This window comes from Sander lucioperca, chromosome 18 (assembly GCF_008315115.2).
Source record: "Sander lucioperca isolate FBNREF2018 chromosome 18, SLUC_FBN_1.2, whole genome shotgun sequence".
In the NCBI taxonomy this organism is placed as follows: Eukaryota; Metazoa; Chordata; class Actinopteri; order Perciformes; family Percidae; genus Sander; species Sander lucioperca.
In genome coordinates, this window is record NC_050190.1 from 18,019,757 (window position 1) to 18,090,164 (window position 70,408).

The window sequence follows — 70,408 nt, forward strand, 5'->3', positions numbered from 1 at the left end:
TTTTTATTTTGTGGAAGTCATTTCCCAACATTTTCTGTGTCCTATCAAAGATTTGCACCATTGCCTGCCTATCCATCTATGACTGAATTTTTATGAGCCACATGAAGAACAAGACACTTAGTCCTCTTATTTCTACAGAGCTTAGCAACAGCAAACTTGGACAATGTGTGGACGGTTAGACAACAAGTCTGCTGGAAAAAAGTTCGCTCCAGCAAAAACTTTCAAGGTCACTGACCATCAACAGCCACTCCAAACCATTTACTGTACCTCCTGGCCATCGTGCTGATGTGATGGCACTCTGTGAACATTCGTAAAAAGTACCCTACCTACCTATTAACTATGGCATATTTGTAGAACCATTTCAAAAGGGTAGGTTTGGGGCGCCCGGATAGCTCAGTTGGTAGAGCGGGCGGCCATATATAGGGGTTTGCTCCTCGATGCAGCGAGCCCGGGTTTGACTCTGACCTGCGGCCCTTTGCTGCATGTCATACCCCCCTCTCTCTCCCGTTTCATGTCTTCTGCTGTCCTGTCAAAATAAAGGCTGAAAGTGCCCAACAAAACAGTATAGGGTCTTTGTTTTTAACTACAGTCACGCCAGATTAAAAAGACTTTAATGTACCTCATCAACTTGCTTTACATTAAAGTGCCTCAAGATCTTTTCCCTTCCTGTTATAATTCTTTTCATCTTCAAAAGCACCGTCAGGTTTCTGGATCTCAATTCATGAGAAATTGATTGAGTGCTTGACTCTTTCCAATTCTCACACATGCCATTTTGAGAACAATTACCTCCGTTGTTTGGGTCAAGGACAAGATACAAATACATTTCTTCTTTCTTTATATTTTGGGTAAATCCTACCTTATTGCCACTTGCCAGCCACCTGCTGTGTGCTGGTATGACGGTGTAACATGATGATAGGGTGGCAGAAATACATTACATATTAGATTTACCTATTTAGGCACTTTGTGGCTGCAGACCACAGAAAAGATGCAATCAGACTCTCTAACCACCTACAGTCTGAACAGACCCGAACCATAACCAACTTACTGACAGCGTTAGCCGGTGTAATGGTGTTACTTTGTTCCTTGCAGGTTTTCTTACACCAGGACCAATGCCTGGATAATCATGTATGTCGCCCACAATATCTGTGTCTCTAAGTATCTCTTTTGGAGGTCTGTTACTTCCCACCTGCTTCAGTAAGCTGGGAATTTGGATTTTCATCATTACACTAAATATTAGATGTAAAAAAATAACTCTGCCTACATGATATTGTGCTTGAAAGGTGGGATATAGCCATTTCTTCTTACATTCTTACATTGCTGTAGTTAAAGGAATAGAACATTTTTGGAAATACGCATATTTGCTTTCTTGCCCAGAGTTAAATGAGAATATGGATACCACTTTCATATTTGTTCAAAAAATATGAAGCTGGAAATGGGGAAACAGCAAGTCTGTTCAAGGGTTAAAAAAAGAAAATCCACCTACCAGCACCTTGGGATATCGTGAGCTGTGGCGATCTTTCAACCAGACTTGGCTGGATCCTGGAGTGCCAACGCCATTCAAACGAGTGACTCTTTTTCTTTGTTGTAGTTAAAGGAATAGAACATGCATTTTGATTTATGATGAATCATGCACAAGTTATAGGAGCTCAACAGAAACTGCCCTCCTTGCTGTCACTGAGCAGCTTCACATCGCTAGAGCAGCCCCTCTCTCCTCCGTTGTCATCCTTCTGGACCTTTCTGCTGTCTTTGACACAGTGAACCATCAGATCCTCATTTCGACACTCCAGGATCTGGGTGTCTCAGGCTCTGCGCTCTCTTTGCTCACATCATACCTGACAAACCGAACCTACCGGGTAACTTGGAGAGGATCTACCTCAGAACGTTGCCCACTCAAAACTTGGGTTCCTCAGGGATCAGTCCTGGGTCCCCTCCTCTTCTCTCTGTACACCAACTCTCTCGGGTCTGTCATTCAGTCGCACGGCTTTTCTTATCACAGCTATGCAGATGACACCCAACTAATTCTCTCCTTTCCTGAGTCTGAAACTCAGGTAGCAGCACGTATCTCGGCCTGTCTGACTGACATCTCTTCTTGGATGTCCACACACCATCTGAAACTCAACCTTGACAAGACTGAGCTCCTTTTCCTTCCAGGGAAAGGCTCTCCTACCCAGGACCTGAATATAACAATTGACAACTCTGTGGTAGTCCCTGCAAATGTACTTGCACTTACTACTTACTTACTACTTGTTGTCTGGAGTTTGCACCTTTAAGGTTGAACGCACTTAATTGTAAGTCGCTTTGGATAAAAGCGTACGTTATAGTAATAATGTAATAGGAGCTGATGGGATAACACTTCACATGAAATTGTACTTTGTGTGACAAATAAAAAATCAACTGATTGATTAATTGATTTATTGATAGATAGATAGAAAGAGTTACTCCTCGTCTGTTAAGATTGTATTAACTTACTCAACTTTTCAGCCTCTCTGATTTAGTTAGAAATGCTTCCTTTTTCAATGCAGACTCTGTTCTCTTTGACAGTAGAAAGGCTGTATTTAAATTTGTATTACTTTTATCCTAGCTCATAATCCCACTTGGCGAGCAGACTTTATATGTGGTAGTACCGTTTTCTTCATGTGCTGCCAATTTCCCATTCACAGTCCATTTTTCCCCATTCACAATGAGTGTGAACTTACTGGTCATTTATCTAAACTTCAGTAGCCCTGGCTCCAAATGATGCCTTTTTTTGTCATGATGATCACCCACTTAACAAAACCTTCTGTTTCACACTTTCACACGTAACAAGCTGTATAGTTGTGAATCCACCAACTGCCAATGCTCTGTCCTGAGCTAATTATTCTATAAGAAGTACACAGATGACACAGCACTCTACATTTCTGCAGTTGACCTAATACATGAATGGAAAGTGTGTGGGCTATTCATTTATTTAAAGATAAATAAACCACTGCATTACTCATCATAAAGATGTAGCAAATGGATCGCCAGCTGATTATTATTTTAGGCATGTCAGTGGCGTGGCTCTATGGATGGCAATGTTGGTCGGTCAGGACTGAAATATCTCAACAAATATTGGCTGGATTGCCAGGAAATTTTGTACAGTCATTCATGGTCCCCAGAGGATGAAACCTAATCATTTTGGTGATGCCCTGGCGTTTCCTTTAGCGCTACAGGTTCCCATTTGTGGTTCTAAGTGAAATGTCTCGACCACTATTGGATGGATTGCCATGCAATTTGATACACACATTCATATACCCCACCGGATGAATTGTAATCACTTTGGTGATCCCTTAACTTTTCCTCTAACGTTATCATCAGATCAAAATTGTAATTTGTCTAAAACTTTGGATTATGACCAAATCAAAAACTAATGGCATTCCCATCAGCATCAACTGTACTTTGGGTTGAGTGCTAATTAGCAAATGTTAAAACGCTAACATGCAAAACTAACATGGTTAACAAGGTAAATGTTATATGTGCTAAACAGCAGCATGTTAGCTTGGTCTTTGTGCGCACGTTAGCATGCTGACATTGGAAGACAAATGCTTCGCACACTCTGGCACCATATGAATTTCTCTATTTTATTTTGATGACATTTCGGCCTGCTTCAAAATCAACCATCAAAGTCAGACACATGCACTTATGGTAGGCTATATAGGCCACACCAGAGTAACACATCTGATGCTGATTAGATAATCATGTTCCACCATCAGGGTAAGAAAAAAAATCATCAAGAGGCATTTAGCAAATCAAAACTTCAAGTAAACAGTGGCAAATGCTGCAGCCAATCACATTACTACAAACTAAATGACAAGAGCCACTATGTTTCATACCATATAGAGAGATTTCACTTTTCGATACAATGTTTAAATGTTAAAAATACATAGATATTGAAAATAATTCCTAATAGATATATAGCAAAAGTTCAAACTTCATCTCTAGATGAACATCATAAACAACTTTGTCTAAACATCCAATGGGTAAAGGTACCTTACAGAAAACACTTCAAGTCATAATCTATATTTGATCCATTAGGTGACAGGGTACTCAAACAGTGGATCCAGTAGTGTTCCCTCCTGGAAAGTAACACGTCCAAATTAACTCTCCACCACATGCTGATGTTAGCATATAGCTGAAATGACCGCTTTGCCTAAGATTACAACCTCACAGAGCTATTAGAGTAGTTGTAGCCTCTTAGTCTTGTTCAACTGTGAACCTGACATTTCTGAGAAAAATCAGAAAAAAAGTGATAATGATGTGACAAAACTAATTGGTAGCCTGCTCTTTTCTTTTGGCTTAGAGACAAAGGCCCTGTGATAACACTAAATAGCATTTCAAATTCATTATCATTAATCATTTTAAATTCAAATAAATTCTCATTATCTCATTATTCTAAACTTAGCTTTAAGGTAAGAATGTAAAATTTTCTAGTCTTGATGAAGAGAGTCAAGACACTTAATAGCATCTCGCTAAGTCATTTCAAATGGATCTTTAATGTGCTTGGCACAGTAAATATCTCATGAATTGCTAATTCAATTTGGATTAAACACAATTCAATTTGGATCTTAAGTACAAAAAGCTACATTGGATGACTGAGCCGTGATCTGCGCTAAAAGCTCTGAGGTTATGGAGTCTGGCTGTGTCTATGTGTCTGTGGTTCACTTCATTAGTGTCAGTGTTTTTGCTCAGGGAGACGTGATTGAGAGAAGTGACAGCACAGCATCTCTTTTCATCTGACATTAGACAGACAGACAGGCGGGCTCCTGTTTCCGCCCAGGCCGGCAGCCTGATGCACACTGCCAACATCCATTAGGATCGGTTTAACATCAGTCCTTTCCCCACTAACCTACATGGCCACCAGAAATGGGGCAAAATTGCCCCTCAGTGCAGCCTCTGGGGCCTCCATGAATCCTAGCCTTCCTAATTCTGCCACCCCACTCTACTCTCTTTTTGAAATAACCTATCTTCCTTCACATACCCTGTGTTAGATCTGAAAATATCACACATGTTGTAGTATATGTTGAGTATATGTTGTGTTGGGCACATTGACATATAAGATTAGACAACATAAAACCCTGACATAAATACACATTGCAAATAGAGTGGGAAGAGGAACAAAAATGAAGATGATAAGTATAAGTATGATCACAAAGATCCAAAGTATGTCACACTCATAATCATGCTCAGCAAAGGCTGATCCTGCCAATTGCAATTACTCCACAATTCTTTTTAAAGGGCAAAGTATGCACAGGCTACCGGGACATAATAAGCCCGATCTCTTTGTACAATTTCAAAGCAGGATCCAGGTTTGAAACAAGGCACAACAACAACAACAACAATGATCTGTGTTTGCCATTCAAAAGAGGGAACTTTAAAGAACCTAATTTTCTCTTGCCTAGCTGCACTGTGGCTCGCTGCCACTGGCCAATCATTATAATGAGTTAAATAAAAGTACTTTGAATAGACAGCTGAACAGTCTAACACTGCAAGCTACTGTATGGAATCTGTTTCAAATACTGTCTCAAAGACTGATCATGAGCTGTTTGGATTATCAAGAACAGGAGATTTAATGGGAGTTTATGTACTTGCTGTCTAAGCAGCAATACTATTAGATCTTAATGGGTGTGTATTTGTCAGTAATAAATAAAAATAATAATAAATAACAGATAGGATATGATGCAGTATTAGGAACCTGTGTAAGTGATATAAAGAATCTTAGTTCCCCTGGGTTGATACGTTTTAAGCATCATCAGGAATAAATGTAACTATGAAATGTCCCTTTTCACTACTGTTTAACTTATTTTACTATTTATTTAAATTTATTTTATTGTTATTAATACGTACTGTGTGTATATGTTTATACTTATATTGTTTATATCTTTTTATCCTTCTTATATTTGTATGTGTGACATGCTCCAACAACACCATGACAAATTCCTCGTATGTGCAACGTACTTGGCAATAAAGCCCTTTCTGATTCTGATTCTGATTCTGATTACAACTTGGTGTTATCAACAATGCCTAATTACTAAAATTACTAGAAAAACTAGAAAAGGCTACATTTTCTGCAATACAAACACAGGACAAATACTGAGAGAAGTTGAAATGACAGTTCAAATTGAAATTGAAATTGTGTGTCATTTTAATTGTTAAAGTCCAGTTGACGTATCAGTTTAAATGAAAGTGTTTCGTGTTTAAAAGTGTAGACCTGAAATGACTTTAACATTTCAGTTTAGGGTAAAGAGGGTAAGGGAGTTAAAGATTTAGTTGAAGTTTAAACTCTGAAAGTAGTTGCAATGTCAGTAAGCTATGTCTCCTAAAAATGACGAGCACTCTCATGTTATGTTATGAGGAAAACATATCTTTTCCCGGATCACTTTTTTTGACGTATCACAAATACCAATTCTAATCAAAGTCCACGTTCAAAGGCTGAGTAGTGAGGAGGTCGGGGTAGATGGATGGGTCGGGGTAGATGGATGGGTCAAACAGATGCAAACTTTCACCCAGGAGGCTGCTGTTCATGTCCTGTGTGAAACCAAAAGTCAATGTTGACTTCTTTTAACTTACGTAACGTACTAAACCTACACAACTTCGTAACAAATGTAGGCTACATATTTTAATCCAAACCACAATCTTTTCCTAAACCTAATTAAGTAGTTTTGTTTCAATTCACAACGTTAACCACCTGTTCAAACCTGTGACTGTTGCTTGCACGAGGACGTGTAATCCTGGGGAATATATGTTTACCTCAAAACTTAATTTTTGTGAAACAATCCGATCATGATTGTTTTTTGGTTAGTATCCTATCATCCTCTTCTTCCTCACGTCTTTACCTCTGTGAGTTGATTCTTAAAGCAGTGGCGAGCTCGGAGAACAAAGCGACACGAAGCAGGGTTCTGTTCACAATGTTCCAAAGGTTTAATGAGACACATAACGATATTCACATTTTCTAACAATCGTTCCATTCACTTAGATGATGTGAGAGTAATAAGATAAGATCGAGTCCCTAGGAGAGGAAAATGTGATTCAAGGTTAGTTCACACAGAAATATTAAATATTAAAGAAGGAAAACAGATTGCTGAATAGTTAAAACTTAGTGACACATTTCACCTTAAACAAGTCTGACAACAGTGTACCTCTGATCACTTCAGGTTTGTCAAGTTCCACTTCAAATGCATTCAAAATTGTGAGTTTTATGGGTTTCCTTAATGTCGCACATTAAGGAAACCTTTTTGATCTTAGCTGCTAATATGTTTTTTAATATGTGCTGTTGTTGCAGAGGTTATACACTTTGCATTTATGGCTCAAAGGCACCAGTTATTGTCCAGTCCAGACTTATTTGCTGTGTTTGTGTTGGGATTTCATGCCCCACATGTGCTCATCATGCTTTATTTGCTCTGCCTGAAGCTGTGAACCCTTTGAACACCTGCCTCTGCTCTACCATTTTGCTGTGATTATATCATTTGTTTATACTGGTGTTTTCTGGTCAGCCTCACATGCAAATATGCATTTGTATGCTCAGTTGACTATCTGCGGCTAAAATTTGTTTATTCTATATCACTGGATGTGATGATGCATGATGAAAAGGCTATGCACATGCTCTTTTCAGCCAATTTCGAAGCTGCCTTCTCTGGCTTTGAATCCCACACCCTGCACCAACTCAATGGTAGACTGGAGCTAACTGAGCCTGCAAATTAATATTAGCAAAAAATCCATGGGACGTATCCTGTCTTTGCAACCTTCCATTAACAGCTGCTACAGTAGCTCAGCATATGGTACCAAAGCGTCTTCCTTAAGCTCAGTTCAGACCAAAAATTCGCGACGAGACAAAACCGTTTTAGAGCGTCGCAGGGAAAAGTTGCAGCGGTCTGAACCGGCCCGTCTCAGCTCGACTCCAACCGGCTGATGGTGTCGCTGCGACTGAGCTGTTCAAGTCGCAGAAGCTGGTTTTAGAATGTAAGGGACGTCGCGTGTTTCAACAGCCAATAGAGAAGTCAGCTGGTAAAGTCAGCTATAAATTATATATTATATAGAAATAAAATGATCCATAATCCATTTTATTTGTATGTTACAAACAACTGGTAAAAATGGCAGTTTTAGACAGAGCCTCAACGACTGCCTGAAAGCACGGTAACGTTAGCAGTGAATCAGAGAAATAAAACGTGTTTTCGCCAATTCATCACTAGAAATACAACTGTAGCAAGCATCTCAATATCACTAACGTTATCCACATTCATATTTAGACGAAACAAATGATATATCCAGCTACAAAAAAGCCTAAAAGTCCGAAGTTAGAACGGAAGAACAAAGAGGCGTTGTTATGGAGATGATACACCGTCTCGTCTCGTCGCATTGGTGTGAACTGGCAGGTTTTAGAAAGCTGCAGACCGACATGCTGCAAGAAGTTGCAAGTTTCAACTCGTCGCAAATCTTTGTTCTGAACTGGGATTTATATGTTAGTCTCTACAACAAAATTCCTCTAAGTTTTCACAGTCCGTCCTGTCTTGGCTTGACAATCTATTGTAACTGAACTTGTCACATCCTTCTTGCAATACACCACCTCTACTAGCAGCCTGCTGTTTCTAGAGTAAGGTTGTTGCTTTGTCCCTCGCAGGTTTTCTTGGGGCAAGACCAAAGCTTCCACAATCCCTTTGAACTTGTTTTCCAATTCCCTATGTCATGTCATATGTGCCAGTGGCACTCAGTGGGGTTGCTTTACTCAGAACTCAGATCTGAGCAGTCAGGTACAGAATTCACTCAATATTCTGTAGAGCTTCCTGTTGCTGTACACAACAACGCTGTGTAGCCCTACCATCAGCCCTTATCAGAGGAATTGCATCCATATTGGACGATTCCGCACCATACGATTTACATCTAATGCTAATGTAATGCTAATGTGCAGTGCCAATGCACAGCGTAGGAAGCGTTTTATGTAGCATTGTAGGGTTAGGGGTTAGGGTTAACCTTAAATAAAGTACAGTATGTTTGAAATACTTGGTTAGGTTTAGGAAACAATACTACTTGATTATGTTTAGGAAAAGATTATAGTTTGCGTTCAAATAAGTATGTTTGTTACGTAACTTACATACATGACATTAGTTAAGTACATTACGTGTGTAACTTAACTTACGTAATTAACGTACGGAATGTAAGTTAAAATAAGTCAATGTTGACTTTTGGTTTCACACGGATTGAGAATAGTATTCTACTGGGTGAAAGTCCTATGTTTGTTTGACCCATCTGTCCACTCCGACATCCTCCCTATGCAGACTGTTGCTTTTTATTTTTTATCCTACCTTTACGGACTTTGTCACTCTTTACACTGTCATCGCACAGCCCTGCAGCTGAGCAGTTGAAAGCCCTTTGCGTCTCATAGACTCAAAGGGTACCTTTAGTCGGTATTAAAGAGTTTGCGTTGACCTTTTTATTAATCCAAACCATGATCTTTCCCCAACATTAACCAAGTGTTTTAGGTGCCTTACTTTAACTTTTACATTTATCATTGCATCATAGTTGCTATACACGTATTGTAGAAAGCAAGAATTTTGATTGCGTTTCTGGGGTTTTGCAGAATCTTCCAGTATCTATGTACATCTTGTCTGGGATATGCTTGGTTTTCATTCAAGTCATTTTTTATTCTATTATTAATAGTGATATTTACATGTACACACAAATGTTCTTAGGGGTTCATTTATGCCCTGTCGCTTTTATTACCATTGTACCTTCAGACACTGTTAAGTGTCAACACTGGTCTTACTTCTACAGATTGAAATTGCTCTTGACATCCTTTCTATACCGCTAAGACATTAAGGGACTCCCAGTCATTTCCAAATGGTGACAGTCTTTGAAAGGCAGCCAAGCAGACAGCCGTCTGGGTTTCCTGTGCGCCTTTTATCCTGGATCAAACAAACGAAGTAAAACATGCAGCACCAGTACTTCTTCTGCTTATTGTTTCCTTTTTGGGAAAGAGCTGAACAGGCTATAATGATTATTCAGGCTGCTTCTCTCCATATGTGCTTGAAGTGACATTCTGTCATCTGCAGGCTCAGTCCAACTCATCTTGCAGCACCTTCCAAGACAGGGATGTATATATTTAGGAGCAGGTGATCCTTGTTACCTCGATACACCGCAGCTTTTTCAGCTCACCATTTAATTTGGCAAGTGTAACCAAAAACGTGGAGGGGTGTTGGCTAAATTGTATAACATATATATATATATATATAAAATATGCCACCTTGGGACTTTCACCTAAAGAATACCCAAAGCTTGGGATTCAAACCCAATTGTATTACTCTTAAAGTTTTAGTGCGTAACTTTTTGATATTAATAAACATCCCTTACATTCAAGCCATTGCCAGATGAGTTGCTACAAAGCTAATTGAGACTATCAGCACCACACAACTCTCTCTGTATTTCTCAGTATGACAATGTTCAGAAGATTGTGGCGTCCGGTGACTTTCCCGCGCAGAAACTCGAGTGAAGATAATTACCTCTTCTGAAGAGTTCATCATGTTTTTTAATCCTCTGTGCCCTCCTTGGCTACAGGCAACTGCGTGAAGGAGGGGACAGTTTTGTTGTCATTACTTAGAATTCCTCATGGTGAGCGACAGAAACTACGCACAATAGCTTTAGCTACTTCTTTAAACCAGGGGTTCCCTCGAACACAGGCAAGTCCACAGATTAGGACTCAGAGACGTAGATTCAGGGTGCGAACTACGGGGGAGCTAGGGGGTGTGTCACTTTGATGTGCAATTTCAGTTTAGTTGATCATCGTGGATTATTATGTGTAAAATTGCAAAAATATCATTCATTCATGCATGACGGTGATTTAAACCTAATTTACTTCAATAAAGATAACTATACATGCTATTCCTGTCATGAGCATCAAGGCGCTGCGGTGCAAATTCAACTCATGTTCAGTACATGTTAACTCAAAGATTCGTAGAAAAAATATAATCCCGCGTGCAAAATCCTTGAAATCCATTCAGCTGTTAGCATCATATAGCCATGGCAAAAAGAAAACAAGGCAGTTTAATTAATTTTGGTTTTCCTAAGAAATTGTGTAGTGGTGACGTTAATAGCACGACCGATTCACCTGCTGCAAGCCCTGTTAGCACACCTCCCGCCGGGGTGACGCGAGAAGAACGCAAGAAGAAGCTGAAGATGGTGGTGGTAACAGTTCGTCAGAGGCCGGTCACGATCCCAACCCCTCTTGCTCCTCTCTCCCGTTAAATTGGAACAGCCAGCATTGGAGAGACTGGAATATATATGCCAATATACATGGCTGTTTGTTAAGGATAGAAGTTTGGGGTGCATCGCTTAGGCCTAATTGAACGGAGGAATTATGGTATTCTTCGGTAGCCTGAGTAAGTTAACCATTGTTCATGTGAAATCTCAAAGACAGCCTGATGCTTATAGACTATTTGTGGGTGGCTGTTTGCTGTTTGACCTATCAATTCCTGTCGATAAAGTATAAATAAATCCTGTGTAGTGCATACACTTGTAGCTGTTATGAATCTTTGTAAGTCATTGTAAGTCGCAAGCGCATCCATCATTACATCACACCTGTGCTTTTCCTACTATGACATGTCAACATGTCTGCCGTGAAAAAGGTCTATTGTCCATAAATTCCCTGACAGAAGGGAGGTATATTCATCCCTGCAACTAACCATGATTAGTGTGTGCTGCTGTGTGGTAATAAGCCAAAAGCTGTTTGTGCGGCAAGCTTCCTGCAATCGCAAAGCTTGACCCACCTAACAGCACTGCATATTTGATTTTCACTTCAGGTATTTCAGGGCTTAAAGTTAAAAGATTTATACTTTCATCAACGGATATCTCATGGGTTTATCTCCTCTACTTATGCATTTCATTCTGTTGGTAATTGCATTTACCACCTCAGGTCTCAGTCATTCATTCTGTCTAATTAGCTCTCCTGACCCTCTAAGCATGGCTGTGACCTCTTCATCCAGTAAAGGCACTGACATATGCCTCATCACTTTGACTGCTGGCTGACACGCGGCCAGCGCTAAACGGAGGATGGATCCTTCTTGGGCCAATACGTGCAATTAGAACACAGTATTTGTAGCACTTTTAAAGGAGTTTTAATTGTGTTTATGTTAATTAATAAAAACAAGTTAACACTTTTGTCGCGGGTGTCCCATGGAAAGTCCAAGCAGGCCGCATGTAGGTCACATCTGTGTGTTTAAACCGACTTGTAATACATGCGATTGGTGTAAAACTGCCATTGGCCAGCCCTCCAGAATGCACCAAATTAATTGGTGACTCACTGACATGAAAAGATGTCTGTGTCTCGTGAAAGCGAATTTCAGTTGAACAATAGGCCTATTTAAAGCTGACTGGGAGGCTTGTTGTAAGCAGAATAATGTTTGAATTAATCAGCACCTAGCTTTGCTTTTCTTCCTCTGTGATTTAGTATCTGCGGGAGGAAACGGGGCAGGGAGTCATAACTCACAAATGAATCATTTATAATCATTCATCTCACTTGTTGGCTAACTGCAGTGCAATAGTAAAAAAAATAAGATAAACCAATTTGTTCATTTGTAAATGACATGTTTCTCTTTATCCTTCAAAATAAAGTTATCACTCTGGGGTTTTATAGGAGCAATACCGCAGTGCTGCTGAGTATGGGGCAGCTTGAACACTTAGCCGCGTACAGGGTTAGTGTTCACATGCGAAGCCTCTGAAGCCCAGAGGACATCTCTGATATGACTGTAATTCTCCATGGCCTCAGCACAAATCACACTGCATACCTTCAGGCACCCAGCTGTAATTCTTAATACACATGTAACTCTCTACAGGGAGGTTACATAAGCTCCTGGCCCAGTCTCACATAGTCTCGCATTGTCAGAACTTCGTCCACAGCGCTGCGGAGGAGGGTCTGGCTAGTCCACACAACATTCCGGGATGGGAGAAAAACGTGCTCTGGTTTTTTGGCATTTCTTTAAACCAATCACAGTCGTCTTGGGTTACGGTGCCTCTGCAAAATAGCCTCAGGAAGGAACTTGTTTTGGTGGAACTTGTACATTAAAAAGTTTTCTGTTGTTGTTGCAACAGAAAACTCAGATTGGACAGATAGTCTAGCTAGCTGTCTGGATTTTCCCTGCAGAGATCTGAGGAGCAGTTAACCATAGTCCTCATAAATTGACCGGAGTTTAAAATTCCAACACAAAGAAAGTGGAAGGTAACGGACATCCGGCCGAAAAGAAGGACGTCCGGCGGAACTTCCGGCGGCGCCGGAGCAATCTTGGAAGTAGAACGTCGTGGATATAGACTAAGTCTTACACAACTCAGGGGAGAAGTCTGTAAAATGACGTCACCTTCAACATTTTCTACCCTCAGAGGTTAAGACGATGTATCAATTCAATCCACACCCAAGGAGTCGTCTACTGATGCAATGGGATTCTTTTCTGTTATTGCTCTCATCTTTCACACTGCACCGCTCGCTGACACTTGCCACAAGCTGTGTTTTAATGGGGCAGTTCCACAGAGATGAGAGGAGTGGTGCTCGACTTTGACCAGAGCAGGGTTAAATGGGGAGCTGCTGGTAAGTGCGATTTCACCATCACTGACAAATGATAGTAAAATTCACTCCTCTCCAGCATGGAACATCATTACCGTACATTTCCACAGAGAAGAAAATAGCTGCACTAACATCACAAAGTGTGTTTACATGTATTTATGTGCATTTTCAAAAAAATTAAATGTGATAATGAGTGCAATGAAACAGACGTAGCGAATCAATTATGATTTTTGAATATCTGTCACTCAATCTTTCTCTTAGAGGACTGTAATGTTCCTCATACATAAAACAAAGAGATATTTCCATCAGGTTTTCAACATGGTTTCCACCGTCTGAGGCTTGATGTTTGTTAATTATGTCACTGCACCCTCTTCTGCAATTGTTTTTTGCCACCCGACTAGAGAATTAATGCCACTTGCTGGTTTTTGTGATCCGGTCTACATTTGCACATCAACAGTAGTGGATGGAAATGCCTATTCCTTTGCATTTTCTTTTGCAGATTTTCTTGATATGCGGTTCAAATTGGCAGTAAATTTGAATGTAAACCGACTACAGATTAGCACTGTAAAAAAAGCCACATCAGTTTGTGCTTTGGAATCACAATGACCACTTGAGAAACTGCAAGCAATAGACATCCAGCCCCACATTAGCCATCAAGTTACTACCAGACCAAGTAGCTGTAGTAGCAAAATCCTTGAGTGTAACTTGAAATTAAGCCAATGTGTGTAATATTGCTTCTAAATGTAACTTTTTATTTAAGGAATAATGTGTTATTTCCTCTTTCAAAAGGTTAAATAAAAGCCTCGTGAATGTTTTCATCTTCATGAAAACATCAGATACTTACAGATAGATGCTTCATTCTGTTATTCACTTCTACAGAGATATAATTTAGTATCTATGGATGCTTCAGATGAAGAACATTTCCAACGCTGCGGAAAATGCTAAGCTGCAACTTTAGGAGTTGTAAATAAATCTGGGGCTCCATCTGTTTTTACACCATTAAGTATATGATTACTTCTGCTCTGAACATGGGCCAATTTGTAAAATATGACACTAAAAACTATCAGTGAAGTAAGTTTCAAAATAATTCTTAATTTCTTAGTCGTATGTGAAGTGATAGCTCAATAACTGGAATAGTTAACCTCATGTAGTTTGTATTAGGAGAGATGAGAAGAGTGATTAATGTACCCACTGTAGCTGTAGTAATGTACTATAAATGCAAAGAAGGCTGTGTTGATGGATGGTCTGAGGAGAATTAGTTAGACTATGTGGCTACAGAGTAGCAGCTTTTATTACAACAGTACAACACCAGCACCATCAAAACCAACAGGCTATAACATTACACTTTTACAGCTCCTTACTGAAGGCCTTCTGGGGTCCTGTGTGGCATGAACTTGCAGGCTGGCTCGATTAGCGACTGACCTTTCATTATTGTCTGTCCATCATCAGCGAGCCTCAGGCCACTGGGAAGAGCCCCTGCTCCAAACTCCAATATTTTTTATGGATTTGGGTTGCTGTATAGCATACTTCAGAACAGCACAGACGTCTGGAGCAAACAGACAATGATGAGTGAAATGATTGGTAACACAAGTAAGGCAGGGGCAGTCTGGTAATTGGTGATAAAGCCTGTTGTTGAATTAGATAACAAATTCAAATGTGAGATTTCATGTGTACATTGTCACACTGGGGAAACAAATAACAACAATCAAAGTTAAAGTTCGTAATAATAAATACAACTCTACACTATATCAATAGGTACTATTTTTCAAGTTTCACACTCAAATGCTAATTTGCTGCTTTGGGAGTGTGAAAGGATTTGATGACAGTGAATCCTGATTGGTGCGCGGAAGCACATGACATCATCTTCTTCCAACTTTGGTCAAACCAGTGAAAAGAGCAAATATTATTTCTCATATGAAAAACTGTTTTAAGCTTATAATATGTTGTGATCTTGAAGGACCCAATTGCTCATAGTTAGAGGCTGAATGAAAAAAAGGTGTATTCAGGACCTTTAACATTTTTTCAATTGGAGAATGTAAATTCCTCCCTCCAATCAGTCAGTTCCCGTCAGCTCAGATTTTGGGAGGTAGTAAGCACTGACGTAGAGTAGGCTTTCTTTCACAGAAAGATGATCTCATAAGACAGGATGAACTTATAACCCCCACTGCAAAACTAGCCAACAGCATGGGAAAAAAATCTTTTCATTTCAATCACTGGCCAACGGGTCAAAGATCCCACTTTAAGATGGCTCATTCACCCCCGGAAACCTGGATGTCTACTGTGACGAAGCTCCTTTTTAACGACCAAACTAAACTCACACTAATGCAGCGCCCAGGCTCACAGAATCTGGTTCACTTTGATTTATGCTCTTTGATGAGGCTGCATCTTCTTTATGAAGATCCTTTATGATGTGTGAAATTATTCATTTAGGGGTGCATGGCCCTGAGCGGGAACACCTCTACTTGAGAACCACCAAACACTCCTCAACTGTTTTAATTCGTCCTGGCATCGTATATATTTACTGCAATAGATGCTGGTTCAGGTTTTAATCACAGTCATAAAACTAAGCCAATAATATGTGGTTTCTTTGCCAGATCACTGACCAAGGGAATCTTTTACATTCTACTATAAATTACGCTCTGTTTGAATAAGCTTGAATCATTAAAGAACAGATTCGTAAATCCCCCATCAAAGAGGGATACGATGTGAGGAATCGAGTCGGTAATCTTTTCATTACATTTCCTCTCCAATGTTTACAGCACTCTCTCTGTAAAAGGGAAACTACAATGACAAAAATAAAAGCCTATTGGAGGGACTTTGATCTTGTCTTCATGATGCCATAACAGCATCCTGAATATTCCCTGTGAGCTTTCACACAAAAGACAGATCTTCTTTTTACCATTAGCATGATAGCATGAAGTGCTATCTGAATAAGACGCTTGCAGAATGCCAAATTATCATTTCCTTTAATCTGATTGTCAGGTGAGGCAGCTGTGAAGAACTCTTTATCAGCGTAGCCATTGGCCTTGGTGAGAATATACTGATGTGACCATACACGCACGGTTAAACCATAGTTGCGTGTCAGGTCATGTAATGTGGTATGTTTCGCTTACAGGCTATTTGGGCTATATACTGTACATGCTGCAGCTCAAAGTGTCCCAATTCTGATGTTATTCATGTGTCCCAGTTTTGATGTTTTCTGATCAGTGTGAAGCTGCATGGAGTCACAGTTTTCCAATTCCCATCTGGACAACATGGGATCAGGGTCTGCATCCTCCAGCAGCTTGAATATTAATATACAATCCAGAATTTGTCAGCACTGCCATGGCTCTGTTACTGTGTGAGAAGATGCACTAATTAGGCCCAAACCAGGAGACATACACTTTAAGTGAACTGTGGACAACAAGCAGGAGATTCCTTCTTTTGTTACCAGAGTCTACAGCCAAGTGCTGTGAGGCTACTTAGGCGCAGTGGTGCTTTGAGCTGCATGCTAACATCAGCATGCTAACATGCTCACAGTAACAATAGTATTTTGTTATTATGTTGATGCAGGTGTAAAGCTTGTCCACCATCCTAAGCCCTTTTCACACATGCACTGCAACACTGAACTTATCTAGAAATGACACAGGGAAGCTGTATGTGAGAATGTGAATGTAGTTGGACCATTAAAAAGACTTTACCTTGCCAGCTCCCTAGTACAAAGTTTGTTTAATGTCCGATTTAGCCCATTTATGAGGAATAGAGCAGGGCATTGTCCGGAGAATTCCCAGTGAGCGAGTGGGCGTGTTGATGTTGTTTCTATCATGCGGGCAGGCTGGCACGAAACTAGAAGTATACAAACATCTGAAAGTGAAGAACAAGGGTGATTTGCACGAAGACGCCAACGACAATGTCTAACTGGAGAGATGACTGGATTCAGGAACTTCTGTCGCTAAGGGCCAACGCCAAAATCATCAGACTTATTCAAGGAACGGCAAAAGACTTGACTGTTTATGGCAAAATTACAAACCGGCTATGTGATAGCGTTGTAGTCCGTGTCCTGTTCTGCCCCAGGCCCCACCGCTTGTCTTAACCAAATGGAGTATTTCCAGTAGATGGGGACACATCTGATAGGAACAATCTCCTGTTGTGTACTACATGTGTGAAAGGGCAACTATCAGAAAAATCTGGTCCAGACGTTGTCCGGAGTTCATATGAGAAAACATCAGATAAGAGCAGTAATTTGGCCTTGAAGGTCTATAGTGTGGACATCAGTGGCTGCTTTGAAGGCATCAGCCAATTTTTCAGTCACTATGTTTTTATTGTCGTGTCTCTGTATGTTATTCACCATGTTGGGTACTGTACACTTTTCCTGATGTGAGTGTGTAATGAATCCAGTGTTCAAGCTTGACTAGTGAATTAACACCTGTAACAGCCAACTGGTAGACAGCGTCTGAACAGGAGGTACAGACTGAGCTGTCAAAATAGCCTGCAGAGATGCAAGAAGGATCCAGTAATATACAAATTGCATTGCCCATGTAATATTATACTGACCATACGAGCAAAAATGACATAAAGTTTGAATAGTTACAACATAATGTTTACTATATGACATGATATAAATAGCAAAATAAAGCTGGAAAAAGTCATTACTGATCAATACAATACTCAGTGACAGAGAGATATGGGTTAGAGGAACATTTTAAAATATTACAACTGATATCATTTAGGGAATAGGATTCATAGAAAAGGACTTAAAAGGAAATATGTTAACATCACTGTTTAAGTCCGTAAACAAAATTTCAACTACTGGAAACTCTTTTATTTTAGGGGTATGATTGAGATTTATTTCCATTTGAAAATATACCCATAAATTTGTCATATGAAAACAATTATACAACCTTGAACATTTTATCACAACAGGATCACACAAGTTAACACCCACATCCCTGCATTACAAAGAATTGCCCTTTAGTTGTTTCTTTTTATTTAACATTTAAAACATTTTCAACAAAAAAACTAAACAATACAAGATTCCGCTACAACTTTCAAATTGCCATCTATTAAATACCCACAACCCCATGGTGCCCTAGGGAAGAATCCGGACACACTAGTTTGAAGTGGTGCGATCAAAGAAAAATGTGAGAGGGGGGAAATTCAACCCATAAATCTGCGAAGCTCAACTTTGTCTTGTCCCAAAGAGGATACCAGCCAGTAAATCTTTGCCATTATATCTGGCCACCGACTCTTTTATATCATATCAAGGGATTTGTCTGGCAGGAAAATCTGCCCATGATTTATTATGTTATAAAATGGGTTTAACATGCCATTTCTGTAGCTGGAAGCATTTTTTCAGAGTAATAACAACACTCACCACTGCTATTTCTCAGGAAAAATGTCTAGTGCTGCTGGTAAGTGAGCTCTATGTTAAAGACAAACCTCAGATCTTACATTGTAACTACTGTCTTTGTGGGTATTTAACGTTTCCTTGAGTTTACAAAAATGTTGGAATCATTCCAAGGGGAACAATGACCTATTTCAAAATGTATGCAGCATTTCTCTTGAATATAATAATTGTGATTTTGCATACAAACTTAGAGAATCCTCTCTTTTACTCAACAGTGACAATACTGTTGTTACAATGACCGAACAAGAACAAAGGCCTGGAAAAATGCTTTGGACCCTATCATTCCTTTTAATTGTTCCATCCAACGAGAAAGGCAATGCGTGCACATGCACAAAGAAACGCACAAATGCAACATTCGCGCACTGATGCACTCTCACATACACGCGCACACATGAACACAACACACTACCTTTCATACTGCAGCTAAGATGAATATTAGACGATTTAGTCCAGACATGTTGCAGCGATGATAGCTTTACTGCCACGCGAAGATGTCCCGTCACTCCCAGCGGCTCCCTCCTTCACCTTGATGTCACGGTGAATCGACAACATCATTACTCATCACATCACCACTGAAACACATGCCTAGTGCAGCACTATATCACTCCCATATTGATATGTTGATTATAGTATTATATTCAATGTACTGTATGAGAACATTATTTCATATAAACACATCCACGGTTTTGACTTTTATATTCACATGCCCACTTTATCACTAGACCACCGTCATATTGACACCCACTATATTAGTACGTCACTTTCGTCACAATTCCACTGTGTCTTAGAAAAAACTTTTTTTTTTCAGCTGATATGTGTGCACTTTGTTGTAGACTTTGCTATCCTATTCGTCAGTCTGCATTGTTTTTAAATCATTTTCATGTTGACCCGTCGTGGGCCACTTGTTTCTGCCACGTCTGCTGATGCCCCGTTGGATTTGCGAGGGACATACTCAATATCAAAGTTGCTCTTATGGCGTCCTTTCCCTCGGCTCCAGGCGAACAGAAGCAGGAAGCAGAAGATGACCACACCTAGGAAGGACAGGCAGCCCATGGCTGTAGATATAATGATAGTCTTAATGTCTATAGGGACTGTCATGTTGTACAGTACTGTCCCATTCCCCCATGTGCTGTTAGAGTCTGTCAGATAGTTTGAGCTCCTGTTGCTATAGTGAGATCTGTCCCCAATGCCCAGGCTCTTCACAGCTAAAGAGGCTGACAGACTAGCTTTGCCAGCAGGGTTACTGGCAATACACAAGTACACCCCGCTGTCATGCAGCTCTGCTGCCTTGATCTCCAGGGTACCATCTTGTTGGACTTCTACCCTGCCACTGCTCTTGGTTGTGATGTTGCGTCTGTGAGGTGTAATCCAAACCACTGAGGGCCGAGGCGCTCCTTCTGCAATGCAGCTCAGGCGGGCCGGCTGACCCTCATCAGCCATCAGCAGCTGGGTCGTGTTGGGTCCAATCCGTGGTTTGGTGCAGGTCATGTATCTGGAGACCAGAGGCTCCTTGAGGTCACGGAGAGGTTTACCCAAGAGGTGCTCTGGGGCGCTGCACTGTGGCTGCACATCCAGAATCTGCAGAGAAGGGGGCTTATGGCTATTGAGCAGCCAAAGCAATCTGCAGTCGCACACTAATGGGTTTCCACCCAGACAGAGTCTCTGGAGGCTGTCTGGTGAGGCAAACACTCCACTCTCCAGAGAGTCCAGGCGGTTCTCCGACACATCCAGTAGTTGCAAAGATTTGAGGCCCATAAATGCAAAGGGCTCAATAGAAATCAGCTGAGCCCCTTGGAGGTGGAGCTCCAGCAGGTATGGGAGTTGGCCGAGCTCTCCCTGATGGATGTGCTGGATGCGGCAGTAGGACAAGTTGAGATGTGTGAGGTAGGGCAGGTTGCGCAGTGCTGCGCCGGGGAAGGCAGACAGGTTAGTGTTGGTTATGAACAACGTTGTGAGGTTGAGGCCATGCAGTGAGAGAGGAGGCAGTGTATCTAGCCAGGGCCAGTAATCAATCTCTAATCGGCGGAGACGGAATAACCTCTTAAAGGAGTAAGGCTTGAGAAAACTAATGCTCAGGTAGCGCATGCGCAGTTCGACAAGGCTGTGCAGATGTGCCAGAGCATCAGAAGGAACCACGGTCAGATTGGAACGTTCCAGAGTCAGACTTTGGAGTCCAAGTAATCCTGTAAAAGCCCGCTGAGAGATGAAAACCAGTTCGTTGTCACCCACCTCAAGGGACGTCAACCTGCGCAGATCTTGGAAGGCATGATCCAGGAGAACCACCAGTCGGTTGTGGCTGAGGTCAAGGCGGGTGAGGTTGGTCAGGCCTGACAGCACGCCGGCAGGAACCAGCTGAAGCAAGTTGCTGCGAAAGTTGAGTGAGCGGAGAGCAAGCTGAGAACGAAAGGAGCCGGGCTCGACCACACTGATGAGGTTGTCGCTAAGGTCCAGGTCCTCCAGCTGCTGGAATGAAGTGAAGTTGTCTGGCGTGATGATACGTAGTTTGTTCTTACTGAGGTCCAGGACGCGCGTCTCAATGGGGATGCCTTCAGGGATGGTGGGCAGGCGCTTGCGGTGGCAACTAACCGACTTGCTTTGGGCAGAGCACTCACATCGGGCGGGGCAGCTCAGAGCCGGGCTGGCTAGGAGAAGCAGCAAGGCCCCGCCCAGGAAGAGGTGGCAGTGGTTCAGGGCTGGGTGTCGCATGTCTCTTTTACCCACGTTGCCCTCTGTCACGGCACAGCTTCTTGTTCATATAGAGCACCATCACGAACAAGCCCTGCAAGACACAATACACGAACAAGAAATGTGTTAGAATATTCCACACTCAACTTAACTCAGACTGTCTTCACCTCTTTGCCCCCCCCGCCCCCCGCCTTTTTACATTTTCAACCTTTTACACTTCATGTCTCTTTAAACTGCCAAGTCTTTTCTCCCTTAATGATCTGTCCCTTTTCCTGGCAAGGTGGATAAAATGGAATTAAACCCACAGCAGGGCAAGACAGAGCAAGAGAAATATCAGCTGCAGAAAAATGTGAATGTTCATCAATGTGTTAGCACAAAAGGTTGCAGGCTAACTGGGGATGTTTCATGAGGATGGAAGATGTTTCAGCCCGATGGCAGGAAATTACCCTTGTTAGAGTGCAGTGAGGCTAAATGCCCAGATTTGGTCTTGCTGCAAGTGTGTGACTGTGTATTTTGCATCAACGATAATGGTGTGTGTTTCTGAGGGGGTGGACTATGTGGCAAGTGTTCAAACTAAATTACAAACTAAACAGGGAATGAAATGGCGGCTTGTATTTGCTTCTTTAAGTGAATCCACGGAGTTGCCAGGCATATATATTACTCCTTGTAGTAATCAACATACTGAGTCATCTCACTAGCTCATTGTTTTATTTTTTACATAGAATGCACTTTACAGTTTCTATATTTGTCATTGAAATCTAAATGTAAATTTTTTTTATGTAGAGAATGCATGTATCACCTATTTAATAATCAATAAAAAAGCAAGCAGTGAGTGCAAGTACTGTGAAAAATAACAGATGCATACATTTACATAATCGACACAACAGTGTCTATTTGCTTCATTGCTTTGATGCTCTATTAGTTTCTGTTTACTGCGTCTTACTGAAAATGACTGCTTCTTTATATTCTATATTTGTTGTATGACTTTTATTCCTGAAATGACCCGGCTTTTCCAAAGCTGGCTAACTCCCAGTGTATACAGTATGGTAGAGTAACATCGCTGCAGCCAGTCACTTTGCTTGTCTCTGTAGCACACACAGTCTCAGCTCATGATGATAAAAAGCATATTAGCATAGCAGTACTTTCTACTTTACAAAACAGGATAACTGCACTTGTGTGTGAAACTCAATAAATAAAATGAAAATGATGCATATTATTTTGTCTTTATAAGTTTAACGGTATTTTAGAATACAAGGAAAATAATCTATGAAGTTTGCAGTGATTCTTGACATATTTTGGATTGCTTTTGTGATTGATTTTTTCCTAGTTATTTCTTCTAACATTTTGTTCACTTACTCAGTGAACCGTGGCTCCAATTCCCAGCCACAATAGGTTTTTTTTATGGAAAGAGAAGATAACGGCCAGGTAATGAGGGCAAGAATCTATAAGTCAAACATGAAACAACATAAAACAGTATGCTCTCTAAGAGCCTTGCCTCCTCACGGCTTGGAAAGACACAGACCTTGACAGAAAAAACACTTTCTAGCAGCCACAGGTTGTTGAATTGACAGATGGCTATGTAGACAGGGAGGCCGACCATAATTGCCTCATTACCAGTAGTATCTGCATTCTGCTCATGGCGATCTTTGCCAATTAGGTGTGTAAAACGTAAGACACATCTGCGAGCGCTGGCAATTTGAGTGCACATCATAAAAGGCAAAGCAAAGAAATGCTAGAAATATGAAAGGTGCCTTTAAAAAGACTTTTGACTGCTTGCAGAGCTCTGTCAATCACTGCAAAGCAATCCAAGCCAATCAAATCCAGCCAAGGTGAGCAGATGATGAGCACGCAGACAGACACATACCTTTACTTTGGTAGTGAAGTGAGTAACATTCAGAAAATAGCCGAGACGAGGCAGAAGGAGCCGGAGAGCGCACACACTCACTCTTGTCTGTTTCCCACAGCACTCACCCCACCGCCCAGCTCAGCAGCTGCACTGCTCACATCTCTATATCTCTCCTCTTTCTTCCTATCGCTGTTTTATCTCTCCGTCCTCCTGTTCACACATCTTCCACCTAACTCCTTTTCTCTCCCCGGTCCTGCCTGGCCTGGCAAAAGCCCCAGTCTGTTCATCAGTCCCTGCAGGCTGGGCTTTTATCGATCACAGCGCAGAAACATCAGATGCCAGGAATGTAGCCTTTAACAAAGAGCAGGCCGTTGCCACAGCAACTACAAACCCTTACTCCCATCCGCTCTATGTAGTGTGCCAATCACATTAATGAAAAAAGGAAGAAATAGAGTAAGTAGCTTGACATGTTTTTTTCATATTCCTTTGGTCTTCGCAGTACGAGAACACACAAATTGAATACATTCCTGGAAATTCAGTTTCATTGGTATAGCAGAGTCGAGTTTAAGGTGTTTCCAATCTGTCATTCTGGACGCCTTGCTATTTTTCGACCTGTCTTGTTGCCCATCAATCTGGTGCTCTGGTAACTATCTCTGTCTGTCTACCTTATTATCCGTCCACAAGCCTGCTTCTGTTTTTGTGTATTTATCTGTCTGCCTTTAGCCGTCAGCCTCTCTGTTTAATAATTACAGTCCAGTTGTCTGTTGCTGCAGTGGGGAACTGGTCTGGTGATGTGTTGGAGGAGAGTTGTGTGTCAGACAGCACGCTGTCTCACCAAGGCTCTGCTCAGAGAGTTGGTGCGCACATGAAAACATGACAGCCTTGTAAGTTATTTAAGCTCATATCAGAGAAAAGGTCATGCTAAAATGGCTATTGTTATTTGGATCTTTTTTTTTTTGCTGTGTCTGGAGTTAAACCTTAAAAGAAAGAAAGTTCAGCTTCTCTGACAGGCTACTGAACACATCTGACTTCTTAACTGTGAATGTATTCGACTTTACAGAGACTTTTTCAGCATTTTAAAGCTGTAATCCTAACAGTTCTGACATATTTACATGAGATATCTTAAATCAAAATATGTCTAGATCCAGGTTTCACGGTGCAGATAAAATAAAAATGATTCCCCAAATACTGTAAATCATGCCTTTAGATCAAAATATCATTTCAGCACATATAAGTGGATACACTTAAAAAATGACAGCTTGATTCTGCTGAAGACCAATCCATATCTGGCATACAAAGCCCACTGTCTTCCAACTGCTTTTTGTTTTCAGGTTTTCAGTTGTTTGCCTTTAAGACATGTTTCTCCCACCACAGAATGACTGAACGGACAGCTGATAAGGGTTGGCAGAATATAATATAACAGCATGTGATCCTTCAAGTCTGTATGGCAGAACGTTTCAAAGCAGTTTCAAAGAATCCAAAATTATTGAGAAACAATGACAGTAACTGATCTGAACAGAAAATCCCTAAACTGTAGCTAGCATTTTAGCAAATTCTTCTTCAAACATTGGGATTAAAATAAATATATGAGGTAATTGCTGAAAAAAATGATGGCTTCTGCAGCTTATATTTTCTTTTGTATTGTGTGGCACCTGTTCAGGGTTAGCTGGAGATTTAGTAGCTTGTTTTAACGAGGCCTGTGTTTTTCCAGCTAAATAGAACTAAAGCTTTTCGGACTTTCTGGCAATGGCAGATGGTGGAAGGAGTTAATGGCAGATGGAAATAATAATCACTTCCAAAATGGTAAGGAGTAAGAAATGTGGGAAATGTGGTACTAAATAAAAAAAAAAAAACCAATTACAAGTAACATAGGAAGGATACCAAATGTGTACTCTGTGATCTCATTAATTTGCGGTCATTGAACCAAAGTATCACATCTAATAGCACATTTGTAGACATTCAAAATGACTTTTTAGAGCTGCACCAATATTTGTATATTAAGAATGAAGTAAATTACTATATGTAATGTGTAGCTCATAGTAATCGTGATCACTTAACTCTGCAGTTAAGGAACATTTTAGCCTCTCCAGCATTTCTGATAAAAAATAAATAAATAAAGAAACACTGCAAATTACCTGCCTATAGCACTGCATGGCAGACAGACAAAGCTAGCAGCCAACGTTAGCTGTTGAACACAGTGGAGAATGTAGCTACTAAAGAGCCAGATATTTTCCTCAGGAGTTGGTGGAGACCAAAACAGAGCTAGAAGAAGAGTGAATGGCTTGGATTGATTCGCTAGCAGCGTGACTCCAAATGAATGCTAATGTTGCTCTGTGTGTAAATAATAATTTGCCAACATGTTCACAATATCAACTTTACAAGCTGATAATATAATTATTAATGGAAGTTCAAATAAAGAATTTACAGACTTGAAGTTACCTATGGCACATTACTGGCTTATGATTGAGTGGCCTATGTTTCTGACCCAGGCTGACCTAGGTGGCACACATACAGTACTGTGGTGGCCCTTTCTTGACTCCCTTCAAGCCCAGCCATGATTTGTTGTAGAAACGCTCGGAGCCAACCGTGTCATGGGCAAGATGGAAAACATACAAGATCCCACAGAATTCTGGGTAAATGGTAATGGTGACGGGGGTCATTGAGAAGGGCAGCCTACAGGGTTGAGCGTTTTGGGATTTGGTTTGGAATTGGATTAGAGTCAGTGAAACTGTAGAAAATCTGACAGCCGAAAAGGAGCTGTAGGGTGATGCATGAGTCACTGTGAGAGTGAGAGCGAGAGAGAGAAGAAGGAAGAATAAAGAGAGCGCCGTATGAGTATAGCAGAAATACATGAAGAAATGAGGAAAGCCAAGCTTACGAGATTAGATAAAACCCTTGTTTGCTCGAGTTGACTGTGTTTTCTAATGTGAATTTAACCGAGTAAAGCTTGAGAATCTGCTCTTCCAACAGATCTCCGAAATACTCAAAGCAATGCTCGATGCACATGTTGTTTTTAATCTTTCGAGACGAGCACCATTAAAGCCCTGTTCAATATCACACCACTTTCCAAATCTGCGGCATTTGGCAGGAGCAGAGCAATTGCATTTTAGATGAAGAGAAGGACTTAATTGGACTGTCCAAATTACAGTATTGATCGATGCAAAATTATCTATGAATTAATAATGATCTTATTGACTTTTCTTTGTGCCCTAAGGTGTCCATTAAATCAATGCTCTGTGTTGTATCTTTGTGAGAAGTACCATCTGCAGTACAGAAACTTTAAGCCAACGTTAATAGCACGGTTACCCTAATATGTGTGGTTAGAGGTATACAACATTTAAAAGCATGGGTGGCTTTTGTGGTGCATAATAATCTCGGCTATAAATCCTTTATTCCTCTTCGCACAGCATTGCAAATATGAGGCTTTGAATTCACTGGATGCAATTATTTTGCATCCAGCTTCCTTGGAAAAAAAACATTGTTATTTTCCTCAACATAAATCACATTCAATACAGCCTCTGCAAAGAAGTTAAATGCCCATTTTACACTTGTTTGCTTATTTAAAAAAAAAAAAAAGATATATACATGTATATTCTTTTCATTTGTCACTTTGAATAACTGGAGTCGTACAAAAGTGCACAATATTCATTTATCCTGATGTTTTCCCTTGAAATCTTAAACATGGGCCTAACTGTTCTGCTTAGCTCATTTCCAGATTTAATAGTGGCATGAATAATGGAATTATTTCACATGAGAGAGTTCACATGTAGACGGTTATTGCCGCAGTGCAAGCATGTGACATAACATACACCGCAATTGACCTGAAAGGACACATCGTTAAACCGATCATCCTTTTTGCATCTATGCGTTGTTGCACAAACAAACGTTCGTGCAAATTATGTTTACGACCCACAAGCAGTGTTTAACATGTGATTCGATGCCGATTCAAAGGGGGACCTTGCTGTGTAACACTGAATTAAGAAAACATGAGGGATACATATTCAAAGAAAATCCCTGTTGATTACCCTTTTTCTGTCCACACCATTACAGTACACAGAAGATGTAGAGAAAGACAAGCAGGAAGTTTAAACATTGAGACAACTGAGATGTGGATTGTGCAAAAAGCACAACTGTCAGTGTAGCCCCAGCTCATTTTAATGATAATTCACTGTCTATTCACAACAAATGCTAACAAGCCAAATGCATTTTCTATTCTGGTGAATTGTGGCACTCTGCACACCCACTGACCACCCTGCAGAGTGCAAAACGTCTTCAGAATGCTGTTGGGAATCGGAAGTTGAACTGTGTTCTTCGCGGCTAATTAGTGCTTGTGCATTCAAACTGCCAATTAAGCAGCTCCTTTCTGCACCACTGGCCATGTTTCCTCTGAAGCGGTGCCTTGTTGAGCCATCAACAGTGTATCCTGTCTTCCACCATGTGGCTTGTTGTATGTCTGATGTGCTGCAGGCTCACAAGGGATACAGCTTCACCCTGCAGTCTCTGGATTTAGAAAAGTCCAGTTAATACTTAGTCAGTGTTTGCTTATACTGAAAGACAGAGAGAGGGACGGCCTAGTGCTTCGAAACTACAGCCTCCAGAACTGAAACAAACAGCACCAACACTCCGTACCAGAGCCTCCATGCTGTGGACATGAATAATGTGAACATAACGTTTTCTCCACCAACTGAATTATGTCACAGCAGCAGGTGCCATTTTTTCCTGTTTGTTACTTTTTAAATCATATTAAAGGCTCTTTTAGATATGCTTGTCGTTACATGGATACTGTATGATGGCAATTTTTACAAGATGGGCTCATGTCTGAATAAGCACACAACTCACCTTTACGTAAAGGTTGTGACGGCAATCTTACTCACTCAGACCTTATCACAATTCTGTGACATGGCACTGTCGGCACACGATTGAATCAAATGGCGTCAGATAAGCAATGGATCAAATGACTATGTATAATGTGATAGGTGTCACTCGTAGTCCCAAACCCACAGAAAATGATCAGCCTAACTCTGCTCCATTTGTTCACCATTTTGGGTTTTACTGTTGTGATTTAGTTTCACTGCTGTTTTAAAGGTATACTATGTAACTTTTGCGCACTAAAATGTCTTAAAACAACTAGACCTATGTTATATATTTTGTTGAGTCATACATTCTCCCAAATGTTTCCAGCAATGTTCAAACCCAGAGAAATCTGTAATTTTAATCAAGGTAATGCCTTTCAATGGAGTCAAATCCCCTTTGAGCATGCATCAGCATTGTTGTTGTCTGCCAGAAGCTGTCCTAAATTGACTTATTGTTCAGTTTTGAGCCACATTTTTCCAATACACTTTTTGTATCTTGGTAATTTCTTAAGTTCAGCTGAGCCACTTTGTTCGTCCTCTGTCAGCCAAACAGCATTGGAAAAACACTGATATTTATATTAAAAGCGTTATTCAGTGTTTTTACTGGTTTGAATCACTGGATTAGTTTGTTTTGGAGAGGAGGAGACCCCTACAGATAATTCGGCTCCTGGTAAAAACCTCCTGAACGATGAACACTGAAGGAATCCTAACCGGGAGAAGCTGACTGCCACGACGGCAATGGTGGTTAAGACCACAACTCCCCTGATCCCACGCTAATTCACAACGTCACCAAATTCAATCTTTTGTTATTGTTTTGATTTAGAGACCTATATTTTTTCCTTTTCTTACAATTACATATTGTGAATCTAAGACGCAGCAGGCAACTGTTTACCACAAAAAGCTCTAAAACCTACTGTACACAACTCTCTCAGCACCAAACGTAAGATGTTAGCAACAAGCTGGTGAACATATTGAAGCATTTCGTAGCTAAAGAGCGCAGATACTTCCTTCAGACGTTGGTGGAGACAAAAACAGAGCTAAAAGGAGAGAGGGAATATTGGACTTACATTAGATGCAATTAAAGCTATAGTGCGTAGTTTCTGTCGCCCCCATGAGGAATTCTAAGTAATGACAAGAAAACTGTCGGCGCATCCACATGATACAAGCCTTACATTTTCGCGCACTGCACCCCACCCTCCTCCACGCATTTACTAGTAGCCAAGGAGGACACGGAGGATTAAAAAAACATGATGGACTCTTTAGAAGAGGTAATTATCTTCACTCGAGCTGCTGCACGAGAAAGTCACCGGACGACAATCTTCTGAACACCATACTGAGAACTACAGAGAAAGTTGTGTGGAGCTGATAGTCTTCATTGGCTTTGTAGCAACTCATTTAGCAATGGCTTGAAACTTGAGAGGTAATTTGTGAGTTACTAATTTACAGTAAAACGTGAATACAAAAGCTTTAATTGAGAAATTAAAAAGCCATTAAGCTTGTACTTTTAAATGTCAGTAAGTAATTGATTACTGGCTGCTTCTTCCAGAAGGTAAAGGACCCCAAAAAAGTCAATTATGGTATTTCCTCATTTTCCTCATTAATTAGCGAACTAGTTGAGTAGCTCATTTATTAGCTGCTTGCCAAATGATCCCACTTAAAATGTATTCCTCTAAACATTAGCATGCACACACACTCAAATCTGTAGCTAACGGTACAGAAAACCGTGTATCAATATTCATACTGCATTGTACATTTATCCTTATGCCATTTGATATTCTACCTCAGCACCGTTGTCACTGAAGGACAGCCACACAGTAATCATGTTGTGTGAGATGATTGCTTGAAAAGAGGCCATTGCTTCATTTCAATGGCTGCTCTGGTTTCCTTGAAAAGGAATAATCTGATTTTCCACAGTGTGTCGACTGGCATTAGGCTTCTCTACCTATCTTGGCAAGTGTTTTGTGGAATAGCAGATTTTTCTCACTGTGTCTCTTGTTGTTGCTTATAAATCCCAGTGTTACTTGAAGGACACTCGCCATATTAGGTTCCCGTCTAATTTTAGTCTCGGGAGGTAGAACTCATCCATTTTTCATGGTATACGTTTACCACCACTAATTCAAAGGCCTCTTCCCCATTCACCAAAACGAGATTTGTCTTATCATTTCCCGCTCCCATTCCAATGTTATCTGCTGCAAACAAGTTCCATGTAATATGTTTCAACACTACATTATCGTTTAGTTCGAAGTTACAGCCGTTTGTAGGAGTGCCAGCCAAAGTTCACTGCAGCTGGGCATGGGATTATCTTCGGTTAAGCTTGTGTGAAATCCTAACAACCATATTGAAAACACCAAAATAGCCCACATACAAGGTTTTGTACTTGACCGGAGAAAATCTACACAAAATGTCACATATGATTTTCTTTTTCAGTAGGTGAAGGAACTCCGTGGCTACAATCAATTTCAGATTACGGCAAAGAGGCGTCGCCACTTTAAAAGGTCATGTGTTAACTTACATTTTCCTTACCTCTAGACATAAAAGGGAAAAAAGGAGCCCACTGATGTTAGACGGTCTCTTGTTGTCAACATTTTTATGTTTGCCACAAAACTCAGGGGAGACATTTGTACTGTCCTAGTAGGGGCCTGTTGCAATTATATGGTGCCCACATTGATCCCAAGTATTGATTAAAGTCCGTCCTTGATTTTAAGATTCAACAGGCGCTTCTCTGGATTTCAGAGGAAATGAGAACAATGGCAATTGCTCTCATTTGAAAACAGCCAGGGACCTCATAAATAAGGCATTTTAATTGACTTTAAGAAGAGAAACATGACTTCCTACATCTTGTGTCTGTGTTGTGTCCAAGAGAACGGAAGCTTTGATAAGAGTCAATATGAACAGCTGGATTCAAATATTAGGAGAGATAAGCAGATATGATGCTACAGCCTTTTTTAAATTAGTTTAAGTTATAGTACAGATGTCAAGTTTAACCCATCATAGTACTAATACATAAATACAGGGAGCAACACATTTTGCCTGCTGTATGCAGGTATTGGTACAATCTCAGTTTACAATAACCAAAACAGTAGTTGAAGGGATAGTTCAACATTTTGGGAAATATGCTTATCTACTTCCATCCATTCAGAGTGAAGCTGGAGCCAGGAGATAGTTGGTTTAGTTTAGCATGAAGACTGAGAGAAGTAGAAAAGAGCTAGCCTGATTCTGTCCAAAGGTAAATCAACACGTCATATCTTGCTTTATTTTATTTTTATTTAACTTTTATTTACCCAGGAAAATACTCACTGAGATTAAGAATCTCTTTTACAAGAGTGTCCTGGCCAAGACAGACAGCAGCACAATTACAATTAGAGTTTCAGACATAAAGCATACTGTATAACAATTCACAATGAAAATACATAATAAATTACAGGATCATGAAATATCAAGACATTCAACAATGTTCGCCAGAAATTATACAACTTGGATCAAACAGATCAATCAGTCAAAGACATTTACAGCCAGATGTGCCTGCCTTCATGTCATTTAAAATGACTTTAAAAGCATCTAGTGAGACCAACTCACGAAGGTGCAGGCAATTTTGCTAATCGTTCCACGTAGAGGGAGCTGCATATTTAAACTCCTTTCTACCCAGTTCAGTGCGGACTTTAGGGACGGATAAGAGGAATAAGCCCTGGGAACGAAGACAACAACTTCCTGTTTTTTTCTCATGGATATAGCGCTGTAGATAAGATGGAAGCAGACCGAGAATAGCTTTATGAATAAAAATATGCCAATGATTAGGTCTACGAGTGGACAATGCAGACAAGCCAACTATTAATAATTAAAAGAATTAATATTTGAAGGCAATGTTCCAGACTATTTTGTTCTTTGATTCCTGAAGTCTTGTCGTTACTGAGAGGTTGCCCTGGCAAAGTAACAACAAAAAAACAACAAAAGAAATTGCCGGTGCAACACAGATGTCTTCTTACTTAATAGTTTTATTTCTTAAGGTGCATAACAGTGACTAACGTTTCGATGTAGGGTTACATCTTCATCAGAGTCCTTGGAGAGAATGGGCAATGACTTAATAAGAATCATCAACAGGTGTAGTTGTGCGTAAGGGGGGGCGTTAGCTGCCTGAAGATACACCCATCTCAACCAAGGTGTTACACTCAATCAGTCATTAAAGGGCAAATGCCCACAAACAGGTTGCCCTGGCATTCAGCGGAGACTCCAGGAAGTCACTGCTCCAGGCCAAGAAATAGTCCCACACATAATCCCCCATGAAACCACCCATTTGTGTTTATAAAAAACAAACAATTGAGATACATAAATTGTCATGAAAGTATAATCTATGATACAAACAGAAAATAATATATGCAAATTTAATTTCCGTCTTTTAAAAAAATCGGTCAAAAGGTTCAATAAGCACCTCATTTTTTTTTAAATGAGATTGTGTCTTTACAGGATTAACAGACAGACACAAGTGTGGCATCAATCTTGTCATCATCATCTAAAGACATGCATGCTAGGTAACTAGGACTACAGTTGAAATTTAGCCGTCTGGCTAACACAAGCTAATTTACAGAAATGTGCATTGTCCTAATCAAATAAATACATCTTACAATCATTACAATCTTACAATCTAACTCTTGGCAAGCTTTTTCCCCAAAATGTCAAACTATTTCTTTAGGTTTGTCCGTTTCTACATGCATTCTCTACAATCAAAATATATTTCTAGACCCTTTTTTGTCAAATCCCTCGTGCTCATTTCCTCCCATGCTTCAGGCCTCTCATTCAGTCAGAAACAATGATTCATCTCTGTGAGCGAGAGGCCCAGAGTCAACAATACTGTATTGCATCCGAGTGCTAATAATTAGGTGATTAACTCATGCAGTTTGAATACAAGTTTCCAATTCATTTGCTGTGCTTGGGGACATACTTTTGCTTCTATTTTCTGCACACTACCTCTGGGTCACTGCATACCTCATTTCCTCTTAAAAAATAGAATTGTTTTAACTAAAAGTAAACATTAGGTATCTCAAACTAAAGCAAGATGCCCTTGACAGCTCTATAATTAACACTAGCTTTTAAAAGTCATTTTCTATTAGCTGCCAGGGGGTTTGCGATCATAATATGCTCTCATTCCCAATTCTTTCCTCTTAGAACTTACACTCCACTCATTCCCTGGAAAGTCTTCTCCACTTACAAATTATGTCAACATGGGACCTGGTATTTTCTCTGTATTCAGCTTTCCATTTCTAGGTAGTAATTTTGCCTGTTACCAATTATTAATAACAAGAATCTGATGAAAGCCTGAATGCTGGCTGGATCTCTGGAGCAGCTAGTTTTTCAGACAGATGTTTGAACTCATGTGGACGTTTTGTGCCAAAGCCGCAACATGTTCTCACTTGCTTCAAATCAGTTTGTATTTAGGAAGGGGGTGAGAAAAATAAGCTGCAGCGGCCTCACTTGCAACAGTTCTAAATAACTCACACCAAGATTTTTTAAATCCCACAGAAGCCCTTGTTTCCCCAAAAGTCATGATTTCTATTCGCCTGAGGAACAAAATGTCTTCACTCTGCTGTCAATCATCCCATGAATAGGTTTTTGGATGAGAATCAAAAGATATTTACCACAAAATACACAGAGCAGCAGTAAATATTGGCGGTGTTAATGTCAGTGTGTACTGGAAGCGTGAACTTTCTCCTCTCATTTTTCTAGAGAGCTGTTTAGTGAGCGTCATCTCTTTTTACATCAGACCCTCAGCGAGGGATTAGGCAGTCCTCACTGGCACTGAATAAAATGGGAGGATTAGCACTTTCGCCTGTCACCAAATCATTCTGACGGATTAGCAATCTCCACCGTCACTCTCGAGAATTCACTCCGGCTCCAAACAAATTCAAGTCGGTGCGACAGCCAAGGTGACATTGGAGTGAAAGGCAATGAGTCATTTTGTACTCTCAACCCTTTCTGAGTCTGGCACCACGCTCAGCATGGACAATGATAGCGTGACGGACATTTAGTGGGAGCATGAGTATTTAGGTGGTCTTCCATACTGTTGAACAAGTGAATCAGCTACAGATCAAGGGCCACTAATGTCAGCTGCACCAAATATATATGTAAAAGTTCACATTTAAAGTGAGGAAGGTATCTGGGTGGAAATCTAAGTTTAAAAGGAAACCCATAATCTATCCTCACTGGGGGTTTCAACATTCTCCAAACTCACCAAAATGTCTCTCTAAATACAACTGGTTCTCAGCGTCTGATACCGACGCAAAAGGCACCCTTTAGAATCTGTATGAGACACAATAGGCTTTCAACTCCAATGTAAAACCCTCCGTGGAAATATTAGACGCTCGGAGCAACTGCTCGAGGGCGGCGCTGTGAGATGACATAGTATAAAGAGCGACAAAGTCTGTGGGGATAAAGAGTGGCAGAATCAGAGAAAAGGCTTGGTGGATGAATGGGTCAAACAAACAGGACTTTCACCCAGGAGACCACTGTTGGTGTCCCATGTGAAAGCAAAAGTCAACGTTAACTCATTTTAACTTTACGCAACAAACATACTTATTTAAACCCAAACAACAATCTTTTTCTAAACCTAAGTGTTTTTTTTTTTTATTCACAACGTTAACCACGTGTTGAAGTCTATTGGAATACCCTGCACATTAAAAAAATGATGCTAAAGGGGTACCCAAAGCGTTAAAAAGTGACCCCAGGGTGTCCTGACCAAGCGTCCGTCTGTGAAGTTGGAAGTGAGAATGTGCTAATGCATAAGACTGAATTATCAACTGCGTAAAGCGGGCAACTGGCTGGGGGCGCCACCCTCGGGGGACCAGACAACCCCAGCTTCACTATGTTTCAGGTAGTAATTAATCGCAATTTGGGGGGGGTGGCAGTAGCTCAGTCGTAGGGAGTTGGGTTGGGAACTGGAAGGTCACTGGTTCAAGTCCCCGTACGGACTCAAATACTGAACTGGCACCTCTCCAGCTACCAGTCCACCTCTGTATTTGAGTCGGAACGGGGACTGGCACCTGGGGGGCGCTAGGGCGCCTGTTCAGCAGTCGCAGCCCACTCACTCTGACATCTCTCCATTAGTGCATGTATAAGGACCTGAGCATGTGTGTGTGTATTTCAGGCCTGTGTAATAACTGGGGGATCAATAAAGACTATAAGACATTGGGGATCAATAAAGACTATAAATTATAATCGAAATCTTGTATGAACTAGTGCAATATCCAAATCTCAGGGGGGCAAATTTTGTTAAAGGCAAAATAAGCTGTCAAACCATTCTAAAATAAAGTATTGTGGTGCTACAAATCGTATCTTTCAGACTAAAGAAAAAAATCTTTGTTTACAGATCCACGCAAAAAAATCACACTTCAATCTTTTTTTTTTTATATTTTTCAATGAAAATGAGAATAATACAAAAATACAAAAATGTTCAGTCCCTCCAATATTGTGAATCATATCGCAATCGCAATATCACTCAAAATAATCGCAATTAGATATTTTCCTGATATTGCGCAGCCCTGGTTTCAAGTCTTTGTACGTAACTTGATTATTTGCTAAATTGTTTGGGATTATGCACTGCAGAAACAATAATTGTGGCCCTTTGTTGTGTTAAATCATATTGCCTCAAGCTAACTGACACAGAAAAACAAAAACCATTTGGTACACCATCAGGTGTTGGCTGGCTTCTTGGTCTCTATGCGCAACGATGAGGAGAGGGGGGGTGCAATAATAGGAGCCCGACAAAAAAATGTTTGCCTCGGGGTCCCTTAACAGGTTAATCCGGCCATGGCTCTACACAACAATTTCACTCACACACTCTTGAAAGCCTTGTTCCCTAGTCAGTAAACAAAAGCCAAATCAGTTTTATTATTTAAGTATTTGCAAGGTGATTACTGCTTAGGTTACCTCTTCACTGGATGTTTCTGTTTGCCATGTTTCCACAAAGGTTTGCATAATGTCTTTCAGAAATAACACATTTTTTATATTTTTTTATTTAGTAATTCACAAAGACCAATATATCCCCAAATGTATCTGTTCTTTAGGTGTAACTGTTGCAGCAATAAAAAGCACTGACTGCAGAGTAGTGTTTGTGGATTTCTACAACAAATGTGACAGAAGCCTAAGGCTCACTGTGACTGAGACACAAGCTCTTCTCCTGTGATTTGTTTACGCCAGAATGCGAACCTACAGAATTATTGTAACGGCATCAAATTAGTGAGTCTGAGCTTACTGGATGCTTTTGCAGGATATTAGCTGTCTTTTACACCTGCTGCTTTATTGGCTATTTGCAAACATAACGACTGAACTCTTCTGGGAATGAAGCGGGTTTGGACCACTTAAATGTGCTTAAATGCACTGAAATCCCAGGCTAACACATATTCACATGCATGCATAAATATTCCAAAAACATTATGTACAGTCTGATATGCACTTGAAAGCCTTGTGACTAAGATAGAAGGACGAATTCTACCATTGCAAAAGGACTTGAGTTCAACTGTCTGTGCCAGGAAATCATTACAGGGAAACTGAGGACCAAAGGGCCTCTGTAGCAAAGCCAGTGTCTCCCACAGGATGGAGAACTACTGGTGGCATACATCCATTAGCACCTCATCTATTTTCTATCAATGGAACACAGAGCAGCATAGTAAATAGTGGCACCTGCTCTGGCAACCAGAGACATTTCTAAGCAATTAGATACTACCTTTTTCACTTATTGTTTGAAATCTGGATCTTAATATGTTTGTAATCTTGTTTCTTTTTCTTCATAGGGCCCAAGTCAGATCACTGTACGGGTGATCAAGGAGAGTGTTCTGTGCTGTGGCATTCTGGGTGTGCCTTTTCCTTTACAAAAGCTTGGATTTCTTTGTCCTTTACATTAGCATTTTGAGCATTCATATTTTAAATGCAGAGATGAGGTTCCTGATCAGTCACAAGCCATGCATTTCACTGCTTGTTTCTTTCTGTCTGTCATCTTCATAACAAACCAACTGGATATTCTTAAACATTTGTTTTTGTGCAGTAGATCAGAAAGCCGCACAATGGAGATTGACATTGACTACGTTTACATGCACATACTATTCCGGTTATTGCCCTTAGTCCGAAAAAGACGATATTTTGACTAAGCTGTTTACATGGCTAATGAAAGTGAATATTCCACTAATATTTCCGTTTACATGTAGCCGTGCAAAATACGATTTGTTGGACCGTGCGAACACAGTGTCCCTCTTTCATTCCTTCAACCATCTTCTTGAAAAGGTAGCCATAGCAGTGTGTGCGCATATCCGAAAACCTGTTGATATCCAAGTCTTTGATAATGTTTAAAAGTAGCTGCGTTTCTCCTTCTTATCGGGTCTGCAGCTTTGCAAACTGTTGGCTGGTTGGTTTGAGGACAGCAACCATAGCAACGCACAGAGCTGACCATAAGCCGTAAACAGGCAAGAAGCCGTAAACTGCGGTAAAACCCCCGATTGAGACGCATATTCCGAAATGCGCTGTATACATGTCCAAAGAATGCCTCTAAAACCTGAATAATACCGGAATGTCCCACACGTCTTAATCGGAAAATGCTATATTCGGAAAAAGGCCTTATTCAGAATATCCAACCAGAATATGCTGTTTACATGACCTATGTCAAATTCGGAATATTGTCATATTCGGAATAATAGTGGAATATTGGTGTGCATGTAAACATACTCAGTGATTGTCCCCATTTCCATGCTGGGTGTGTTGAAAAAAAATACTTTACTAGTATTTTTGGAAAACCAGAAATCTAAGTCACTTCTTTTGGGATGGAAAGCGTGCAAATAACACATGAAGAGTTATTGATTTTAGAGACATGAGTGGCTTTGCAAATTAAATATGGCAAAGCCCAGTGATCGAGGCCCTGTCCATGTGGGAATGCTGAGTGCACTTAGCACATGTCTTGGCAACCTGAGTGCACCCTGCTAGTTCCCTCTCCGTTAATGACCCATTAAAATAAATGGCCGGAAACATTTCAACCACTTAGATGCTCACAGAAATAGTTTTCTTACTTTTAGAGAGCGATCAGCAACAACTTGCCTAATTAATTTCCTTCCAAGCTTTTGTAGCTCAACAAGCCATGTCCTATTTGTTGTGTTTGGCTAAGGTTAGCGTGCAGATTTCTCCATTTCCAAATTAGACTCAATAAACCATAATGCAATGCAGCCACAAGATATTTTTATTTAAGTCTCAAACGAGGCTTATGCGGGGATATTATGCTACTTAAATTCCGGAACACATTCGATTAGCATGAAAACATGTCCCAGAGAACGATCGAGTGGGTACACATCTGTTATTAACCCCTTGGTTCATTTTGCACCAGAATTGTCCTTTAAATGCTGCATGTACACCGACGTGTAAAACCCAGCTGAATGCTTTTATGATCATGTCCTTTTTCCTGGGAGAAGACAAAAGGCATTCTTTGAACATACTTACTTTTTGAAGTGGGCAAGGCAGTTTAAAGGAAAGTGGGTACAACAAAAAGGTAAATTACAACACTGTGTCAACAACAGAAAGGAAGGAACAGAATTGTTCTTAAGTAAAATACTCCAGCAATCATTCTTCCTCTAATGAAGCCCATGGTGAGTTACAAACAAACTATGTCTTCAAACAGAGGAAAGCAGGGGCCGTTACCCACACCATCTTCTCAGTTAATTAAGTCGATGGTATCCGCATTTAGAAACTTTGAGCGCATTATTAGGTTCTGTAATCCTCTCAATTTACAAATATATACCAAGGTTTTAGAATTTAAATGTGTAGTCCTTAAGAAACCCAATTGTATGATACTATTGATACTGTTTATTTTGCTATGGCCATTAAATGTATTTACACCCATAAGTTACCTCTCCATAGTGTACATTGTTAGCCATGGAGTCTGCCATTCCCGTGCCGGATTCACATTGCATGTACATGCACACAGGATTCACAGAAGATGACGCATGCTCGCTCAGCACAAATTTTGAAAGATATGAGCTGTTGAATGTGCACATAGCACATAATGACATATAATCAAGACTAAACTGACAGAAGGGCTGGACTAAGAGAAAAAGTAGCAATAACAAATCCGTCTGCTACCTTAGGCACCATGGACAGTGCCATGGATTTATCGATTCACAGTTAGGCTACTGATATCTCAGAGCCTTGGTCGGGGCCATAGATTCTAACTTGCACAAACCTTAGTTAGAAAAAGGATCAATGAGTAGAATAGACTAACATATTCAACTAAACAACCCCTCTGCCCCTGCACTCTCTCTGCTACTAGGGGATGGACAGGAGTATGGCAGGTAAATAAGGGGCATGCATTTTATTCATGTTCCTAACAAGGTGGATGGCATCCTCACTCATATCGCCTAGTGCCTGTAATTAATTACTGTTAAAAGTCTGGTTTCACCCCATATTTACGGCTGATATGAGAAAGTTACCAGGTTTATAATGCTGTAATTAAATTGTGTCTAGTTTTGCATTGCCAGACCTTCCTCCACAGCGCGTCGGAGGAAGGTCTGGCTAGTCCACACAACATTCCTGGATAGGAGAAAAATGTGCTCTGGTTCATTGCTATTTCTTTAAACCAATCAAAATCGTCTTGGGCGGCGCTAAGCGCCGGACGGAGCAATGGTGCTTCTGCAAAATAGCCTCGGGAAGGAACTTGTTTTGGTGGAACATGTGCATGTAGAGTGGCAAGCTTTGTAATTAAAATGGCTGTCGAGTGTCTGATGAGAATTTTACTCAAAAATAAAAAGATAAACATAATTTGATTTTCGGTTGTAGCTCGGAGAATGTTTCCCGAATCGACCGGAGTTTAGAATGGCAACACAAAGAGAGCGGAAGGTGAGGGACATCCGGCAGTACGTCCGGCAGGCACCAGAACTATCCTGTAAATTAAACGTTGATTTAGACTAAATTGTGTCAAACTACAAAAAAAAATAGCATCCTAATAACACCTTTACAATTGACGTTACACTGGAATTGATTTTTCTTCACTAAAACGAAAAAAAAAAACATTGCCACATAGATCCTCTTCTAAAGCAAGTATTTTAACAACAAGAGGATGGAGAGGTCACAGTATTGTTTTACAGAAAGGTGCATTCAATATTACCAAGTGACATTTGCCTGTTTGACACCTTGATGTTTGCAGTCTCTATCTCTCATTTTCTTGAAGCATGAGCTGTCTATTTCTGTGAGAGCGTGATGCTGGCCCACTAACAGTGTGCGAAATAAGGGACAGTCTTATTCTGCAGTGGATCCATTTCCAACACTGCTATGCTAATTAATCCCCAAAGCAGCTGACAAACACAGCAAGATGGACTGCTTGCACATTTTTGCAAGATTAGCGAAATGCAACACATTCAGGATGTTCTCTCGTCAAACTGACACTGTCCCAACAGCAGCTCTCTGTTCGCTTACCCACTCCAAAGTGTGACATTGAGATTGCTCGGCAATATTTGTTCCTGCAAAATCTGGCTGTCGCCAAACACTTGCTGCTTTTAGTGCAGGTTTCTACAGTCAGAAGCTTTAATTCATTTCAGTGTTTTTGCCAGCTGGATTGCAGGAATCTTACAGCATTACAGCAAATGCACTTGTTTTGACAAACAAGCATACAAATGACTTAAAATTCACAGAGCTTGCCTTAATGCTGCACAAAGCGAGATGCTTGTGTAGAAACTCAGCCATCTTATCAGTCTGAATCGCAATGTGGATTTACAACATCCCATTTGCAAAGCTCAGATTCTTCCTATTTACGCTAATATTCTGTTGGTGAATGTTTACAGGTGTCAGATTTTTCATAAAATATAATCTTTTATTTTTACATTAATTACGTTACATTTTTTTTGTTCAGTTTCAAACAGGTTTAATTTTGGGTGTGAAAAGAAACGTTTGGATTTAGTTCACTTTTATTTAGCTTCATAGTTCAGTCACAGAATCATACATTCAACTTTAGAATCATTACTTTATGTTTTCAGACGTTGTTTTGCAGTCTGTGATGAAATTGATTCTCTTTTCTACCCAGGGAACATTTCTGCTTAAGTTTTTCAAGTACAAAAGATAGTTTTAGTCAATGTTTGTAAAAATGTTTCTGTTAACTAAGTTTTCTCAATCAATTTGTTTACTTTAACACCCCCTGAAAATGTTTTTTTTCTTCCAGTGGTTTAATTTGTCTCCTAGTGATGTAGAAGTGTATAGTACACCATGACATCACTGCTGTGTGGCACAGGTGCAACAAAGCCCACTTCTGACCACACCTACAGTAGTCTTGCATTGCCAGACCTTATTTTCATTGTTTTTAAAATGGCAATGTTACCAAATCTACCCCACTCAGGTCTTAACAAATTTAAAAAACAAAAACTATTCTGCCTTTACTTTTACATCTGTAGTCAGATGACAAAACAAACTGTATGGAATACCTTAAACTTCTATGAAGTTCATAAATATCTTAACCTCATGTTCATTTTAAACATGACTTATTGTTAGTAATGCAAAGTTTGCTAATATTTAAGTTTACAACATGCTCTTGTCTTTCACAAACCGAGGCTGCGGGCCGTATGAAATCTGATCGCGGGCCATGATTGGCCTTTAAATCAATCACAATCGTCTTGGGTGGCGCAAAGCGCCCTATGGAGCAACGGTGCCGCTGCGAAATAGCCTCGGGAAGGAACTTGTTTTAGTGGAACGTATACGTTCAAAAGTTGTTTTAGTCGTGCAACAGAAAACTTAGATTGGACAGATAGTCTAGCTAGCCTGCAGAGATCTGAGGAGCAGTTAACCATAGTCCTTATAAATCAACCAGAGTTTAAAATACCAACACAAGGGAAGCCCAAGGCAATGGATATCCGGCCTAAATGAGTAAAATCCGGCAGAATTTCCGTCGGCAACGGAGCAATCCCGGAAGTGGAACGTCATGGATATAGACTACACCTACAGTAACAGAACTTTGATGGGTCACTTCACCCAAATATTCTCCCCAAAAAACACTTGTAGTCTCTAACCATGGCTTGGCTCCAGTCTCAGTTTTATTTGCTGAGGTTTTGAGATGTCTGCTGCTGAGATTTGACACTGCAATACAGGGGGGCCGAATGGAAATTGAATGAAATTACTTCTACTGCTCCTTTGTCATCCTCCTCTCTGCCTGTCTCACACTAGAAATACTTAGAAAATTCCTCTGTGGCTGTCTGTAGAATCTTCGATGTATTCAGACAAACAACCCACATCAGTGCAAACCTTTTCTGCAACCAAAGATCCAGTCAAAATCCCTTTTACTGCATGGACATGTGAAACACTTTAGAGGATATTACAGGTCACACTAACTGGGAGACACATTGGGAAACACTACACAAAGCACTTCCCTCATGTTGTCTCAATGGAGAAAGTCACAATCAGTGAGTCACAATCTACCGACATAATTACATAAAACTTCCCAATTTAAATTAATGTAACTCTTAGGCCACCTATTCTTTTCCAGAGGGAATTAAAACAATGCCAGATGCCAAGGACAATTTGTTGCTGCTGCTTGCCTGGAGTCATTTGCACATGTGGTGCATGCACATTTTAACAGTGAAGATACAACCAGTCAGCACTAAAGATCATTTAGTATATCTAAGCAGCACACTTATTATTCTATCCAATAATATATATAATACCACTAATACAAATAACTTCTAGAGGAATGTTGTTTAGGTTTCACACCTGTTTGTAACCTCTATCTATGCACATAACACTACAATGTGCCACCAATCGACCCAACTAAAAAAGTAACATACTCAAACATATATATTAAAATCAGAAACCAAACTAAAACAGAAATCTATAAATTATAGTTACCCAATTTGAGAGGCAGCTCTGCACACTACCTCTGGGTCAGATGCTCAGTGTGGCAGCAGCACACAAGGACGCAGCTATTGCAGGGCATGTGGTGCTGATGCTGTCATCCTAAAAAAGTCACTGACGCTGTGGCTTTGGCCGGCAACCAGCCACATGGCCCCACGGCAAGGAGTGTGTTCTCAGACAGAGGATCAGCCAGAGAGCTGGCATCCACACAACAGGACAGCTGAGAGACCACGGGCTCCACAACTGGAAACACGCAGGCCCTGGCGCTACACTGTCGGTTTAATGGCCTTTGTGTTCTTTGAAGTGCTTTATAATGACGAGGAGGTGAGTGCATTAAGGCTACAGCTCGCTGGGCCAATCGTATTGACAGGGTGGTTACTAAAAGTATAGCAGGTGTTCCCTGGGAGCGCTGCTCTGTTCCCTGTCTAAGCAAACAACCTGTTTGTATCTGCACTCGCTGTTTTTATTTGTGCTATTACTGAGCACTCCAGCATAGCCATCCTACTTCCTGTCACAGACGTGAATAAAACCATATTGACCATCCTAGATTGGAACAATATCTGTTTTGAAATGTGCAACAGCGGGCCGTCTCTTTCCCTCTATCATAACAGGCAATCAGCAGTTGTTTTTATTTTCCGCGCATATGATGTCAGGAAATCAGTATGATTTGTGTTTGTCTATCACCTGGTGTCATTTATTACACTGTGGTTGGTCCAGCAAGCCTAACAGTATCTATTTATACTGAGTTTTTTTGTCTAGTAATAAAAATGTTATGCTGCATGATGTTGCCTTATCTTTATTTCACAGGGCAATGAAATGCTTAACTATATAGCGTGTCATTTGTCTTCATTGCTGCTGCAAACGCATTAGAATCCAACACACCAATGATACAAAAAAAAACATGAAAGCTAATCAATATTAGCCTTGCAGTTACTGCACACTGGTATATTTGCCCTGAAACATGGTAAGATTCAGAATGTAGGACCGTAGAAGATGTCATTTGCCTTAACATTATGCTTTTAAGTCAAAACATCTCATTCAGATCACGCTCCTTAATCAGCTACCACCGCTCTCACTTTCAATTCCTGTATCAGATTTACTTTATTGTATGCAGTGCCTTTCGTGCACTTTAAATGACATTTCAAAATGCCTCCCTGTTGACTTTTGGCATCATTTCCACTCTATTATCCAATTCAGTAAGGTCTTTATAACCTCCCCTTGCACATTTTGGTCTCCTTCTGTTTTAGTTTCATAAACCCCTCTGGGCTCACATTTCTATCACCTGCACAATGTGTAATCTATTACCCTCTATCATTTTTTTTTTACTGTGTATGTGACTACAGTAAATTTGCTGTAGCAGAGATGGAGGGAGGCAGTGGGAGAGAGGTCGGGGGAGCTAATGATAGAATATGGGCCAGATGCGGGCAGAACTCCAGGAGATGCAGAGTTACAGGCCTCACTGTTGAAATTAATAAATACCAAAATGGAAAGAGATGAGGGTGAGGGCGGAGGGCAGGCAGGTACTCTGACATTCAGATATCAAATCTGCCTCTTGGCTTATGTCACATTTAATTCCTCACCTCTCCAATTTGTTTCCACAATAGTCTGTCTGCTGCTAAACTGACTGAAACAGAATATAAAGTCATCTTTTTCTGGCATTATAAAAAGTTTGACTTTTTGGCACAAAATATGTCTGTAAGGCTATGTTTACACTTGGCGTCTTTTTTGATGAGAAAAAGTTGACTAGGGGGCTTTTGTAGTGAAAAAAAAAGCTGGCAGCGGCTATAACAACAGCTACTGCTACAGTATCCTAGCTAGAGCGCTATGTGGAGCGGTGCTAACGTTAGATAAAACAAAGTGGTGGAGCAAGCTAGAGAAAGCACAGAGAGAGAGAGTGGTGCTGCTAACGTTACATAAAACAAAGCGAGTTCCCTGTACAGTTTCAGGTTCAGGACTTCAGGACTTTTTTGGAAACACGGTTTACTCCATAGGATTATAATGTAAAACAGATGCTGGCAGCTTAAAAAAAGACGCAAAGTATGAACATAGCCTAAGTCTTTACCAGGATCCAACCAGGGTCCCTTCTGAGACGTGTTAGATTGATAACCCACACAATTTCCATAGCTCAGGTATTATGCTTTTCATTAAAATGTAGTATTAATAATGAAATCAAGATGTACTTGATTATCCACAATAACCAGGACATTGTTTCTGGAAAAACGCATTGATGTGAAAAAAAACTGTCAAAATCATTTGGTTAAACTAACTTTTGAAGTTAATGGGGTAAATTGTAAAAGTAAAAGAAATGACTGCAATACTACTACAAATTGATATAATTAAGTTTTGTGAATTAGCTAACGTTAGGCAGCCACCGGGACACCATAAAGCCAAGCAGTGCATCAGTCTATCCACTCTGCTTTGTCACTTTTTGTCCTGCCAGCCCGAACCCCTGATATTATCTAGTAAGCTTACCCGAACCTGCCCAACCTGAGGGTTGTCAAGTCGACCCGCACATCACTGGTAGTGGAGTGCTTCTCAGTAGCAGTGTTGTATTGATTTTTGTAAAAATGTGTGTAAACACAGCCACCAAGATAACTGGCTAACAACATAATCTAGCTTTGAGATGTCCTGGTGATTCTTCATAGTAAAAATTATTGGAAGATGAATATAGCTTATTGGAGAATGCAATGGGGCACTTTGACTACAGTTGTCGTCTCCACTTCCCCAGTCATTGATTTGATATTGCATGCAAGCATAAAGAGATCCTCAAGTTTAAATGAACAAGGAGGTTACTATTAAAGATGGCTCTGAATTAGTCATCGAATCAATTTCTGTATATGTGCTGTATAATATCTTCAAATATAATCTGGGGCCAACCACTTCCTCTTGGTGCAATTACAAAATGTACCCATCATTTTTCTCATGCTAGTATCAAACCACCTGTTGCCAGAATTCAGGAAAGGACATTAAAAACATTCAAATGTTTCTGGGGAAGGACCCCTACACCTGTGCTTCCTATGTCTTAATGAGACATTAGATAAAGTCAGAACTATAGGGGGTCTATAAAAAACAGGGCTTTCTTTTAAGGTTGTGAAAAGATGAAATTGGATATTCAGTTTATTAGCCACCCAGGAGAACCATATACTGCATGTTAAAACTCCTCGTTAGCGAACGATGACACAACTTGAATTAATTAAAAAGCTCAGAAAATGTCATTCAGAGGGGAGAAAAATATCTTACTTAACTACACTATCGAGTTAATGAATGTACTGCTTAAAAAAGGGCACCCAGCTCCTTTTACCGACAATGCTTTTAACTAATCTAAAAATAGGCTTCAGAGAAACAGCTAATGTCAACCTCCCTCTGAGTATGTGATGATGCCAGGGGAAGGGAAGCCCATACTAACCTGAGAACTCTATTGTGCTGAAAGCTTTTTTCCCCCCATTTTACCGGCGTCTCTTACAGGAGTGTGTCTTCCAGAGGCCTGCCTGTTGCTTTGATCACTCATTTCTTAATGGGAAGGATGTGTGCCATTATGTGCTCTTGACATTGCTGAGGGCTGAGCATTTGTATATATAGCAGCAAGAGTGACAGGCACTTATAAACATTTTGACTTTTAGCACTTTAAATGGGTTTTCAGACAGGAGCGGTTTCCTCTAGTATGTAATGTGCTACGAAGTAGAATGAAGATCGCCTTGCATTAAGGAAACAAATAACTTTCGTTATTATTGCAATCTGTAGTTGCAGTTGGTCAAGTCTGTACAGAGCAGTATGAACTATATAACTAACTAATATCAATCTCTATATCACAGTTATCACACTTCATTTCATAATACACACTGATCTTTTAAACTGCTACATGTAGTGGTGGAATGTAACTAAGTACATTTAGTCAAGTACTGTACTTAAGTACAATTTTGTGTATGTCCATGTTGTGCTACTTTCTACTTCTACTCCACTACATCTCAGAGGTAAATATTGTACTTTTTACTCCACTACTCCACTAATTATTTGACAGCTTTGGTTACCAGTTACTTTACAAATTAAGATTTTTGCACACATTTGAAGTCAGTCATTTAGTTGATTGACATTGGCAACTCCTTAACTGTTTTAGTAATTTTTCATGCAAAAACATTTAATGTGCCAATGTAAAGATTTGCTGCTTTTCCTTTGAATTATTTCAATCCTTTTAGGATTTCTTTGATAACTTCAGTAACTAGTTACAGATTTTGATTATTAATAAGATATACATAAATTATTAAATGATGATACATTGTTATATGTTAAGCTATCCAGCAGTAAATAAAGCGTGAGCTCCACCTTTACCAGCTACAACATTAAACACAATTATAATCCAGGAATATAATATACATTATTCTGACATTCTGCATAATGAGAACTTTTATTTTTGGTACTTTTAGTATTTTCAAGGTACTCTAAGCGATGTTTGGTGACGTTACTTCTTGTTGACATTCAAAGTATTGTCAAACAAAACGAGCTCGCCCCTCCCTCCTCCTCATCCCATCCGCTTTTGTTTGCTGCATGTGAAAAATAATGTTGTAGCCTAAAAAATGTGTGACATCGCTTAGAGCACCTTTAATGCTGATACTTTTGTACTTTTACTTAAAGTTACTATAATGTAACTTTTAAATGTTTCTGAAACTGTGTAATTTTTACACTGTAACAGTGAAAAGAACGCTATTTTTATATAGTTTTTATTAATGCCTCTGCCCGGGTCTGATTTTTCCCTTGAAGTCACAAATGATTTACGGCAGGTAGACGGCGCTACACTAACACATTCTGAAGGGTAACAGATTTCGGTGTTACACCGGAAAAGCCTGTGTTATTGTATCCAGCCAGGTAAAGGGTAGCAAGGGATTTCTTTATATAGACCTTATTGTATTTTAATTTTATTTTAGAAGTTATGTGTTGTTGTTATGGCTGATACTGGGGCAGGGCCATCACAGAAAGAAGTAAATTAAATGAAGAACTACTAAAATCTAAAAGATAAAGTGAAAGACAACGGGCGAAACCGAGTCAATCTCGGTCGGGCTTTCAACAGATGGAGACAATTATGGGATTGTAAATGATTAAAAAACATCCCCAAATTGGCCCTCAGGTATGCAATGTCTATTTCATTCATAAAATAACTTTACAATGCCCGATGTGATTGTACGTCAGTAGCCGATATTAAATTACTTCCTCCTTCCATTTAGCGCGGACGTTTTATTCCTTTTAGTCTGTGTTTGTGTTGGCCTTTTATTTTCTTTTCCCTTGTCCCCCTGTACTTGTGTAAAGTGTCCTCAGGTTTCATGAAATGCACTATATTAATCTAAGTTATTACTACGTTGGGTGCTACAACAATTTCTTAATGCTTTGGCTCGTGACACAGTGACAGTGATACCCGGTTTAGCTCACGATACATCCAAAAGTAGGCTAAGTTACCGTATGAAATGCAACAATGCATCTGTAAAGTACTCTCTTATTGTAAATGAATGATTTTCTGTCTGAGCAAAACATTCATCGCGACTATAGGACCTCCCGTTACGCTAACTCAGTAATCTACAGTGGGCAATACAGCACCGTAAAGAAAAGATCTTTACGACAGCAATTGGTGGTAAAAAAACTTTTGTCCTAAGCGGCCGCTAGAATCAACACAAACTGAAAGTTACACATAGCCACTTTAAGTAAAATTGTACTTCTACTTGTAACAGAGTATTTCTACACGGTACTTCTTCCACCCTCTATCAGCAAAATATCATACCATCTGTACATCAACCAGCTCCACCCCCGATCACTGTTCGTGTTCAGCTTCCTGCATGCGTGTCTGTGTAAGTGGAATTATATATATGTGTGTATACAGTAGGTTGACAACAATCAAGTATATTGATTTTACTGATAAATGACCACGATACTACAGGCTATCATTAAGAATAAGCTTCTAACTGTTGTCTACAGCAATGGATATGATGCAGTTTGATGGATTACGCATTTATTTTAAAATGGATCAATACTACGCTGGTTGCCTGTGTGAGGACTGTGACCGGCATTGATTTTAATGTAACATGTCAGCAGGATTACGTAACTATGAATATGGTATTATTGTTATGCTTATTATTATGGCAATGGGTATATCTGTTATTATGATTAGTGTCATGTTTATTAATATAATTATGACTATGCTTATGACTATGAATTTAGTGGAGGATTAGAATTATTTGAAAGTTTTTCAGCAGTCTTTGTCCTTTGTATCTCTAGGAAATTCACGTGTCTCTCATTCCCAGCAATGTCCTCATTCACATTCACGCATTCATATTTGATGTAGAATATCTGCAGAAAATAATAGCTGTTGGCAACTTTGAGACAATTTTGGCTCCGCCGTTGAAAACACCCATGTGAGTCGAGCCCTTGTGTGTATTTATGTTTGAGAGAAAGAGTAACAGAGCGTGCGGTGCAGGAGGAGGTGCATCATACCTGAGTAAAAAATAGGCTCTGTGAGTGTTGGAGCATAATTCTGCTCTTGTGAATTTCCCACGCATAACTGTTACATTTTAATCATGCACTGGAGAGGGGGAGGGAGGTTGAGTTTGTTGAAACTGACGCCTACAGAAACCTGCATCTGCAATGCTAATCACACTCCAGCAAAAGGCCCCACAGACAAGCCTCGTCTTTTCCTGTGAAACTAAACAAAAAATGTGTCTCCAATAACAAACCAAGCACTCTATAGCTCGCCGCACGGCTGATGTTTTGCAGGGCTACATCTGGAGAGAGAACTTCACTGCCCTGTTACTTTGGCCAAATCTGTATTCAGAACAAGAGCACGGAGATTAAAAGGAGTCAGCCTACAGTACTGTCTGCTACACTGGGTATCATATTTATCCCCCGATGATGCATGTATGTTTCTATTTTTTTTGCTGCTCTGTGATGTTAGTTGAGTATGTACCAATGTTCTCGGTGCTTTTATATTAATGCAGACATCTGTGAATCCCTTTGTCTGCCACCTCCTTTACATAACTTAGGTTAAACCTCAATGTATTCACAAACGTTGCAAGATTCATAGACTTTTCTTGTTTTTATGGCGAGTTGTCTTTTAGCTTTTTAGCCATTTTGGCAGAGCACATCTGCCTATTTTGAGAATACTCTCAGAAAGCTCTTAACGTCACATAAAAAACAGTTGCAGTTCAGGAGTGGTTCCATCCCTGCAATTTGAAGCACTTTATCACGTCTTTGTAATTCAGCATTTGGATGATTTTTTTTTTTCTTTTTGCAGCTTTTGATTAAGAAATCATGAGCTACATAAAAGTCCTCCATAGCTTTTATCTTCAATATTATTTAATCTTGTCAGGGAAAATCCTTATACAACATGGGGCCACTGGGGCCAAATAGTACTCGGCAGCTTTGTAAATATCTCTCTTCAGGTGTGGTCACTGTTTCTGCAGAGAACGTTCTTTTGAGGAAAATATCTAATTGCGATTATTTTGACTGATATTGCGATTGCGATATGATTCACGATATTGGAGGGAATTATCGTTTTTGTATCATTATTCTCATTTTTCATTGAAAATTATTAACATTGAAAGAAATGAAAATGATTATAGTGTGATTTTTGCGAGGATCTGTACCAAACAAGATTTTTTTCTTTAGTCTGTAGGATACGATTTGTAGGCGGGGACATCTCTGCAGCACCACAATACTTCATTCAGAATGGTTTGACACATATTTTGCCATTAACAAATATGAGATTTGGATATTGCACTAGTCCATATTGCGATTTCCATATAATTGCGATTAATTGTGCAGTCTTAAAAGAAACCTCCAGAACAGGACCTGAAATAAATTAATGATATACTCCCAAGGAATGTGACTGAATTTGAATACAATACGCTATTAAGCACAAAGAAGTGCATTGTCTACACGTTACTGGAAGCCTAGAAGAAAAACATGGCTGTTGTCCACTGACAATCACTTTGCTCTTGTTTTTCTGTAAAGACTAAACTGGAGTTTCTACATGTTTCCGTTCTACAAATGAGATGTTCTTTACAACACTGCAGACCACTTTGAAGCACATAGCTGTGTTGCAGACAGTTGAATGTGTCATCCAAACAACTACCTGTTTTCAGGTAATCTCAGTACACTATTTAAATAAAGTTGATGAGACTTCAAACTTGCTCGGCCTTAGTACTCCATTACATTCTACCACATCATTACATTAGTAATGCAATTAAAAACGTGACACATTTTTGTTTAAGTGCTGATTTATAGTATGGCATGTTCACGTGCTGGTGGGAAGCTCCAACATCTGGGATATATGAGGTGGCTGCTGAACAGCATTTTATTTATTAGTTGTGCTGTAGGAAAAATAAACCCAAAAGATAATTATTAAAGCAATTAAAGAGAGAGAGAGAGTGTGTGTGTGTGTGTGTGTGCGCGCATGCGTGCGTGTGAATTAGCCAAGTCCTTGCATTAATAATGGCGCTATTCAGCAGCCAGCTGTTCTTCTATTGTGCTTATAATAGATTTTTTGCAATACAATAACTTAAATGCGTGCACTAATAGCAGAATAGGGGTGTAAAAGCCACACATAAGAAAATACATGCAGCTCAAATTTGTCTGAATACAAATCATTTTTCTCTCTAATCATTCATGCCATTCTTACTTTAGCAAGCACAATAAAACAGACTGACAGCTGATCATTAACTATTACTAAAATTATGCACTTAAACACAGTGGACTCCTGCTTTGTAGGCCTCAGCGATATGTCAGTGCAATACACCTTGCATTTCTCAGCCTTCAAAACTTCCATTATGTTACCTTATCCTGTATTCATATCATATGAGAAGGACACATTTTAAATAGTCTTGTTATGTATAAAATTCATGCGGCTATGAATTATTCAAATTCACTAAGGTATAATATGTTTAACGTCTGTGCAAGTGGTAGACATACACATCAAACATCTGGATCTCTAGGTGACACTTGTTGCTGCAACATGTGGCATCTGTCCTTTTACAATAACAACAAATATTAAGGATATATATTACATGATCAATTTAAAAAAATTTCGTCTTACATTTGATTAAGATTTCCTTGGATTTTGGACGCTACATAAATGCTGGTTGCAGTTTGCTGTGGGTGTGTCATGTGGATGTGGCCAGAAGTGAGCTGTATTGTGGCTATTGAGTTGAAGCTCGGCTACGGATCACGTAGGTCCTAATAATACGAATAAGGCAATCAGTAAACAGAGCTAAACATTGAGCAGATAAAGTCCAAACGCTGGCATTGCTTCTTCACATTGCTGGCTTGAGGGAAATAAAAGTGCCAAGAAGCAACCAGCTGGTTGGTGTGCAGCCACATGGATGGGATGTTAACTCATTAGTTTGCCCACCAAGATCGGAGTGATAAATGCAGGGGTTTGAAATTGACCAGTGAGGCTGTGGAGTTCAAGATGTTGGTCATGGTTAGTATGACTTACTAATGACACAACAAGGAAGTGTTAAAAAAAAAAGTCGACAGGAAATGATCAAGAACTAGAACGACTTTCAAACACTTTCATGCACTTGATGAAAATGAAGAGCCTCCAAGATGACACAAGCACAGCCTTGACAAGCCCTGCCAGTTACTTCCAAATGAACAGAGGAGGTGGCGTGAGGAAAGGAAAGGAGGTCCGTGAGGAGAGCACAGAACAGGAAAAGAGAAAAACAAAGGGGGTGGAAGACAATGCCACCTTCCCCTCTTCCCTCTATTATCTCCTTCCCCATCCCCCTCTCACCCTTAACGAGGGATAGTTTTCTCCTCGCCTCTCATCTCTCTCCTCCCCTCCTTTCCTCACCGTCTCCAGGGACCAAACACACCCTTGACATGTTGCCATGGAAACGCCTCACACACACGCACACAATCTCTCAGACTCTCTCTCTCTCTCTCTCTCTCTCTCTCTCTCTCTCTCTCTCTCTCTCTCTCTCTCTCTCTCGCTCTCTCTCTCTTAGCGGTAACGCCTGTATTCTCTCTCTCCTCTTTTAGCATCCCTCTTGCTCGGAGACAACAGGCGCGGCAGTTGTCGAAAAAAACCCCTGACGTACGGCGGAGTCCCCGCGCCTGAATCCATTTGTCACGAGAAAAAGTTACAAAAACCTTCTTTGATATTCTGGATTGATGGTCACAAGATGTTAGAGTTTGGTCAGTGTGATAAATTATTTGACACGGCTCACCAAACTGTTGTTCCTGAACGCCTCTTTTTTTTTTTTTTCCTTTTTTTTTTATTATTTTAATATGGCTTACAAATGCATTTGTGGCAATTTCCCCTGAACTTTGCTCTCCAGTAGGAAGATAGGAACAAGCTGATTTTGTAGTAGCTGAGTCCCTTGGCTGGAGCATAACTCATTTATAATTCAGTCCTATTTCTCATACTTAAGGTCAGGATAGAAGTGTGTAAAGTGAGTTTTTTTTTTTTTTGCAAGCACTCATCCGCATGAAAGGATGTATCTACACTATATCTCACCCCCGCAGGCTTTTAGAGATCCTGGTCCACTCTGGGGGGTACAAAAAAAAAAGGACTGTGTTCCTGTGCTGCAGGGCCACTTTGACTCACAGCAGAGCACCCGTCGCCAACTTCATACAGTGCATGTGTCATCCCCGCTGTGCAGCTCGGGGAGGGTTTTTATCCACCTTGTGAAGTGTGTTGGTGTCATCATGTCGTCCAAGGCACAGATGCAATCTCTATGCTGCATCAATCTTCAGTGAAAAAAAAAAAAAAAACTACAGTCACATCCACAGGCGTCACCAAACCATTCTCCCAGGGCAAATTTGACACATTTAAAAAAAAAAAAAAAAAAAAAAAAATGTAACATCACTTAATTGATTTCCTTTTCATACCACAAAGCTGTGGGGAGGGAAGTGTCGTCATCCACCCAAAACTCACAGAGTGAATGCACCACATTTTCTTCCCTCAACACCTACATCACTCCCAAACTGAGGCAGAGCTTTTTTATCTTCATTCTCATTCATCACAGACGTCATGGGGAGCTCATCATTTCTCTTGTTTATTTATTTCTTTATTTCTTTATTCATGTATTGAATTAGGCTACTTGCATCCTGCCCAAATCCTCGCACCTCGCACCCAGATAGGGACTACGCCTATTAGTCTGCTGATGAAACCAAGTGTCAATATCTTTTTTTTTTTTGTACCTGCGAGTTAACATTGACTCGTGGAAGGAATGATTTTCATTCATCTTGGCAACAGCTTGAAACCAACAGGAGCTCTAAACTGGAATGTGAAAGCTGCTCAGTGCTCATGTTGAAGTGTCGTGAGTCTTACCTTTTACCTGCTCTTCCACATGCCAAAATCCACCTTCACGTTTTACATCACTGAGTGGGGAGTCCGAGGCACGCACTCTGACTGACACGCTCACACACTTGCACAAACTGTGAATGCAGTCCTCTCACTGAGTTGGTTTTCTTCCACTCTGTCTTCCATGAAAAACTACCTTTATATAAAAAAAAAAATCTGTTTTTTTCTTTCTTAATTTTTCCACAAAAAAAAAAATAATCAGGTTTTCTCTCCGGTAACAGGGCAGCTCATCCTTCCTGGCAGCGGCTCCAGGTTTAACGAGGCATCGGCACAGCGCTGGATGACGGCGGGGAGAGAGAGGCAGAGAGAGAGAGAGAGAGAGAGAGAGAGAGAGAGAGAGAGTGAGAGAGAGAGATAGAGAGAGACAGACAGACAGAGAGAGAGAGAGAGAGAGAGAGAGAGAGAGAGAGAGAGAGATGCGTTAAGCCAGCAGCTGCAGCCACAGCGAGGCTGACGTGCTTGCCTTCAGAGTAAAAGCCTAAAATAGAGTAGGCTATAACTTAGCCCCCCCCCCCAATATAAAATAAATAAATAACGAAAGAAAAGGTGGCTGACGTCACATGTATGCACTGCAAATGTTAGCATAGATTTGGATCACAGAAAAAAAAAACTGCAGGACACTACTCATTATCCAGAGATCCTTAATTGTGGTTGCAAGACTGCTGTGCTCCTGATGCTGTGGTATGGAGGAGTGAATGAATAAAAAAAATGAAGAAATAAATACATTGAGAAAATAAAAGATGTCATGGTATGTGTCTCATAAGGCGTTGTTTTTTCTCAACAGCAGTGACGGACTGGGATCAAAAAACGACCCTGGCATTTGCAACACACCATGCCCTATTTTTGTCAATAACCTAGCTTGGAAATTAGTAATTCTGCTTTCCGAGTGTATCTTTCCACACACTTTGCCGCAATACAATCTTGAATATTTGTGGCTGCATGCATAAAATAACATCAAAATGAACCAAAGACAAATTATCAGTAGTGGCCCATAGGGATCCTTAGGGGGGGGCGGCCCTTCTGGCATTTGCCCAAATTCCAGATGGCCAGTCCGTCACTGCTCAACAGTTTTCTTTCAACAGGATGTTCCTTCTTTTTTTTAATAATATTCAGTTTAAAAGCGTGCTTAAATGATTCCAACCCAATACATTAATGTAACTATTTTCATAAACCTTTTATGATCAAAAGTAGCCCAATCACATGGGATCACTGCTCCATTGGCATGCAACAAATGCTTACAGATCGGCTTATAACAAATCCGGGACAATTTGTTTGTTTCTGAACAGAGCAAAGTTCAGTGCGATTTTAAAGTGACAATACAAGACAGAATTATATTCCTATCGACTACCGCTTTGAAGCCTCAAGTTTTTTTTGGAGCCAGAAGTGCCCATATTAGGACGAGAGCGTGGATCTGGGGAGGAGGTTGCTATTTTACAAGGCAGGTAACGCTAGCACAAGCTAGCTAGCTTGGTCAGCAAGGTGTTCCTTTAATTCACTTTAACATATTAATAGGGATGGACATTTTGGCAGAAAAAAAAGGCCTTAAAACTAAATCTACTGACCGGAACAAATAAACAGCCGACTATTTTGCATAATTTATATTTTCTTTTGCTAACATTAGATATTTACACGCCTAGTCTATATTCTTTGCGTTCCACTTCTGGGATTGCTCCGGTGCTGCAGGAAATTCCGCCGGATGCATGTATTTTTCGTTTCCTTCCGCTTTCTTTGTGTTGGAATTTTAAATTTGGTGGATTTATGAGGACTATTGTTAACTGCTCCTCTGATCTCTGCATGGTAAATTCAGACAGCTAGCTAGACTATCTGTCTAATCTGAGTTTTCTCTCGCACGACTATTTTGCAGCGGCTCCATGTGGAGTTTAGCGCCGCCCAAGACGATTGTGATTGGTTTAAAGAAATGCTATTAAACCAGAGCACGTTTTCCTCCCATCCCCGAATGCTATGTGGAGTAGCCAGACCCTCCTTCAGCGCGCTTAGGAGGAGGGTCTGGCAAAGCGAGACTAACTTTAGCCTATCTATGTTGACAGAGAGAGAGTTTGTTCCTGACACAGAAACAGGTCTTGAAGTATCGGTTCTTGTGACATCCCTAGTTTATGGTAACCTAGTCGGGCTGAAACTTTGAGTGTGTTCATGCAGACTAGTGGCAGTCTGTGTATGTGTCAGGATTTGTGAGGATTGGACCCAGACATGCAGGGACGAGGAGGTAGAGGAAGATAAAGAAGATTTATTAAAGTAACGGCTTACAAACAAAAGGTGTCCTGAAGCAGGGGCCCGTTTCAGCAAGGAGGTTTAACAAACTCTGAGTCTAACCCTGAATTCTGAGTTGATTTACCCTGAGATGGGAAACTGAGTTTTCGGTTCCAGAACAGCTGATATGAGTTGGTTCAATCAACTCGGAGTAGGTTCACGCACGTGCACCACCACAATATAAAGGCAGCATGAATGGAGCCATGATACTACGATTCACCATGGTAACAACCACAAACAAACTGGTCGGCGGAAATACTCATGCGCACATACAGCAAGTTTGAACATGTATTTAGTTTAAAAAAAAAAGCAACACAGCGGCTGCTGCAAAAGAGAGAGAATTGGTGTGGGAGAACATTGCTGCTCGAGTAATGCGTGAGCTCTAATATAGTGTATTCATTTCATATTTAATCACAGGTAACCTATAATATTACTGGTGAAAACTGGAATGGTAGTAAGCTACACCTATAATTTCATTTAGGTGCAATCCTGCGGGTGAAAACATAAACTACTAATCCCATTCTGAGGTTGCACCATCATTAACAGAATTATTATTTCTTTTTAATGTCTCTTACTGGTTTGTGTCCAGGGAACTCTACAAAAATGTTTAATACACGTTTCAGAGCGAGGCACACTTTTCTAATGGCTCTGTACAGTCGCATTATATGATCCGCATCAGCAAAGTTGTAAAGACAACTACAGTTTGCAAAAAGACATAATGCGACACAAATAATGCGCTGGGATGTAGCATGTCCACGATGGGTGATATTAGTGATAAGAGGACGGATAAGGTTATGTAGGCTACATAAGTGATAGACCGGGAAGAAAAATGATACCGCTCAAAAGGTAGTTCTCTGGAAATGAAAATGCATCCATAGTCGGGGCCTCAATATCATCTCCCGACGCATGTTTCACTCCCTGCGAAGTAATACAGCTTCTTCATCAACGGGATTGTCGACAAAAGGAAATGCCATGTACGGAACAAAAACGGTTTATAGTCTGCCTAACACAGTTCATAAACCAACACAGTTTTTTTATTCATTCAGATAACAAACTGCGCTAAAATGCGCCTGATACAGACTAAATGAATGAATGAATGAGGAAATGAAAGAGCGCTGTGTCAGAGGGAGGAGACTGAGAGAAACTCGAGGTTTCTTGAAGAAAACCTGCTCCCGACCAGGTTAGGTTCACAGGCTCAGTTACCATAGTAACGGACTCTGAGGTGAAGTTACCTCTCTTTCTGAAATGGGCTGGAGTTACCCCTCTCTCTCAGGTTTGATTAACCTCTCTTTCTGAAACGGAAAACTCAGAGTTTTCCTCATCTCAGGGTTAACAAACTCAGAGTTTTCACTAAACCTGCTTTCTGAAACAGACCCCAGGCAGGCAGGCAGGCAGGCAAAAGGAAAGTCCAAAACAAAATCCAAAAAAAAAAAAAAACGCTTGAAAAACTGAAGACGCAGAAGGCAAAACCACAAGGACGACGCAACGCAGGGAATAACCCCGGGAGACACGACGATGAACAAGACCAACAAGAGACAAAGAAAGCACAGAGACTAAATACACAAGGTAATGAGGGGAGTAACGAGAGACAGGTGACATGAGGGCCGATGAACAGGTGGAACACATCAGGGCAGGGCGGACAATCACAGAGGCGGGAAAACACACAAGGCAGGACATAAAACAAGACATGACGCAGGAGACTAAAACAGGAAACTGAAGCATGAAACATACATGGATAGAACAAGGAAAAACAGAGAACACAGGTACCACACAACAGAGAACATAGGAACACCTAAAACAGTACACAACAAGGAAACAGGGAATGAATTATTAAAATGAACAGGGAAAATCACAACGGAAAACCACAACCATGACAGTATGTTGGCTACTGTACAGTCATGTGAAAGAATTAGGACACCCATGCTAAAGTTGACGAAGATGGCGCCAGTGTGCATGGCAAGCCGTCTGTCTCTGTCTCGTCTGCTTAGTTTGCTGTTTGCTATCGCCCTATTTATCTGTACATATTGTCAAGATGTCTCTGCTTCGTTTATGATTGCCACACACTTTTCAACATTCGAATATCTGCTGATATATTGTCTGAAAGACATGATTTGGGAGACCTGGTTGTTTTTAATCAACTACAATCATTTTTAGATGATTTTAGTATTTATGAAAAGTTCCAGTCTGGTTTTAAGCCGCGCCACAGTATTGAAACTGCCCTTCTAAGAGTCTATAACGACCTTCTCTTAGCGGTTGACTCAGGAAACTCTGCTGTTTTAGTGCTCTTAGATTTGACTGCTGCCTTTGACACTGTCAACCACTCTATCCTCTTATCCCGACTCAAACAAAGTGTTGGCATTACGGGCATAGCCCTAAAATGGTTTGAATCTTACTTGGCAGATAGGAGTTTTGCTGTCCACCTTGGGAATTGCTCTTCATCTGCTGCCCCTCTTTCTTGTGGGGTCCCCCAAGGTTCCATTTTGGGACCCATGCTCATTTCTCTGTACATGCTGCTCTTAGGGTCCATTTTAAAAAAACATAATGTTTCTTTTCACTGTTTTGCAGACAATGTACAAATCTATTTGCCTGTAAAAAAACAATGACAAGGACACTGTCCAGCCTTTGTTGAACTGCTTGAGTGATATCAAAATTTGGTTGGATCAGAATTTTCTCTGTCTCAATGATAATAAGACTGAAATTGTTGTGCTCTTGGTACTTTAGGTTCCCATATTAGACCTTTTACCAAGAATCTGGGTGTGATTTTTGACAGTGCTTTTAAATTTGACAAGCTCTGTTGTTAAAACCAGTTTCTTTCAGCTGAGACTTTTGGCTAAGGTTAAGCCTTACCTGCTACGCAAAGACTTTGAAAGAGTCATACATGCATTTATTACGTCCCGTTTAGATTACTGTAACTCTTTGTATGTTGGATTGGATCAGTCATCCCTTCGTCGGTTACAGTTAGTCCAGAATGCAGCAGCTCGACTTTTAACTGGGACCAAAAAGTGCGACCACATTACACCGGTTTTGGCCACGCTCCACTGGCTTCCTGTTTGTTTCAGGATCGAATTTAAAATTGTATTAATTGTTTTCAAGATCTTAAATGGGTTGTCGCCTTCTTATTTATCAGAGCTTTTACATGTCCACACACCTGTCAAAGCACTGAGGTCTTCCAATCAGATGCTCCTCGATGTGCCCAGATCCAGGTTAAAAAACAAAGGTGACCGAGCCTTTGCAGTGGCTGCTCCAAACCTCTGAAATGGTCTACCTATTAATGTAAGAACAGCTCGGACCATTGAAACATTCAAGTCCTTGCTTAAGACTCATTACTATGCATTGGCTTTCAAATCAAGTTGAACTTTGATATCTTGACCTTTTTTTCTACTGTTGGTTATTTTGTATTGTATATTGTGTATTGTTTGTGTATATTATTTCTTTGATTTGGACCTTGTTAAGCACTTTGGTCAACTATGGTTGTTTTTAAACTTGCTATATAAATAAAATTGAACTGAACTGAACTGACTAAAAAGAGGAATACAAAAATCATCTTTAGGAAATTGATCTTAATGCCTTAATTAAAAAAATAAGGAAAAATCCAATCTTTAAGGACACTAATTTTCTTTGTGAATGAATAATGTATCGTAAATAAATAAATGTTCTTCCTTAAAATACAGGGGGCATAAGTAAGTACACCCCTATGTTAAATTCCCATAGAGGCAGGCAGATTTTTATTTTTAAAGGCCAGTTATTTCATGGATCCAGGATACTATGCATCCTGATAAAGTTGGCCTTTGGAATTAAAATAGCCCCACATCATCACATACCCTTCACCATACCTAGAGATTGGCATGGGGTACTTTCCATAAAATCATCTCTCAATGCAAATCAAACCAGCTATTAGGCTAACTGAAATAAAACCATGCCAATCTCTAGGTATGGTGAAGGGTATGTGATGAAGAACATTTATTTATTTACGATACATTATTCATTCACAAAGAAAATTGGTGTCCATAACGATTGGATTTTTCCTCATTTTTTTATTTAAGGCATTAAGATCAATTTCCTAAAGACTTTTGTATTCCTCTTTTTAGTCAACTTTAGCATGGGTGTCCTAATTTGTTCACATGACTGTATGTGTGCACTATGTTATGCTGTATTTCCTTAACAGCAGATACTGTATGTGTATGCGTCCAAGACATATTTCCTTCGAGACAATAAAGACTATTTCATCTTATCTTATCTTATCTTTAGTCTAATCATTCTAGGTAGGGTCTCTTTCAGTTGCTGTTTGTCTTTTTGTCAATATCTCTAATATCCAAGTGGATCCCAGCATCTCGCTAACAGTTCTGATCACATTTGTTTATTTTTATTTCTCTGATTTTAGAGATCTATTTCCTGATTTATTTGTCTCTTTTAGTTCTATTACCCATTTGTCACATTTCAAGTTATTTATTGCCCAACATATTTGACCTCCATCCATATACTGTATTCATTTATTAATTTTCAAATATGTCAGTATTGGTCCTCTGACAGTACATTTGACCAAAGTGGGACAAATCAACAACACACTGGCCCTAGCATGCAAAACCAACAAAATCACTTTGCATAGGATACTAAGCCTCTTGTGTCAACCCCAAATTTAGAATAATGAGAAGCATTAGAAGACAATGAAGATGACATAACAATGATGGTGTGTGTGTGTGTGTGTGTGGGGGGGGGGGGGGATTAAAATGTCACATTAGCATCAACTGAAAGGCTTCTCATAGACAAAGCACCACTGATCAATTCTCCAATCAATTTCTGTTGAAACAAATTAATGATTACATCCGGGGTGGACAACGCAGTCTTCAAGATGAGCTTATCTAGGTTTTAAAAACAGGTCGATACCTGCAACACAGATCACTCAAACCTTGATCACATCTTTCCTAAGCAGGATTTGATTTCACGCCTATATATAGACAGCAGCAACTACTTTTCAACTAGAGTGTCCAATAAAACATGTATAACGAGAAAAAAAAAATCATTTTTATAGTACTGTGATTTCTAGTCTATATCCTCGATGTACCACTTCCGGGAATGCTCCGTTGGATTTCACTCATTTAGGCCGGATATCGGTTGCCTTAGGCTTCCTTTATGTTGGCATTTTAAACTCTGGTCGGTTTATGAGGACTGTGGTTAACCTTTTCTCAGATCTCTGCAGGGTAAATCCAGACAGCTAGCTAGACTATCTGTCCAATCTGAGATTTCTGTCGCACGGCGCTTAGCCCAAGCCCAAGACGATTGTGATTGGTTTAAAGAAATGCCAATAAACCAGAGCATGTTTGTCTCCCATCCCAGAATGCTGTGTGGACTAGCCTAACCTTCCTCCGCAGCACTGTGGTGGAGGAAGGTCTGGCAAAGCGAGACTATGTGATTTCAGACGAGATTTTTGTTCATACAAGACTAAAATGATTTTTGTGAAAAACAGTCGCTTTTAATGTTTTACTTTGAAGGTTTCATAGGAAGTCAGATTTCATATTCTGACTGGCTTGCCCCTGGGATGGTGGGAATCCAGTCTTCCAAGTTAATCAGTCTGCCATTACCAGCTCACAGCATTAGGCAAAAAAGAGAGGAGCGCCTGTGGAATGTATTTTGTATCTACCTCCACTTCCCCTTTTTTATTTCTTCTTTCTTTCTCACTCTGCTCTGTGTGACTTTTATTCCGAGATCAGCCTCAATTCCTTCCTTTCCTTTATTCTTGTTATACATACACACTACACTTCCTCTTATCTTTCCTGTGTTTTAATCTTCTGTGACATACGCTCATACTGTGAATCATAGGGGACCCCTGACTCACATGTGACATAATGAAGATATGAGATGTGAGTGAGAGGTTTTTTTTTACACTTCCATCCTTATGAGGACCAAATGTCCTCACAGGGACAGCAAGGAATGAGAAAAATTCTTCAAAGTGGTTTCAGGGAAGGTATTTAGATGATGTGCCAGGAGACGTTAGTTTAGCTCGGCATAAAGACTAACACATTACCTATCTAGTTTGTTTAATTCATATAAAAACAAAAAGAAAAATAGCTGCAAGTCGTGGCTTTATGGGCTGTTTTACAAGATATAACATGTTAATTAGCGAGCTTTAGTGGTGTTGGTATAGGCAGATTTTTTTTTTTTTTTTACTTTTGGAATAGCCAGGCTATTTGTTTCTTCCTCTTTTAAGCTAAGCTAACTGTCTTCTAGTTGTAGCTTCATATGTAACAGACAGATGATCTTCTCCTCTAACTCTCATCAAGAAAGAGAAAAAGTGTATTTCCCAAAATGTTGAAGTATTCCTTTAAAATTATTGGTCTCTTCACATAGCCTACATGTAAAAGCAAAGTGTGTTTCCCAAAAAGTAATAAATACAATGAATGAAGTCAATGGAGGGTCCACACAGGTAGGCTATAGAAATACAAACGGGTGTGTGTGTGTGTGTGTGTGTGTGTGTGTGTGTGTGTGTGTGTGTGTGTGTGTGTGTGTGTGTGTGTGTGTGTGTGTGTGTGTGTGTGAGTGAGGATGGCAGGAATATTGATTCCACTGTCTTCATTAGCATGTACCTGTGGGGCTAATGTCTCCAGGGCATTCTGGCTAGACAACCTAACACTCTGCTTCTGTCCCTGTGGTGAAAGACTGGCTTGCCACTCCCCTCCTGCGCCACTGGACTGAGAGGGGGACCAAAATAGAACCAGAGACCAAAGGGGAACACAGTTCTGGCATCTATGGCAGCCATGGCTGAGGAAGAAATAAAGCCTAACCTAAAATTCCTGTAGCTGTTCACACTTTTTATTGCTCCATCATTCAACGCTCCCATTACTTGTGATGTTAATATAAAATATTTCCTCTCACAGTTTTATGCATTGTCCTCATCTCAGCTTTTTTCCGTGGTAAAGCAACTTTAATTACATTAACTTGTATGAGGCCCTATAACAACATTTAATTTGATGGACTGAACATTACTGAAACACCTCAATTAAAAAGAGGAACAACAAAACAATCATTCAATTAAAGGAATGTATTCCTCCAGTTGCTTTTTCCAATGACAATACTTTATCTTGCAGATCTTAACTGAGGGTCCAGCAATTTAAACCACAGAAAACAGTTAATTCTCAAACGATTTGACATAGGTAGCAAACATTTTGAAAAAAAAATGCTACAAGCCTAAAATATATCCTGATAAGTTTGTTTTGTACCAAGTGGAAATCAGCCCCTAATTACAGCTACTACAATGAAAATCAGCAGCATCCTAAGAACTATGGAGATAGATACAGTACAGGCACAAATAATATATTAAGTGAATACATAATCAAGCATTATATTAGGTATCCAACTCATGTCTGAACAAATGCTGACTGCTGCCAAAATTGAGAGAATATTTTCTTGACTGAAAGCAAATAATGACGGAGGTAAGGCTAAGCAGCTTGCATTTTGACATTTCGGATTGATAAACGGGAAATATTATTTCACTGTATTAATATCCCGAGTGATTAAAACATAGGATCCGTGACATTTCAATTTTTATTTTTTCTAATCTAACTCAAAAGGTCAGACGAGGAGACTGTAAACTTCATTTGAGACTGACAGCCCTTTCATAAACGAGGAAGACACAGTGCCACATCTGGAAGACAGTAATTGTGCCTTATGAAGTAAAAGTCACTTTAGCAATCATCCAATTTGTCCTGAATTAATACCTGTGATAATTAATATCTGTTTGCTTCACCCACTCTCTACAGCAGACTTGTTATTAGGGATATGGGAGAATATAAAAAGAAACAAAAAACATAAGATGCATTTAAATAGCTAATATTGTTTGAACTCCTGGTATAACCTAACAGCAAAGGAAATAATACACCTAATTTAAAAGATCAAAGGGGGCAAAGTGACAGGCTGCAGGTTGGCCCCTCCTCTCAACACGGCTCACGCTCCCCTGTCCCAGAGCTGGGTGGCGGTGGAGCCTAAGGATCACAAGCATCTGGCATGCATTGTAAATGTCGCCTGTACTCACGAAGAGGTTGTGCAGAAAGGCAGAAACAACAGAGACAGAAGGCACACCATTTGGTGCAACACCTCCAAGGCCTTAAAGAAAACTATGATGCCATCTTGACTTTATCATTCCAAAGGTATTCTGTGACTGAGTGAGCCCTGGGACGACACTGGGTGTCTTTGCTGGTGTCATAATGGTGTACTCAGTACATGGATATCCTCTGGTATTAGCAAGGCAATACATGAGCACACCAGTGTTGTGGATAGATCCTGGGTAGCTCATTAATTCCTTCTCTTGTGGACAGGATCTGTCAATATGCAACACATATTGGATGCATTGAGGCAAAAGAATTACATAACCCTTTACAGCTTCCACAAGTCCATCGTGGCATCATGTCCCTAGTAGTCTCACATTGCCAGACCTTCCTTAACAGTGCTGCTGAGGAGGGTCTGGCTAATCCGCACAGCATTCCTGGATGGGAGACAAACGTGCTGTGGTTTATTGGCATTTCTTTAAACCAATCACAATTGTCATGGGCGGCGCTAAGCACCGAGCAGAGCCACAGTGCCGCTGCAAAATATCCTTGGGAAGGAACTTGTTTTGGTGGAACGTGTTAGTTCAAAAGTTGTTTTAGTCGTGCAACGAAAAACTCAGATTGGACAGATAGTCTAGCTAGCTGTCTGAATTTAACCTGCAGAGATCTGAGGAGGAGTTAACCATAATCCTTACAAATCAACCGCAGTTTAAAATTACAACACAAAGAAAGCGGAAGGTAACGGACATCCGGCCGAAAAGAAAGACATCCGGCGGAATTTCTGGCGTCAACGGAGCAATCCCGGAAGTGGAACGTCGTGGATATAGACTATGTCCCTAGTTGATGCCTGACCAGCCTCCTAGTTGGTCGTGTGAACCACAGAAGGTTGCGTAAGGCCTCGGACCATACAGCACCTCCAGCTGATGTGCTCTGCCAAAGTTGTTGTTGCTGTACAGGGGTTGAGTCTGGTTGTTTATTGTCACTCTGAGCAGTCAGAAATCTGCTTAAAGGTCATGCTGCAAAGTTAATACAGAACACAGATGAGAGCTGTTTGGTTTGCTCTGGCTTACTCCTTGCCAAAAATTCAAATGTTATTTGACATTTAGTAATTGCTGAATACTGTAGACTCATAAGAAACTGTTTTCTTGAGTCTGGAGTGGACTTTGTCAGGTCAGGGTCTTTTTAAAGAAATACTTATATTTTACGAAATACACTTATTTGCTTTTATATGCAGGGATGGATGAGAAAATTGATACCACTCTGATTTTGAGTTTGTACGCTAACTAAATATGACACTAGAGCCAATAGGTGATTAGCTTAGCATAAAGACTGTAATCAAGGGGAACAGCTATGACTTTGTCCACACAAAGAAATCTGACAAGCAAAAATGAAAGGTTGTAGTTTTACGTGGGATAACATGTTGGCACTATTTCTTGAGTCTTGTCTTCACTGGGAGGTTGCCAGGCAACCAGCAGAGACTCCAGGTAGTCACTGATCCTGATAAGATAGGGTAGGATTTTCCACCTTAGGAGAGTAGTTGTTTCTCCCTGCTGTACACTAAGCTAAGCTAACCTACCCACCTAATATATACAGTACAATGTATACTACGTGTGTGTGTGTGTGTGTGTGTGTGTGTGTGTGTGTGTGTGTGTGTGTGTGTGTGTGTGTGTGTGTGTGTGTGTGTGTGTGTGTGTGTCCAGTTGCTGTATATCATTTAATCCACTTTAAAATTATTTGGTTTATAATCTGTAACTGGACAATGAACATACAATATAAAACAGAGACTCACACTCTACCTCAACAACACAAGAGAACAAACTGTGCACTGATTATGTTTTATTAATAGCAGAATTTGCAATGGTTTGCTATTATCACCTGCTCAATTTTAAGACTTCGCCTATAGGGAAAGAGATGCAGGATGTTGGAAAGTAGAGGATAAAGTGTCTGGTTAGCATAAGAGGCAGGTGAATTAACCATTTTATCAAGTGCCCTGAGTCTTAACAGCACCAGCAGGGTATACTGCAACATCTATTCCTTTTTAATGTGTTGTGGGACGCAAATTGGTCAGTAGAGAGCAGCAAGACCCGGTGACCGCCTGTAATAACAAGCAGCTCCGTGTTCAAGATGTGTAATGAAATAATTTTACCACCAATACCTGGCAAATGAAAACATGGAGGCAATGATCAGAGGATGAGGATTCAGACCACAGAGCTATAAACAGGACATTATTGGAATAGCATGGGAGACAGACTGAGTCTAAAATATTCAGTATATTATGATAATTTCAAGATAACTGGCAAATGTAATGCTTTTAAATGCTTTGTCTGCTCAGTGAAAATGTGTTTATAGAACAACAAGATACTAAAACGAACATAAAAGATCAAATAACTCTCATTTAGCCTTCCTTCCCTATTGCAATAATGTACGGCAGGGTTTGTAATTACTTTAAATGTTCATTATTCTGAGTTAGGCTCAAAATATTGTATCATTTTTAGCTGTAGTCATGTAACTCATGCAAAATTCTGTGCTGTATACTCCTCAGAGAAGCAATTAAACCAAAGGCAAAGCCAACGTATTGTGCACATTAAATTCACACGAGCCAATCCTTTATACAGTCTTGAACAAATGCACGTGTTTGGAGAATTACTGAGTGATAACAACCATGAAAAAGTGACAAGTGGCTCTGAGGTGGGCATTGAAAAGTTGGAGGCTGCATCAAGTGCACAAAGGCAGCAAAGTGACTGCAAAGTACTCATGGCACTAAAAACAAGAGCAAACATCTTGCTGTAACAAAACTGGTTTTGTATAAGATAAGAGTTAAGAAATAGTCACTGTATCTCACCAGACTTAATTACAGACAATTATGTATTCGTAAGTATAATGAATGGAGGCGATCGCTCTTTGAATTGCATCTCAGAGGGCTTCTTCTATCATTTCAAGCCCACTGGAACAATAGCTGTGTCCCAATTCTTTGATACATAATAACTGTATACACTATGCATCATATGTTAATTGTCATAGTATAGTGTTTTGCAGTTCAAGGTTCTTTACAGTTTTTTTCACTGAGAGGAAATGATGGGTGCACCGGCAGACAATCAAACTGCAAAACTTCACAAAGAGAAGGCAGATATTTTTCAAAGATTTAAAATGTATCTTTTGTTTTCCTAGATATTTATGCAGCTGTCTCACCATCACCTGCAATTAGTCTAATTATTGTGCAGCTCTGAGAAGCTTATCTATTTCATTTGTGCATTGGATTGTGGGACAACGGCACAATCACATTTTTTTTATTTTTTTTAGAAAATCTAGTGTGATCACACTACACACTAAAAGTAGATTAGACATACTATGCATTGAGACACACTTATTGTGTGTAATAGTGGGCTACACACATAATCTTGATTTGAAATGTGCAGTTAGGGGAATAAAGTGCTACAGAGGGCTTGGACCTTTAATTTCAACCATGATATCCAGGTGGTTTCACTGATTAGTTAATTATTGTTCTAATTAGTAAAATCAGCTGTTAACTGCACTGATATAATATCTTTATATCAGCAATGTATCTGCTTGATATTTGTGTTTAGCATCCTTCAGCTTAATATATTTGGTACATTGTGTTTCCTATAATAATCCTACATAACATTTTTCTGATGTGAAATATGGAGTACCTCAGGGCTCTGTTCGTGGCCTTCTGCTTTTCTGTCTCTATATTTCACCTCCTGGCCAAATTACACAAAGTCATGGAATTAATTTCCACTGTTACTCTGATGATACTCAGCTGTATGTAGTCTACCTTTACTGGCAGATATCAGTTCCAAATTATTATTAAATTGTCTGCTATGAAAAACTGGATGCCACATCATTTTCTGCTGCTGAATTTTGATTCAACTGAGATGCTGGTAATTCTATGCATTGGCCCTGCTCGACATAGACACCAGTTTGATAAAGTAATAGTAAGTCTAGATGAAATCCCAAAGTCAGAGCCAAGAATCTTCTTGTTACATTCGAATCCACCCTCTCTTTTGATCAGCACATTAATTACCTAACCCTATGGTGTCATATGCTGTGTAAAGCCTCTTCAAGGGGAATTTGTGATTTGTTCTATTGGGCTATTAAATTGACTTGACTTGTCTACATGGTGAATAAATAGGACATTGTTTGCTAACACGTTTGCCATAGCAACTTTCTAAGGTTAGAATATGCCAATGTTCAGCTTGATCTCAACTGGCCATAAGTAATCAATGCAGCTTTGGTTATATTACAAATGTGCAAATCCTCCTCAGCACAGCAAACTACAGGTTTGAAGTAATTTAGGAAAGTATCACAAGTACATAGTTGAGGTTTTTTTTTACCATAAAAATGCCTGTTCAGTATCTTGGACAAAAAATATATAAATGAATAAATAAATACATGTTTACATTGCCAGTGGATTGTGTGGGACATAACAAAATATTATAACATTAAATGTTAGGAAATATTCACCTTACTGAATCGAGGCAACACCTTACATATGACTACTGAATCTCTTGAGGTCATTTGTCACAGATGAATGAGGCAGGGAGTGCACATGGGGTTATTATAACCAGCCAATTGAATACATAACTGCAAGTGCAAACACTGTGAAACGTCACAAAAGTCTACGCTAATTAATCTCATGTTTGTGTGAACCCTGCCAGTTGTGACCTTACCATACTTCGAATGTTTGATGATTGCACAGCTCAAATGAATAAGAAATTGTATTGATTAAATATCTTCGAGCTGCTATGAAAGTGCTCAAACTCATTGACTGACCCACTTGTGTTAGCAGAAACAACCTTTGAAGTTTTTTCCCCCCTTACTTTCTTTTCAATGCAGTGCTTTTCCATCCTGTGGTTTTACAGCCCTGCTGGTTTTTATACCAGCAATCTAATGAGGGACTAAATGTCACCTGCGATGCCAGGTGACTGTGATTAACTGCAATTAACCACCTGGTAAGATAGGTAACCAGCAGCACTGTAGGTCCTGAGAACAGGGGCCTGTTTCACAAAAGCAGAATATATAAATCCAGGATAACTGATAAAGCGAGGCTTGACCTAGTCTAATCTGTGCATCCTGGCTTGCTGCGTTTCACGAAGGCCAAGCCAGGCTGAGGAGGAGCGACTAGGTCGAGCCAGGATGAAGTAATTCAGATAGATGCGCGTCCACGGCTTTCCTCAAAAGACCGCGAGGTTGATCACAGATTTACTGATGCCAAAATGGAAAATACGCATTGTACATACTTTATACAGAGTGAGCAGCAGCTTCTTGTGGAAGTATGATGACGTGAAACACATTATTTGTATAAAAAGAAACACGGCGCTGTAATGAAACGGAGAAAGCGTAGCAGACGATCACGGACCGACTGAATGCGTAAGCAGCCTAAACATGTACATTAACTGACCACTGCTCTGAATTGAAACCGTCATAATCATACCATTCAAGGATTAGGCTACTAATCATTTGCACAAATTAACAGTTGTACTCTTTGCCTTAAAAGTAAGCAGAAGATAATGTTACTCAGGAAATTTACCACGAAGATCAATTTTCTACAACACTAG

The 70,408-nt window shown here is 40.1% G+C and overlaps 1 protein-coding gene and 1 long non-coding RNA gene across 2 annotated transcripts; both read right to left on the minus strand.

Moving 5' to 3' along the window:
- Positions 1-7,413: 7,413 nt before the first annotated feature.
- Positions 7,414-11,278, minus strand: LOC118493738. The gene is made up of 3 exons (XR_004895711.1): positions 11,217-11,278; positions 9,611-9,612; positions 7,414-7,425 (listed from the first exon to the last, which is right to left on the minus strand). It is a non-coding gene; the product is annotated as an uncharacterized LOC118493738 (long non-coding RNA).
- Positions 11,279-18,121: 6,843 nt separating this feature from the next.
- Positions 18,122-54,798, minus strand: lingo2b (leucine rich repeat and Ig domain containing 2b). Its single transcript, XM_031288595.2, has 2 exons — positions 54,493-54,798; positions 18,122-21,723 (listed from the first exon to the last, which is right to left on the minus strand). Exon 2 carries the CDS (start codon positions 21,648-21,650, stop codon positions 19,812-19,814), a length of 1,839 nt encoding a protein of 612 aa, XP_031144455.1. The 5' UTR covers positions 21,651-21,723; positions 54,493-54,798; the 3' UTR covers positions 18,122-19,811.
- Between the last annotated feature and the right edge of the window lie 15,610 nt (positions 54,799-70,408).

What these genes read in the sequence shown, in the direction of transcription:
- lingo2b (XM_031288595.2), bottom strand. Translation starts at nt 21,650, where the DNA reads ATGCGACACCCAGCCCTGAACCACTGCCACCTCTTCCTGGGCGGGGCC.